The sequence below is a fragment of the Diospyros lotus genome, chromosome 14, assembly GCF_014633365.1.
Source record: "Diospyros lotus cultivar Yz01 chromosome 14, ASM1463336v1, whole genome shotgun sequence".
Classification (NCBI taxonomy): Eukaryota; Viridiplantae; Streptophyta; class Magnoliopsida; order Ericales; family Ebenaceae; genus Diospyros; species Diospyros lotus.
This window is the reverse complement of record NC_068351.1, coordinates 34697567-34769655: the sequence shown is the minus strand read 5'-3', so window position 1 is coordinate 34769655 and position 72089 is coordinate 34697567. Positions and strand designations below refer to the sequence as shown.

Genomic DNA, 72089 nt, shown 5'->3' with positions numbered 1-72089 from the left:
AAAAATATCAGAATATAAGAATTAAATTGATTCAAAAATATAAGTTCGTACATATAATCGAAATAATAAAAATTTTTAATAAACATAAAAATATTGAAGTAAAAATATAAGTTTGATCATTTAATATTAAATATAAAATTATAGAAGTAAAAATATAAATTTAGTCATATAACTTTAATTATATTTTAATCTCAGTTGGAGAGAGGAAGCCTATCTACAGGCATTACCTCAATAAAATTATTGGTTGTTTTAAGTCTATTCCTCAACAAAGAGTACAGAGTAAGATCATTGATCAGAACAAGATATATAGATAGATAGATCTCATTTGAAATTCCCTTCTTGCTTTAAAGGTACTCAGATTTTAATTTGGATAGCTGGAAAGGAAAAGATAGGAGTGAGGAAGCATCCAATGGAAAGAATCATAATTTTTTTTTATCAACGTGATGAAAATAACACATATTCTTATACTTGCCTCAAATTAAAAAAAATAAAAAAAATTAAAATTATTATTCTTACGCAATCTTTAGTCGCTTGTATTTTTAATTTTAACAAAAAAAATAAATAATAGATAAAAAATTTATCTCACTGCACAAGCCAAAAGTCGAACCCATAACTTACTGAAATAAATCTTAATTTATCATGACCCAATCATTTGACATATACCTTAAATATAAAAAAAAAATAAAAATATATAATTATTAAATTTAAAAATCTTTAAAATAATAATAAGTATGTCTCGTTAAATCTATATAAAAGACAAAAAATTTAACAAACAAGATATCAAAATTCAACTATCTTTATTCACTAATGTCACTTTATTGATTTAAATGTCAAAAATTAAGTTGAAAAAGCTCATTCTTATTTTGTTTGTAAGTGCTTTATATGGAGACAAATCTTCAACCATCATCAATTCCGATTCTTCCAAAACACTAAAAAGAAGAAGAAGATGAAGATATATATGAATGTCCTCTCCAACCCCGAGTCAAAATTTTACAGCTGCTACAGCAATTTCCTTTTATGATTACACAGTTGCTGCTCCTCTGCAAACTTTATCACTGTTTGGGCATGAAATTCACATCTTGTCATGCTTCCAGCTTTATTAATGAATGGACAACAGATTCTCTTCTATCTATCTATCCATCTATATATATATATATATACACACATACGCATGTGATGCCCTTCAAATCCAGTAGCAGCTGAGCAGAAGATCATCATTCTGCACAACATTTAATTCAAGGTTGTGTTTGGATTCACAATTTTAAAATGATGTTATTTATTAGTGATAATTATTTTATATTTATATAAAACAAATAGATAATAAATAAATAAAAAGATCATCCTTCCTACCTAAGATAATTGAAGGAGTCCTTAATTTATATCACCAATTACTTAGAAATAAATACCTCTCCCACACGTCTAGATATGTTTCGAGATAAATATACTTTAATTATGTTTTATTATAAATTTATTTTGTTATTAACGATTATGTTAAACAAATATTATGTTCTCTGACAATTATCTATTACAATATATACAATTTTATCTTTTCATATATCATTTGAAAACGAGACTATGTAAAATTTACACCATGGGCATGAGTGATTGTTTTAATAGTAACCACAAATGGTGAGTACTAAGAGATTTTTTTGTTTGAGATATCCAAAAGGGCTAGTAGTACAAGCTTAATTTTAAAATTTTTAAGATATGTAAATAATATATTTTTTTGATATATGTTATTTATAATATAGCATCACATGACAACCTTAATTTTAAAATTTGATTTAAAACAAAAGGATCACAAATAGTTACATGATCATCATCATAAATGTGTAGAAATTAATTAGGTAAGTTGAAAATTTTTCATTTTGTACATCATTCCTCTTAATAAGCAGGCAGCAAGGAAGGAAGCAATTATGAAGGTTGCAGTATCCCTTTCTTCCCAGCTTGGCTTGCCATTGGAGAGGACCCAGGTGCTGAAATTAGAGTCAAGTGTATTTGGGGAGATAATGGAGAGGAGAGAAGGGATCATCAGCTGCCAGCTGATTCAGAGATGCTCTGTAATGAAGGCTGCCATGCTTTTGATGATTTGGTTGCCTTCTTCTGATGTTCATCATTTCCTAACATCTGTTAGGATTTATGGCATATGATTAGAGAACAATTTTTCATGATTTACAAAGAAAGAGAGAAGAGATTTCTTAATTACACACACACACACATATATATAGATAGATAGATAGATATTCACCTTGTTGGTCGTCTTCTTCGTCTTCTCCATCACAGATCTTGTGGGAGGTGCCCTAAAATCAGAACCCAAGTTCTGTTCCATCCTCTGAGCCATGCACTCTGGCTCTTTCTTCTTCATCTTCGCGCACTTCTTCGCCCACAAGCCCTTCATCACATCTGCAATTAACCCACAAAATCTTAAGTCACCAAATTCAACACAAAATAATCAATTAGTGGCCTCCACTGCTATCACCGGGATTCAAATCTTTATAAGGGCCTACATATATGTATATATGTGTATGTGTATGTGTATATATGTGTATTGCCAACCTTGATTGGTGACGAGCCTGTAAGCATGGCCGAGGACTAGAGTGTCCGTCGGCCGGAGAAGCTTTATGCGGGTTATTCGGACTGGAGTGGCGCCGGTGGTGCGGTTGTTGTTGTTGTTGTTGGCGGCGGCGGTGGTTGTGGTTAGGAGAAGGGCGACGTGGTGGCCAGGGTTCATCTTCATGACCTGATGGGCGGTGAGGGGCCAGTAAAGCTTCTCCACTCTGCCACATGGGTGTTGGATCACTAGGCTTGCATTGTCTACGGCTTGGCAATTCCCCATCTCTCTCTCTCTCTCTCTCTCTCTCTCCCCACTGAGCTTGCAAACGATGCAAATGGAAGGAATTGAAGGAGGCAGCGGCGGCGGCGCCGTCTTTATATGGAAGGGGGGGAGCGGGTCGGGTCAGGGTTCCCCGACCCATGCGCTAACATATATTATTTTTATATAAAGATTTTTTAAATATTTAAATAATTTTTTAATTGATGATAAAGATATTATATTTTAAATTATTTAATTAATTAATAAAATTATTTAAATTTTAAAAATAATATATAATAAATAGATATTAACTATAAATAATATACCGTTATTGTTATTTAACCATTGTTGCATTACTCTATTAATGTATAATATTTTATAATGTAATACTAATAATTGTTTAAGAATAATGATTAAATAGTAATAAATGTATTTTATTTTTAAATAAGACGTATTTATTGTATTTTATTTTAAATATTCAAATAAATTTTTTGATTGATTAAATCTAGGTTTCATTGGAAATGAATATAATATATAATAAAAATAGAGAAACAGGTAAATAAAAAAATATATATATATAGACATTTTTGTAAATATAGTTCTCGATATGTTCATAATATTACAAAATAATTTTAAAATATTTTTAAAATTATAAAAATGGTACAAAAATATTTTTTTTTTCTTATGTTTTGGTATAAGAAATGTTTCAAAAACACTAAAACGGCACACTCGAAACATTTTCATGCATCACATGATTAAATAGTTTAAAACATAATACATCTATCATCAATTAATAGAAATATTTGGATATTAAAATTGATATAAAATAAGTACACATTATTTAAAAATAAAGTACATTTATTGTTACTCAATCATAATTCCAAGGATAACGAGTAGCATTATTTTATTTTAAATAATATTTCTACAAAATAATAAGAGTTATTATTAAATAATTTATTTAATAAAATGTTGTAAAAATATTATATATTAATTACTAATTAATAAAATATTTTATAATTAAAAATAAAATATAATAAATATATATTGTTTAAAAATAATTATATATTTATTAATCTTCAATATTATTATTGTCAAAATACAATAATAATTTTTTTTATGTGAGAGAGTGTCTCAAGTGTAGTCTCGGAAAGACTTACAAAGAAAAAAAAGGTTCTAGACTCGTGAGCTCTCCGATATTTAAGTTAATCTATTGTCCGAAATATAGAATGTAGAAAATAAGTAAAATTATCGTTTCAACAGAATAATGACTATACCTTTACTAGAGAAGAAGTCTCTTTTTTATGGAATGAGAAGACTGACAGGTAGAGAAAAATCATAATATTTGGCAAGCATTTTGATCCATCTTTCAATTTTATAGACGAAAATATTAGAAAACGAGAGTTTTCTGAATAGTAAGTAGTCGAGTGACTCATGAATTCTCATGAAAGTGTTTCAAAAATATCGAGAGATGTTCCTAAATAAGGTCATTCGAGTAGGGATCATTCAATCTTTCAATTACTATCTTAATTATTCGTTTTGGTCTCTTGTAAGTCCCTTGACCAAGTCTCACGATGGTTTTGTTTTGTGGGCCTTCTTCCTTGAACTTTATATATTTATAGTCTATACTTTTTTTAACACAACATGAAGTAACCTAATTTTGGGTGAGACCAAAATATATATATATATATATATTTATTGACGTGGCAAACCATGAATGGTTGGCTTAGATGGACGAGAATCTCTTACATAAACGTTTAGATGACTTTAGTTCACTTGCCAGCTGTGGTCTACGATAGCCACGTGTACCAAAAAAGACAGTTATCTGCATACGTAAGTTGTTCTCCTTTCTCACGCGCCAACGCTATCTTATTCCACAATACTTGGGATTATCATTTGTGAAATTCTATCCGAAGCCACAAAATTACTCTTCACACCTCAAGTCTCATCAAATTTTTTTTTAATTTTAAAATTTCTATTTTATCCCCCACAATCTACAGTCCACTCTCTCCTCTGGCCACTCTTGATCGCCATCTCACCTCACTTTCTCTCTCGCACCATATACACATACACACATACACGGGCGACTATCATGGTTGCCGACACACCGCCATTAAGCAACCCACACACACACACTCTCTCTGTGCAATAGTCGCGAGGTAGGTCAACACCGCCATTACCAAGGTGGGTCAGCATTGGCTGACCCATCGAAAAGGGGAACTATCGAATCGCGGGGTTTGGGGGTTTCTCCATCCCTCGAACCTCGCGATTCGGGGGGTCCTTGAACTGTAGTGTTCGGGGGTTCGAGGCGATTCCCCCCCCCCAGTAGGTCGGCCATTGCATTGAGAAAGAGAGAGTGTATGTGTAGGGGTTGACTAATGGCAGTGGATTGATCTAGTATTTCAGCAATGTGGCTAAATTCATATTTGATTACATTCATTTATTTTCTGTTTTATGTTTTCTAATATGAAATATTCAATTAAGACTTCATTTTTTGAGTATTACTAATGGTGTAGGATACATGGCGGCAATGGAAGCACAGATCTTCTCTCACACACACAGATATATATATATATAGACACACACACGATTACGACCGCTGCCATAGAATGCCCTGATTGCCATGGCAATCGGGGAACGCCCCGACTTCTAGCAATCGGGGAACTCTAGGTTCCCCGACTGCTGGGTTCCATGGTCGTGGCCATGCAGCAGTCGTGTGTGTGTGTGTGTGTATATATATATATATATAGGTGTGTGTGTGTGTGTGTATAAGTGTGCGTATATATATCTATGTGTGTGCGGATCAGTCATGGCCAACCCAATGGTGTGTATATATATATATATGTATGTGTTTGTGTGTATATGGTGTGGGAGAGAAAACGAGACGCGAGGCAGCGACCGGCGATCATGGATGATCGGAGGAGAGAGTGTACTGTAGGGGGAGTAAAATAAGTATTTTAAAATTATTGGAGAATTTGGTGGGGTGTGAACTGTGAAAAGCAATTTTAAGGGCTGCGGATAGAATTCCCTTTATCATTTTTGCATTGTTCTCCATCGTTCGTATTCTCAATTTTAATGGAAGAGGTAAATCACATGTGAAGATTTAACTTTATTACGTAAGACAATAAATCAAATCCACGACCTACTAATACGAATCTCAATTTATTATAATCCAATCACTTGACTTGTACCCTGAAAACAAAACATAATATTTAATGCTAGTCCTTATCATGATTGAAGATAAACAAAAAATTAAATTAAATTAAATCATCCAAACTGAACTAACCCGACTATTAAATCATAATTTTTTTATTTGAGGGGTTAGTGACGATTTGTGACTTAAAAAGAAAAATATTTTTTTTTATTTATCTTGAAAATAATAGATTTATCCAATATTAGATAATGTTACAATAAGTGCACCTTATTTTAACATCTAAAAAATGTAATTAATTAATTGATTAAATATTTTAAAGCATAATGCATTTACTAGCAACTAATTAGATTGTTTTAATATTAAATAAAACGAACAAAAATTATAGGAATCAAATTAGGGCATCTTCCAAGCTAACAAGAAAACACAAACCCACAAAGGCTATTGGCCATATATTTGGTTGCTTAATTATGATGCTTTTGTTGATATTCATACATTGATATATTATATTTTATATTATATTAATATAAATATATAATATATCAATAGATGAGAACAAAAGTTCGATTTACTCGAACCAATCAAATCGAGCTGATCGAATTTGTGGGTTCAGTTCGACTTTTTTCTTATATCGGTTTGGTTTGGTTAATTTTTCTGAAAAGTATAAATTTTGATTTTTTGTTTGATTTTTTGGTTGGAAGAACTAAAGTAACTGAACCGATCAAACTTTAAAATAATATTATTTTAATGTTTATAAAAAGAAGTCATTTTCTTCGATTTTGTGTGTTTTCTCTCTGTTACTTTGATTTTCTTTAATTTTTTTATATTTCTCCAGTTTAATTAATCAATTCAGTTTATTCGATTTTAGTTCGATTTTTTCGATTATCGATTAATTCTATTTTTTGGGTTAATTGATCGATTCGATTCAATTTTACTCCTTAATTTGATTTAATCTATTCATAAATTTTTATTAATTTAATAACTAAAGTGACCATTTGAACACCCCTATGTATCAATATACGAGTGAATATTATCAAATGTGTCACGTGCTAAGAACATTTTCAATTTATTTTATGTTGGTTTAGAAGGCAAAGTGAAAACGCGCACGCGCTTGGAGGTGAGAGTGGGGGATGAGGGTTGGAGAGTGGGGCCGAGAGAAACGTTTGGCATCGCTCAACCACGAGGCGGCGTGACTGCTCACGAGACATGCGGGGGGGGGGGGGGGGGGGCGAGTGGGACCCACACCTTTAACGGACACAAGTGACGCAGAACGGCGTGAGGCGTGCCCGAAATATTTGCCTCTCTATATATATCGGGAAAAAAAAATTATTAGATAATATTTGCTAGTTTATTTTTTTAATTCTTTTGAATAAAAAATGAGTTTTGATGTAACGGTAAAGCCGTATAAAAACAATTATTATTTAGAAATTATATATTTAAAATTTTATTAATATAGTTATTTTTTATTTATTAAATAAGATATATAAAAAAATATTTTATTTACAGGACTTTCGTAACAACAAAATCTTACATATAATGTATATAGCTTTGGTTGCGAGTTTGGCCGATTTAATGACTTTGTATCAATTAGTAATTTTTTATCTCTATGATTCTTTGATAAAAAGATTCATTCTCTTTATAAAAAATACGAGATAAAGACAATAAAGGTATTTTTTTTTTTTCAATTCATCCATTGAGTTAAATATATTTTTCAAGAATTGTTTTTGATCTAATTTGTAGGAATCAATAAAAAAAATAAATCTCTTATGATACACTAAATCCGTCTCGGTTATTAATAGAGTGAATAAGATCTAACATTTCTTAAAATCTCTTTTATGATTTAAAATCATGGTGTAACATGTATCCTCCTATGTTCCGATCATAAGATAGATGAAATGAATTGAAAAAAAGATTTTTGTTTAATAATAAAATCTTATTGGAACTATCCATATCCGGATCTTCCTTCAGAACCATATCACATTCTAGATCTAATAAAATAGGATAAATTTGAGAGTTTATGTTTAGTTTTTTTAAATAATATTTATGTGAAGATAAGTTTGGGTATAGTGATTTAATTGATTTAATGCTATTCAATGATTTTTATAAGAAAGATTTGATTATTAATTTAAAATTTTGTGGAGTTAAATCTTGTTGGGGATGGATAATATGACATGGGATGTGACTTGCAAGAAGTTGTTCCTATTTTACAAGAACTATTGTCGTGACGAAATCATGTATGATATGCCCAAACATCTTTAGCCAAAGGGCATTATTCTTGTATTATGAACATAATTAAGTTACTCTTCGAATACAATAATAGATTTATTAATAAAAAATATTATAGTCAAATCGTTTGAACTCTACAAAAAAAATGAATGATTAGAAGGCATAGAACAATTCATGCATGCACAAATACTCTAATACTTAAGTTAAATATTGAAAACTTAAATATCATATTGAGATCTATATTAGAGAAATATCTTATTTGGAATTATGGCTCATCTATTTATAGGCGAATAGAGTTTTCCAAGATCTACTAAAATTAAGATTTTTACGAATAACATTTATCCTGACATTTCGAGATCCACTAGAATAAAAAATTTTATGGCTAATATATATTCTGATATTTCAAAGTCCACTAGGATTAGGATTAGAATTATTGTGGATAATGTTTATTAAAGAGATTTTTATTTGAACTTTATTCGAAATCCCCCAATCAAGAAAAAATTTACACCCTTTTAACCTAAAAAATTATTTTGAATTTTTAAACATTTTTTATCTTTTAATGAGTTTTTACCTATAACACATCACCATCAGTTAAGTGTGTATGTTGAGAGACACAATTTTACACCACATTGGATTCAAAAGAGTTGTGACTTATAACAAATATGCCAACGAAAATAATTTTCATCACGAAATCACACCACTGGTTATAGTAAATAATGTCTTGTCCAAACACATATCCAAAGTGTTTCCTTTTTTATTGTTAGAAAGAACATAACCGAAACTTTGAATTTTAATTGATCGTACTCTCGAATTCTTGAACTTGTTAAAAACTATTAAATGATAGATAAATCGTACCTCGAAGTACGAGGTTACTCCACTTCTTGTGAACGTCATTTTCAAAATAAAATTACATGATCGTGCTAATTAAATACTTTTTTAAATTAAAATAGAGAATACTTCATACAAAATTCACTTATATTTTGATTGCAAATATTAAAGGAAAAAGAAAACATGAAAAGATAAGATGAAGAGAGAAATGATCTTTTTTTTCCCCAAGTGAATGATCTTTTCTTTTAATTTGTTTAATTTGGATGTCTCATACGAGACAAAGTGACACTCTCCATGGTTGGTGTCTCACTTTGTCCCCTCCCACCACCCCATCAATGTTTACTTTTGGAGCTTCCCATTTGGCCCAAAAGAAAGGAAACAAATAAAGATTTTTTTTAAGATTATTTTCGACAATCTTAAAAAATTTATTAGGTAACATTCGATGGATATAGTTTATTTTTTGGTAAAATTTAAACAAAATAAGCTTTGTCGTAATAGTAAAATTGTTTCAAAAGTCACTTATTGTTTCGAGGTCATGAGTTTAAATTTTTGTTAATATACATAATTTTTGTTTTTTAATCAATAGACGTAAAGGGCATTTTAGTAAAACACTTCAATGTTAGGATTTTATAACATCGAAACTTGATTTTTACTTATATAATAGTATAGATAGATGTAGATGACGCATTTACGACTATTTAAATTTAATAAAAAAATAAATGTAATAACAAAAAGAGAAGTCGACCAAATGAATTCAATAAAAAAACCTTAAAATAAACCCTATAAATTATGAGATTGAGTGAAGACTAAACTCGCAACACGAATTATTCGATCGACCAAAACCATAATAACAAGTTTTCGATGCAATCCCACAAAATAACATCATGCTTGGAGTTAGAATTTGTGTTAACACAAAAGGACAAACAGAATGAGAGAAACAAATGGTGGGTATCCATTTTTGTTTCCATTTTAAGGACAAAGGAATAAACTCGATGAAACAAGTGGGGAGCAAGGAGTCCCTGTTCTTTTGTTATGATATGGAAAAGTGGGTGAAAGGCATTACATTTTGTAGGCCCCTAAAGGCAATACGTTTTAGGCTTTTAGGACCCTTTTTAAGGGCAAAGGGCCTAACAAAGATTCATATCATAAAGATTGTCCCAAATGTACTTTTTAAAAAAAAAAAAATAGTTTATAGATGAATTTTAGGTTAAATCGAGTTTCCATCTAAGTGTGTGTCGTGGTTGTAGATATCGTATTATACTAGAAGGTATTTGGAATGTAGGAGAGTAGTGCCTCCTCAACCAATGATGACCCGATCTTCTACTTCAACCCAATCTTCTACTTCAACGAAGTCCTTCCAACCTCTTTTGCACGGTTAATGATTTTGTGGTGCCTTATTAATTCTTTGATATACCATTTGTTAGGATTACATCACGCAAATCAAGAACACAATCAAAAATCAAAGTAGAAAAATAACATGCAAATTTGACACAACTCAACTCAATAGTTTATATCCACGATCCCACCATAAAAGAATAATCCAATGTGTCACGTGGTACCTTTAATCTCGATATTTGTTTAGAAGGATTAACTATTCATGTATTGTTAGAAATAGCATAAATCTTTGTTGAAGTTAATTATTGTGTGATATACTTTTTTCATTGAGTAATAATAGTAAATTTTGTCAAAATTTCTAGAATACCCTATACCCTTCACCCTTTACCCTTTTTCAAAATTACAAAAAAAAAATTATACACACCACCAGAGCCACAACAATTGTGTCAGCTCAAACGATTCATTGGTTCGGGTTCCCAATTAGAATAACCTATGCCAATGGGTTCCATGAGAGAAAGAAACTTATTGTCTTTTGTCGCCAAAGATAAATAGGATGGTTGGCAACAGGAGGAAAGAGAAATAGTTTTAAAAAAGATAGACAAAATGATCGATTTAGATAGCTAGTTAATGGCACGGGAGATTAATGGCATTTCTTCAAGAATAGTCATTGTCTTTTAGCCAAATCTTGAGAGTATCGCGTGAAATTTTACCCAAAAAATTATTATATTCGAGCATGTTCTATATAAGTGATATATTTAATATGGTGCCAAATATTATCCAATATCATCTATTATCCAACATTATTATTCACAAACTATAGTTTGGGAAAATTTTACGGCACCTTATCATTATCAGCACTCAAAGATATTTTATACAATATACAAAATGTATCTAATACATAAAAAATATTTATATAATATATATTTCTTGTTGTACGTCAACCTTTCATGTTATATTTAAAATACCCTACGATAAGATGGACAAAAAAAAAAGAGAGATTGAAAAGCTCATTTTGTGAGAGGCTCAAATATAGAATAAAATTAAATGCAAAATATTTTGTCCTCATTCGAGTGAGCCATGAAAAGTAATGAAAAATACTTTTCCTCAATTTCATGAGCTGGGTCAAGGATAATTTTTTTTTTTTTAAATTGTTAAGATATATATGGTCAATATACAAAATTATAGAAATGTTCTTTCTGTATTTTAGTTTTAAATTTTGAGTTTTGAATTTATTTTTAATTTTGTGTTTTGAATGTCTGTTTTGAAATTGTTAATTTTTTTATTTATAGCATTTTTTGTATTTTAAAAATTTTGAATGTGTTTGAGATTAAAACAAGCAAAACGACTTTTTATTGTTTTAAGTTTCTTTTTATAATTTTTTTCTTATTTTTTAAAATACATTTTTGAAAATATGAACATAAACATGTTTTTACTATTTTGAAAAATTGAAAACTAAAAACAACAAATAGAACATGATCTAAATTTTTCATAATTTTTATTTTTCTAACTCAGGAGAGATAGAAGTAGAGCTAAGCAAAATTTTGATTTGATCGAAATAACTAAATTGAACCTACCAAAATTGCTGATTTGTTTCAAGTTAAGGGTCGATTTGATTCGTTTTTTATATTGAAAAAAATCAAAATAATTGAACTAACCAATTACTCAAGTAATCTTTTGTTGCATGTTAATTCGTAGTTTCATGAATTAATCAACTAATATTATTTGTTACTCAGAGTAATAATAGTCCGAAAATCAACTTACTCTCTACTTTCTATTCTGAAAATTAATCGACTAATATTGCTCATTAGTTGAGTAATAATTGAATTACTCACGTACAATCTAAATGACACTTAATAATAAATGGAGAGTTTTTCAACTCTTCTCTATTGCAAAAAATAATCACTAATCTTTTTTTAGTAAAGCAATATCTATAATTACTTGCGTAACTTTATTGTTTACCTGAATAATTAAAAAACTTACATAACTTTTCGATTTTGTCAATTTTTTAATTTGTTCACTTTTTCACTCTTTTTTTCTTTTTTGGTTAGTTCATTTTTTTTCGTATTTGTCGGGTTCTTTTGATTTTCAATTTGTTTGGTTTTTGTATTTGTTCAATCTTTCCGATTTGATTTTTTACATAATTTTGGTTTATTTGATTTCAGCATTTCACTGAGTTCGATAATCAAACCAATCAAATGCTCATCCCTAAATAGAAGATAGAACTTTGAAGGAAGAGGAAAAGTCTAATATTTGTGAACTAGATAAAATACGAGAGAGAGAGAGAGATTAGGGAAGGTGAATTTCAATGTCATGCAACATCTAGCAAACCAGATTTCCTCTGTAAATCTTCAGAGTTGTATCAGCAAACCAACTAAAAAGGGACTGATTTACACAGAAAATGCGGCAAAATGCAGAGCTGAGATCAGAAAACATGTTTGATTGCTACCTTTTCAAGCCCTCATCTTCCCATTCGATTTACAGCAACAAGATAAAAATCAACAATTCCTAAGATATCCTGCAGAAAAGATTGATTTCTACTGCTTCTTATGCAACAAGATGGAACACATGAAATAGAACAATTTCTATGTGATATTAGGCATCACAGATTAGATGCAAGTAAGCCAGTGCAAGGGCAAGTTGCAGCTCTCCGGCAACGTTGACGTTACATCGATGGGAAGTATTTGTTGAGGTTTAAGGGCAGAGAGTAGAACTCATCGCTTCTCGGGTCGGTCTTGAAGGACTTGAATTTGTCCCACCAGTGCTTGCCCCGGTCTTTTCTGATCTGATCACCCTTCTTGCGTATTGTGTTGTCCAAGAAGTAGGCCAGCACGCCGGCAACAAATGCCTCCGATGAGAAGGGAACATTGATCATATCGTTGAACTGCCAGTTGAAACAAGAACGATCACTAGTGTTGACCCTATTAGGAGGGTGTATTAACTCTAGGTCGGCTACGTGAATTATAGATCTCTAATTATCTCTATCGATGGCCATATTCAAACAATCCACGAAACAGTTACAAAAAGAACTAATAACGTATCGACATGCAGGGTTGATGGAGTTTTTTTGACATACCCATCTCCCGGTTGTGTGAGCCGGGCCACGCCCATTAATTGCGGTGTACTCGTTGAAATACTGGGGTATTGACAGGCCCAGAAAGATGGAGAATCCCAGTATAAATTTTGTTCGGAAGCTATTGAGATTGCAGAATTGAAGGAAACTTAAACCAACTGAACCTGCAAGTGCATCCAGAAACCGAATAGGTAAGGACTCTTCGAAAAAAAGAATAATTTTGAAGAATGCTTGCCGCAGTGTTGGTAGTTACATCATAAAGACTCACCCACATAAGCAAAGAAAAGGCAATATAAAGCAGCAACTATTGGTGCTGGAATCGAGGCAAAGACGGCTCCAAATTTCCCTGAACATGCAGATAATGTTGATAATTAACAAAATACTGCTCTCTCTCTCTCTCTCTCTCTCAAATAACTCTTGAAGAAAGAAGACTATAATGAACACTACTGTTTGTATGAAGAAGAGGAAACAAAACTTACCAAGAATAGAAAAGAAAATCATGAATCCAGCTGATATTTGCACAACCCGCCTACTGCCGACACGAGTCAAAGTTAGAAGACCAGCATTTTCACTGCAGACATATCAAGAAAAAACACGGGGAAGTTACTATTCCATCTGGCAACTGATATAAACCGAAAGTAGAGTTAGAAAGGCTTCCATTGCTGGTGACTTACACAGATACCGAAGATCCATTCACAGTTCCAAACATCCCTGACACTAAAATGGCAACTCCCTGATAAAAATAAAACGAATGATTAGTCGCAAAGCTGCGACATAGTTATGTTGACCTAAACAGAACTTTGATAATTAGCATTTTGCTGGTTTAGATGGAAACAACAGAGACATCTGACCAAATTTAGCTACCATCCTCAGCAAAGGGTTTGAGATCAAGAACTTCAAGGATGAGTCATTTACCTGCAGATCTTACCCACACTGAAAAAGGAAACCGTGATCATAGTTTCCGTGCTTCCAACTCTCATTATATTTTATTAAGAACAGTTTTATGTTTTCAGCCACAAATTCCTTGCTTTCACACAAACTATGATCACAGTTCCCCTACTTTCAACACATAATATTTTCTCAAGTAACTCCTCCCAAACAGTTCATACGTTCAAAACTCTCCTGTTGGAGTGAGCGCTCTACTTCAAGAAGTTTTCCAACATAAGCTGGCAACTCTCTTGTTAGATGGCTAGCTATGATTTGGATCATTCCTCTTCGTCCGTTTTTGTTCCCTTCCTACTTATTTGCTATTTACTTTATCTGTATTTGTGTGAGGCCGAGTAGAATTGACATACACTGCTTACCCAAGGAGAGGCGGGACAAAAACTAAGACATTCTTTGGTTGGACAAAGCATGCAGTGAAATTTTTCAATATGCGATTCTGAATCTTCTTTCAAATAGCTAATTTTTCATCCTTTTTCATGGCAATACAGATGTAGGTGATATTACACCTAATAAAAAATGTTTAGATTCAAGCAAGATACCAGGACCCCAGCAACAGGTCAACAACTGTGGGAGACAATATCATCATCGGAAAGGTAAAATTAATTTTCAAATGGTCTTTTCTTTTCCTTGCTGGTCCCATGCATACACAGGTTCACACAACATAAGGATCAAGGAAGCTGAAAACTAAAAAAGTGGGAAAGAAATGTGAAGAAAACAACAGCCTGTTCAAACAGAAATCTTGACCTTATATTCACAAGCACAATCAACAAGAAAGCAACAAGATTAAAGTTCACCTGCCAACCGACACCTCGGCTGAGAACAGAAGGCGGCATGGGAGTTGCACTTGCAGCTCTTGAAATAGCAATAAAGGCACCAGTGGACTGCTCAAGTCATTGAGACCATGTAAAAGATAAGCCATTTAAGAGATACACACAAGATAAGGCACAATATTTTAAAGAAGAGAACTCAGATACTGTTGAAAAACAAATATAAAATAACAGAGAATGAAAGCTTTGATGTGCATTCCTGAGGACAGTGTTCTAAAACACGCATCAAAGCTTTCATTCTCTGTTCTTTTACGTTTGTTTTCAACAGCTACAGTGAAGATAGAACAATCTAGTGCCCAGTAAGAAGTATATCTGTCTGCTACTAATGAGCATTAACCTTTAAGGAGGTGTTTTCAAGCTTTTGAAGAATAAAGTTCAGTTTTCCCACTAACAAACATCAAGAAAGTATCCGGATGTCATCACCAGGGGAAGCAAAGAACATTTAAATGAGGACATAAAAGGGAAAGTGATATTTATCCATAACGATGACATCATCAACAAGGACAACCAATAGGAAAACAATTAAAATGGGCTTCAGCCATTATTTTAGGTGCATCAAGAAGAGGAACAAACCTCTACAAGAGCAACAAAAGACGTAGCCATCATGGCAAAGGCTTCACCAGCATCAAATGAAGGTGCTCCCCATTGAAAGGGATAAGGAACCCTTATCCTGCAAATGCATGCACAAGTACGAACATAAGTAACATTTTTGCACGCACATAAGCCTGCGTTACCTACCCAGATTTGATAAAATAATTTAGTAAATGAAGCAGGCAGCCCAAAGGACACTCCCACTCATCATGCCTAACACCTCAAACACGTCATGTGTTTGAAGCCAAAAACAATATGGACATACCGTGTGGCCAAAGAAAGAAACTAGCATTTTAGGAAGAGAATAACGGTTCCACTTAACTTCATGCAACAGAACTAGAATGCAACATATACAGCCTTCTTCATGTGGACAATAAGCAGGATGAACACTAAACACATCCATGCACTTTGCTTCCACATAAATGCAGAGAACCAGAATAATGGCAACCCTATCCCCGAAATACCCAGGCCAAATGCAACAACACACGACTTATTGTGGAAACCTCAGTTACAAGGTGGAATAGTTCGATACGATAATAATAATGACTCAAACCATGGAAGTAAATCATCATTCTTAAATGCATTTGTGAGAATGTCACATGTATATCATGCACATGCTTACCAAGGAGCAGCATCAATAAGCCCGGCACGATCAGTACGGCAGCTTATTTGTGTTTTTGGTGGTTTATCATCATAGGCCCCACCTATAGTGAGTATGTGAGCATAAATCCAAACAATCGCCACCGAAAATATTACAGAAAATTGTTCAAAGATTTTCTCTCCTTTGCCTAGAATATGGGCCAGATACTGCAGACAATAAATGAGATAGATGAATCAAGGTGAAAATTACAAATCTAAGAGGAAACAAGAACTGGTTACCATGAATAATCAGAATAAAAATTGTAATCCATAAAGGATCTTACCTGTGAGAGAAAGACTAAGATGATAAGCTGTGGCAGCCCAATTTCAACACATTTAGCAACCTAGAAAACAGAGTCAACAGTTGACATTCAATATAGACCAGACAAAACATGCCTCGACAGCCTGTCCAAATGAAGCACTCTCCCTGAGGCCTTTTTGTTCTTCTACTTGTTCATCTCTTTTTTTATTATTATTTTTATTGGGGGGGGGGGGGGGGGGGGGGCGGCACGCAATGCGCCTAGAGACAAATAAAAACCAATCCATGCATGTATAATCCATTCGAGTGCATAAAAGATACCTACCCCAGGAAAACCAAACTCGTAAAGCCCAAAACCAGCAAGAGCGACCAAAGGAACAGCTGAGAGTGGACTCAGAAACCTATTCAAGAAATCATGGATTTTGATATTTCAGCAGTTGAAACAGTGTAAACAAACTTATTTTCTCCTGTCTAAGAAAAGACTGGATAGCACAACAAACAAGAGGAATTGCGTATAATCCAAATAATCTGAGCTCCATAAATCAGATTGACTTGGAGGAACCCAACCAGAATAAGACTTCACCTTCTAAATAACTAATTCATACAATGCTAAGATCAAAAAATCCAAGCCAGCTATGTATTAATTATGAGTTTGAAGAAAAAAAAAAATGCTCCAAGTTCGTTAAGCATTAAGTAGAATTTCATGCACATCTATATATTGTGAACCAACCTTGTGACATTACGCCAAAGGCCACTGAAACCCAGGACTATCTGAAGAGTCGAAGCAACAATTAATGCACCCTGGATTGCCCGCATTGTCTTTTTGAATCTCTGTGATGGAAATAAATTTTCAGAACTTGGTTAGAACCAAATAATCAAGAATTTTACCTCGCGTTTGAATGTCCGATTTCTTATTTCATTTCCTTCCCTTCTCTGAATTCGGTGTGCACCAAAAAGGACATATGACTTAAATGTTGTGCATGAAATTTCATAATGAAAATAGAAATTAAGTGGCACACATACTGCTGGCCCTGGCTAAACAGGACGAAATCATGCCTTTCTGTATGCATGTGACAACAAGAACATGACATACACCAACTGTAATTATGTGTTTTCCGAGTCTAATAAGCATTAAACATTAACACAAAACTCAATGTGCTGGGCAAACCCGCAAATACAATAACATGGAGTCTAGATCATAAACCTCTATAGGATCTGGATCACTGAATCGACCAGAGAGGATAATTGAAATTGTGGCTGCGACAAATGTGTATGACCCTCCAATCACAGCAGGCAATCTAGAACCAAAGAATGTCTGCAGTAAGGTGTTACATCCAGCAACAAAGAGCAGTGTCTGAATCACCTTTGCTTTCTCTTCCTGAATGTACAACAAATCACGTTGAAGTAGATTATTAAAGCATGATAAAAAGAAAGCAGCATCACCAAAGAAAGTGCCTTACATTCCCTCCCCCCATTTGAGGAACAAGAGCTGTGGGAATGATAACCGTGGTGCCCAGCATCACCAAATAATGTTGAAACCCAAGGAGGATAGCCTCGTCTGTATCAAAAACACACGACAGATTTCAAAAATTAAACCAACCTCAGAATATTAACCAATGCGGTTAACACATGAAATTCTGTAAACAAACAAATTCAACATCACTAGGGGAAATGAGAATTAGAATGGATGTAAAGTGCAAGAATGTCCAACGGGAAAGAAGTACAGGCATATGTCTGTAAACAACATACACAATGGGGAAGGACGATGCAGCCAATTCCAGAGAATGGTAATTAAGTCGAATATCAATAGGATTTACAGTCTTTCACCAGGTTTCAAAGGAATCAATCGATAATACAGGGACAACAAAAATGGTTACTGAAACAGAGGGAGTTCCTACGAGCAAAGAAAAACCTTAAAATTGGTTTCTATCAAACCAATGAAACTAAGTTCAAAACTTGTCAGTAGTGACAAATGAATGAAATGCATATCTATCACTGAACTTAATAATATCAATTTTTTTTCTTTGGAAAAAGAAGAATCTCTTGGTAAAAGCATAAAAATAAAAGGGGAAAGAAGGCACAACCCAAAAAAGAAAAATAGTTTAGTAAATACTAAATTCAGTAAGAGAACATTCAGAATAATACATCAGAAAGATAAAGAAAAAGAATTCCAGAGCTATAACCTTAAGAATCAAGTAGATTCAGAGAATTAAAACGCACAGGAAGCTGGGAAGAGTCCCTAGCACAAACATGGATACACGCATATATTCTCACAGGTATATTATATTCTCAAGAATCAAAGCAAGAATAAGAACTGAAACTAAGCAAAAGAAGAAGAACTCATAGAATCAAAACGGGAGATTTTCCAAGACTCACGCCATGGAGGAGGGCTAGTCATGCAGAAGGAGACGTTGGGAAGCTGATCCTTCGGCGGGTGCGGCGCCGGCTCAGCCGATTTGCCTGACATGGCTCTCTCTCTCTCTACTCTCCCTCTCTAGAAGAGTGTCCCAAATACACTGAATTCCAGAGCAAACTGAGCACCCAGATCCAGATCCCCGAGAAACCCACGGAAAGCCCAATCAGTGAGAGGTGAAGTAGATAACACTGACCAGACTGGGACCGACCGGCCACATTACATGCACCCACAGTTATCAGAACAGTAGTAATCAGAGAAAATTGAAGGAAAACGTCAACACAACTGTGAGTGTACGCAGTGCAAAGCTTGCTCCGTAGTGGCAATAGCTTCAAGAATATGGAAAAGGAAAAGCCCAGAAAAAGGGTAAACCACCTTTTGTTTACGGCATTTCAGATGCAAAATTGAACAGTATCAAAGTCAAATCTTCACAGGCCCCCACGTCCCTAAAAGTTCACAAAAAAGGGGGCAAAGAAAGAAAGAGAGAGAATCAACACGAAAACCCAAGTCCCCCGAAGAATGCAGGAAAGTGGGGGTTGGAGGAGGAAGAAGGGATGACCAATGAAATGATAAGATTGGAGGAGGAGTACACTTTGGAGTGCTCTCAAGGAGGAAAGTATGAAGAATCAGGGGCCGAGCAACCAACATTTGTCCATATTTCTTAAAAATAGTTCTTTTTTTGTCATGATTTCTTCAATTACGCTCCACCACAAACCACGCTTCCAGAAGGACCTTAATTATGGAGAGGGATGGCGACTCAAATCAAATCCCCACAAACACGACGTCGTTTAAAGCAGTTTTCCTCGACTTCTTTGGATAATTTCCCAGCTCTTATATGACAGTGACTATAAATTTCTCCATATCAAAGAAAAAGGTCCTTTAATTTGCTCTCTTTTGATTGAGACTTCTTTGTGGGGTAACATCGTTAGTTAAATAGTCGTTTGTTCGGTTCAATTTTTAGACTAACTTTTAAATTTAATTTTTTAAATTATTTCAATTCAATTCCATTCAGTCTCTTTATTAAAAAAAATTAAAATAATTTAATCAAGATGTCAAAAATTATCAATCCGATTAGATTATTTTTGTTTAATCAAAATTTTGCTCACTTCTAATTTCTTCTACCTGATTTGATTTTTAAAAAAAATTCAATTTATTCAGTTTAAACAATTAAGTTGATTCGATAATCGAACCGACTCAATGCTCATCCCAATTAAGCATTATTGGAGAGTTTAAATAAACAAAACAAATTATAAAAACCTCAAGAGATGATTTTAAATCAAATGCACCTAAATGCAATTAACTTTTTATTTCTTTTAAGTAGCGTTTGTTAAAATAAGTAAGATAAAATTATATCAAAAGATAAAATTAAAATATTTTTTAAACTAAAATATAAAATAATCAAGATAAGTCTGAAAATTATTTTAATATTTTTATTAATTTTCTTAAAATATACTAAAAAACACATACGTCATTTTTTTAAATATGTAAAGATTAAAATAAATTTATCTAAAAATTTTTAAATAAAAATTACGTAATTTTTTCGAGATAAATATAATAAAAAAAATATTTTTTATATTTAACTCTTTTTTTACTTAAGGTTTTGTTAATAAACAAAATAAATTATTAAAATATTTTTCTGAAAGCTCAAATTATTGAATGCAGACTGGTCAATCTGTGCGGCTATGCATTTAATATAATATATTCGCACTTGCGTGCGCTGTGATTTAAAAGCATATCCCTTCCTATGATGGATTTACCCCACTTGAGATGTTTATTAAAAAAATATATATTTTAAATACTTTTCACTTTGCAATGGTCAAAACCCGATTGGATGTCTGAAAAGTGAGACAAGATAAGTGAGAGTGGTTGACATGCGAGTTAGGATTTCGGATAATTTATTTTTTATATTTTAATATTTTTTATATAATAATTTAATTTTTTTATTATTTTAATTACACTCTAATATATTTATTTTTAAATTAATTTAATCTTGATATTTTGACGTATAAAAAAAATATGAATTAATTCAACACTTTAAACGAGAACTTTGACATTTGTCAAATTTAAAATATTGCTCGTAATTGTCTTTATTTATTATTTTATTTTTTTACTAGATATCATAGTTGTTAAACTCTCGATTTTATGGGTACGATTTTACAATTTTTTGCACTAAAAATTCTTACGATTTTACGATTTTGAAGTTGAATCGCACTCGATTTTATGATTTTAATAATCTTGCCAGATATATTATGATCATTTAGACATTATTAAGGGAGTTTTTAACTCATTGAAAGAAATTGCAAGTAGGTTTGTATTTTTTGCAAAATTACAAATTTATTAATAAAAAATTCTAAATTTATAAAAATAAATAGAGTAAGCTGAACGAAATAAGGAGAAGCAAAGAGAGATAGAGTTAAAGTGCTAATTTATCTCAATTAATTTTTTTATATATATTAAAATACAAGAGTAAAATTAAGTCAAAAATACAGATATATGGATATAATCGAAACAATAATAATCTTGAGTTACCATATGAAAAAAATTTAAAATATAAAATTTAAATTGACTCAAAAATAAAAATTTGAAGGTATAATTTAAATAATGAAAAATTTGAGTGACCACATGAAAAAAATCTGGAAATATAAGGGTAAAAATAAGAGTTTGGCCGTAAGAGATTAATTAACGACTTAAGTTTAAAAATTAAAACCAGTATTAACACAAAAATATTATTTAATTTGCAATTATCGGAAGATGTGACATCATGCATGATAGAATTGGGTATTGCATCCATAAATGTTGCCCAACAAACTCAATTATGGAACCAAAGGGGGCAAAATTTGGGGGCATTTGGAGGGCAGTTTCAAAGGGGGCGCCCAAAGAAGAATGGGGGAATATTGTGACACCCTACCCCAAACTACAATACAAAAGGGAAAAGGGAAGGGCACCGACAAGCAGCCCCCCTTTCTATCCCTTTGCAAATGCATTACAACTGGCATCTCACTTGCCCACCTCATCCCCCTTTCTTTCTTTTGTTTTTTCTTTTTTCTTGAATCAGGCGTTGTTAGCCACCGTACCCTTAAAATTATACTGAAAAGATAAATCACGAAATATATCCGAATAACTAAAGTAGTAGGCCTTGACACTATTGATATCACTCTCAATATCTTTCTTCAAAAAAAAATATTATGTTTCTCCCAAAAATCGAACTCACACTGAGAGCTTTCAAATAACTTTTCAACCTACCCTTTTGTCACTCAACTATGTCTCGAGAATACCTCATCCCCCTTTCTTATCCCCATTTGTGAAAGGCACTCCCAATACTATTGAAGGAGATTATAATAATTTCTTTTATTATTAAAATACATATCTTCTCAGGAGCGTGACACAAAATTTTATATATGTATCTATTTAGAATGTAATTTTTATTTCTTTTGTATAGTTTTTTGGATTTTTGCTCCCTTTTTTTATTTTTTTATCTCTGCTCGTGACTAAATTTAGAAGCGAACTTCAAGACAAATTTATGCGGGTTATCTAGTGCGTGTAATTTTCTAAGTTTTTTTTTTTTTTTATAATTATCAGAGTTTTTGGATGTTTCAATTTTTAGTAATGACTAGCACCTTATCTATACTTCTATATATAACCAAATGTAAATTTTAGTAGTACGAAATTTTATTAATAAAATATGTTAATAAATTTTAAACAATAATTCACTTTGAAACAACTTTACGAGTATAAACTCACTTTATTTGAAATTTTATCTAAAAAGTAAGATGTAAATAGCTATTAGTAGACGACACTAATAAACTTTTACCTAATTTTTTCGTTTTATTAAAGTAGCACAAACCACCCCTTTCATATATCTAAAAACAAATTATAAAAACTCAAATTACTAAAAATCAATCATAATACATCTCTATAAAAAAATAGTCGAAATCAATCCTTTACGGGTAATGTAAATAGTTTATTACACATATTTGAGAGTTTGAGTTATCGTAAAATTTTGAGATCGAGTTTGTCTTTCTATGACTGTTAATAATTTATATTTATTTAAAAGAAGAGATCTTAAGTTTCGACTTTTAATTTATCTATATGTCTTGAGTCATGGTGTCTCGAATAGTAAATTAAAAAATAGTAATAAAAAAATTCTATAAAGCTTGATAAGCTTATCGATCGGGTTACTGAAAGAGGGTAAAAAGACAATTTTACCCAATACCCTGCTCTCTCCTTTCCCCTCCCATAGATTGCCCTGCCCCTACTCTGTGCGTCTCCCCTACCATGATTGCTGCCTGGCCTCACCTCCGTTGCCTCTCTTCCATCGTCGCCTCGCCGATAATCGCTGTATCGACTGTCAGGGAGGCGACGATGGCAGAGAGACGACAGCATCGAGGAAAGGTAGGACAAGACGACGACCATGATAGGGGAGATTTACAAAACAAATGACTCACTTTACAAATTTACAAAATAAACGGGATAAAATTATCTTTTTATTCCATTTATATAAGTGACTGGTAGGGTCGTTGGTCCATAGAACGGCTTAAAAAAAATGATCACGACTAAAAAGTGTGCAATAACGAGGGACCCTCAAGTTTTCCAACTCCAACGTGTGATTGATATCCAATGGGTTTAAGTCATTCATAGCATAAAGGCTAAAAATCCATAATGAGAGGGGTTTAAGTCATTCATAGCATAAAGGCTAAAAATCCATAATTAGAGACAATAATGGATAATGAAGTGACAGCGCCGTCCGCCCTAACTTGTTCAATGATTACACGCAAATGTTATTTAGGTATTTAATTTTAATATTTATTATAATATTTTATATTAACATAAATGTAACTACCCATAAATAATAATTTAATTGAGTTACTAATTTATTATAATAATTTAATTTAAAGTAGTCATATATATATATTTGGTTGATATTAACAATAATACTATTAAGTATAAGAATCATAATATTAATAAACATAAGAATAATAAATTATTTATTAATAACCCTAAGACTAAGGGAGTTGCGTGAGTGCTGAGGTGTTAAATTAGCTAGCTCAAGTGAATATATAGGTTTAAAGTGATGCCTTGCTGTTTGCTGACTTATGGCAAAAAAATCATTTTATTTTCAGTAATTGAGAAGCGCCAACGACGCCGTATTAGAAGAAATTGGGGCAGCAACGTGGCTGCCCCTCTTCCAAGCATTTCCCTCTTAATTTAACGTCTCTAATCAGCCAATTAAACAGGCTATTGGAGCAATTAGTCGGCAGCAGCGGAGGAAATCGGGAAGAACAGCGACGTGAATTGGGAGATTTTGGGTGCTGAAAAATTGGATTAAATTAGGTTTAATCTGCGATTTAATTATCCAGGTATGTAGAGCAGCTAGTGATTAATATTTTGTACGGTCAGAATTTCGTTTTGCGTCTAATTTTATTAATTTTGACAAATAATTGGGATATTGCAGTTTGTATAGTTTTTACTACTTTTGGACCAAACGAGCCTAAGGATATCTCTGATAAGGTAAGTTCTTCTTACCTATCTCGTCGTTTCTTTCGTTGGCGATTTATTGGACCTCCCTTCGTTTGTTTCGGCTATTAATTAATTATGAAGTTTTAAACGGTTAGTTTAAGATTTAATTTATTAAATGGATCTCGTGGGTTTTATTCGTTGGTTGCCTACGGGGGTTTGTGCCACCCCCTGCCTGTTGGGAATGATGCCGTACTCACCCGGGGCTAGGTTCTTAGTTGTTGGGTATTATTATTGGATTTTTGGTTATTTATTGATTAGAGCAGTTGTGCAGTGGGAGCAGGGATTGGCTGTCCGGTGTAGGTGTGACTGTCGTACGGTCTGTCTTAGGCCGTCAGATGGTCTCTCCTAGTCACTGACTGCTAACCGGTGCCAGACACTGCTGACTAGCTTTGCCGTTATGTGATCATAGCATGATTGTTATATTTTATTCTTGTTGCATGGTTTGATGTGCACATGGGTACCGGCTACATATTGGGATTGTCATGATTTGATTATGCTTGGTCACGGACATTCTAGTTGGCTAGGTTGCATCCAGCATGGGCATATGCATCGCGTGTGATTTACTATGTGGGCGGAGCATGGCCTGATGCCTGGATGTATGGGCGCCTTGTATCATGTTGATGCTCAATACGCCATTGCATTTTATGTGCATTACATGGATACTGGTATTATTTAGTTCTCGGACGGGAGTACCATTCCGAGGGAGCCTTTGGCTCGGCTGTCGGGAGTACCGGCAGGGATACGGGTGATGGGAGTACCGACCCGGGACAGTGCGCATAGGCTTATGGAGATATATGTTGTCTTTCAGGGCAGCGGCAGGTTGGTATGGTACTTGGGTGCCAGGTGTCTTATGTGGGCCCCAAGAACCGGTATGTGCTTTTATTACGCAGCGCTATTGTTTGGTTGCGTCACATGGCTTGTGTGTACATGTGGGTTTGTATTTAGGGTGATCTCTTCTTCGATTCATGTTATAGCCTTCATTTTCATATAAACTTGCTGAGTCTTGCGACTCACCTTGCTTTCCATCATTCCAGGTAAGGGTAAAGCGAAGGCCGAGGGCGAGGATCGCACCACCTAGCAGCCAGCCGTGTTGGTAAGATGTACAGCTAGCTGCCCCCGTCATCTCTGATGTTTTGCTAGAGTCGTTGTCTTTTATTTTTTACTGTGCCAGGTTGTCATTTGTACCTTCTATTGTTGGTGTTAATGTATTGTAACCTGTACAATCGGCCAAACCAACCAAGAGCAAGCGCGGTAAAAATAGAAACAGAAAACGAACGCAAGAACACAACGATATACGTGTTCGGATCAATAGATCCTACTCACGGTAGAGGCTCCGCCTCTAGTCAATCCACTAATAGCTTTCGGTTACAACCAGATTACAAGATCACAAGAAGAACAAAAACGTATTGCAAATACATCAACTAGAATCAGAATCTAAATACAAGAACAAGTATATAATCTGTTCTACCGATCTCAAGATCGTGTCAAGAATCTGAACTATCAGCTATACCAAATCTCTCACGCTTCAGGCGATTCAACAATAGAGATTTAAAGCAATACAACCTTACCGTGATCTTACCAATAAATCGAAGCCAAACGAACAAGATAATGATTCACAAGCGAGAGAGAGTCTCACTTCGAAAGCGCCGAACAGAGGGTTTCAAGAGAGAGAGAGAGAATTGCAGATCTGTAGATATTAGGGCAAGAAGCTGCCCTTAAATAGCTGCTGCAATCGGCTGGGCTTAGGCAAAGCAAATGGGCCACATGAAAGATGGGCTTGCTGCACAAAACTAATCTCGGCCCAAATGGCTAATGGCCCAGAATATAAACAGCAAAAATAGCTCACAATATAATCATCAATTTAATCATGTATCCAATTAAACATTAGTTAAATGAAACCCAAATATATATATAACAGCACATATCAGTTATATATAAAAAATACATTTTGAATCATAATCCTAATAGTTGGCACAGGGTCTGTATGTATTTTTATATACTTCATGATCGTTGTATTAGCGGGGTACTTGTGGGCATGCATGTTTACCATTTTGCTTCCGCTATTAAATTTCTTATTTATGCATGCTAAGGTATTTTTGTCTTTTGTCTATTCCTCTTCCCTTCTGTGAGCGCACTCGTTCGGATAGACCGGGTGGTTGGGATATCTGAGCGGGGGTGCTTACAATAAATATATAAAATATTAATTTTAAGTATGAAAAAGTAAAAGTTGAGTTCAGCCAAACTAATCAAACTTATGGGATCAATTCATTTTTTTTCTAACATGGCTTTGTTTCGATTAATTTTTCTTAAAATTTAGATTTTTGATTTTTGATTCAATTTTTTTACTAGAAAAATTGAATTATTTAAACAAACCAAACTTTAAAATGATATGATTTGTATGTTTATAAAACGATATCATTTTCTTGAATTTTGTATATTTTTTTATCGATTACTTCTTGATTTATTAAGTTTTTTTTACATTTCTTTGGTTTCATCAGTTCGATTTGATTCATTTATTTGGGTTCAATTTTTTTTTATTATTAGTTAAATCGATTTTTCAGATTAATCAATTAGTTCGATTCAATTTTATTTATCGACTTAGTTTAATCGATTAAGGCGTGTTTGATAGCTAATTTTTTTTAAGAAAAAGATAAAATTTTTATCCAATTTCCAACTTTTACATTGTTTGCCAACCATTTTTTTTTCCAATGAACTCATTTTCCTTACAACGGTCACGTGATGATGACATTTTTTTTCAAATTATGGAAATCAAATTCCTTAGGAGTAGGAGATGAAATTTTCTTGGCAGTTGAAAGTAAGGGGGGGCGGCAGCTAGACATGGCCAAAATTGAATCGGACCGGCGGTTCGAACCGGAACCAGACCGGCCGAAACCAGACCCGGAACCGGCCGAACCGGAACCGGATTGAACCGGCGAAATTCGGTCCGGTTCCGGTTCAAGGTTCCGGGGAACCGGAACCGCCGGTTCCGGTTCCGCGGTTTCGGTTCCACGGAACCGGAACAACCCCCCCTTCCCCCCACCACCCCCCCCTCCCCCCGTGCAGCACCCCTCCCCCCCCCAACGGTCCAAAATTGGACCGTTGGCAGCCAACGGTCCAATTCCAATTTTATTAATTTTTTTTTTTAATTTTATAATTCCTATCTATATATATCCCTCCCTCCCCCACTCATTTTTCACACTTTCTCTCTCTCTCTCTCTCTCAAGTCTCAAGCTATTATTCTCTCAATTTTGTCTCTCATTTAATATTTCAATTTCAATTTCTTCAATCTCCTCATTTTGTTATTTATCAATTTATTCAATTATATTGTTAATTATTTATTACTTGTTACTATATTATTTTATCATTATTATATTTTTTTATTATCATACTTTTTTCAAAAAAATGGCAAGTGAAGGTAGAAATTTTTAAAATGTTGAAAATGTTGAGTTTGAAACTCAAAATTTTCAAACACAAGAGAGTGAAACTCAACAAAAGGGAGGTGGAAAAATTTCTACTTCTGATATTTTTAATATTCATTTCAAGAAAACACCAAAAGGAGATGGTAAATTTGATGTATCTTGTAATTATTGTAATCAGGTATACAAATTCAAGCAAGGAGGTGGATATGGTACTTTCGCCCGACATTTGCAAACAAAGCACCCGCTCAAGGTTGGATTGAGCCGCGATCAAACACAAATATCCGGGTTTGCTACCTCTTCAAACTCTCCTCAATTATTTCATTATAATGAAGCTAATTGTAGGTCTGGTTTAGCTGAAATGGTAGCAATTGATCATTTATCTTTTAGTTTTGGTGAAAAATTAGGTTTTACTCGATTTTGTCAAAACTTTGTTAATCCTAGTTTTAAATCAATTCCTATAAATACTTTGAAAAGGAATTTGTTAAAATTGTTTAAAAACTCAAAAATTGAATTGATAACATATTTTCAAAACAATAATATTAATGTTTCTATTTGTAGTGATATTTGGAGTGATCATTGGCAAACTCATTCATATATGGGTATTACTTGTCATTGGGTTGATGAAAATTATGTTTTACAAAAAAGAATTCTTGCGTATCGATGTTTTGATGAAAGTCATAATGCTGAAAATATTTGTAGATTAATTCAACAAATTTTACAAGAATATAGATTAGTTAATAGAATTTTTTCAATTTCTTTTGATAATGCATCGGCTAATACTGCTTCTATTAATGAATTGAAAAGAATTTGCCAACCAAATTTTGGTGGAAGATTTTTTCATGTTAGATGTGCATGCCATGTTTTAAATTTATGTGTTCAAGATGGTATTAAGTCACTTAATTCTTATTTAGATCCAATTAGAAATGTTATTTCTTATATTTGGGTACACCCTCGAACTGCAAAAGCATGGGCACATTTTTGCACCTCCAATGGTCAAACCCCAAAACGTTTTTCAAAAGATGTCCCTACTCGTTGGAACTCAACTTTTAAATTACTTAATCAATCTTTTGAATATAAAGATTTATTGTGTTCTTTTGCAGCAAATTATATTCCACAATATCCTATTTTTCCAACTATGTGGAATGTTTGTAGTTCAATTTTGAATATTTTACGAATTTTTAATGATGCTACTCATACACTTAGTAGTGTTTATAAACCAACTTCACATCAATTTTTAATAGAAGCAATGAATGTGGCCGGTGTATTAATGGAAGGAATTAATGTTGAAGAAATTTGTCATGCTGTTTTAGAAATGAGAGAAAAATGGTTACGTTATTATCAATTTATTCCTGAAATTTCTCTTGTTACTATGGTATTTGATCCTAGGTGTAAATTTGATGGTTTAATTGAGTGTTTGTCTAACTATTATTCGTTGTTAGGATTAGAAAATAATGAAGAAATTGATGTGAATATTATAATTTCTAAGGTTAGAACTTTATGCAATCAATTATATGAAGCATATGTTATTGCTCCTAGTAGTGAAGAATCATTTCCATCCATGGCTTCGCATTCCTCTTCCTCCCAACCAATGAAATGGGGTCATAAATTTTTAGATCAAAAGAGGAAAAAACCTAAACCGAGCTCACATTCGGAGCTCGAAACTTATCTAACCACAGTTTTTGAGTTTGGTGATGATACAGGTTTAAATTTTGAAATTTTGGAGTGGTGGAAAAGGCACAAGGAGATATTTCCAACTCTTGCAATTATTGCAAGTCAACTTCTTGCAGTTCCAGCTTCAACTGTAGCCGTTGAACAAACATTCAGTAGTGGAGGCAACATTTTGGACGAAAGAAGATCAAGATTGGCTCTAGAATCATTGGAAGCTCAAGTTTGCCTCGATGATTGGGAAAGAGCTAACATGCGACGTCAAGAAGAACTTATCCATTCATCATCATCTGACGAATGGGTTAATGATAGTTCAACAACGGCGACTTCCGACTCCAATGAAGATGCGTAGGATCCAAGTCCATATTTTATTTTTTTTCACATTTGTAAAAATTAATTACTTGTATTACATTTTTGTTGTAATTATTTTTTAATGAAATTAAGTCTAATTCTATTTTTTATTTTTTATTTTTCACATTTGTAAAAATTAATTACTTGTATTACATACTTGTTTAGTTGTTTTAATTATTTTTAATGAAATTATTACTTATATTTCTTCAATTTTTAGTAGTGTTTTTTTATTAAAAATATGGTTGAGAATATTTATATTTACAATTACATTTAACAATTAAAAATCGAAACCAAACCGAACCGAACAACGGAACAAGGACCAAAATTGAATACAACAATATTTAAAAAAAATTAAAAAAATTCGGTTTGAACCGGAACCGTTGACCGAACCGGCTCAAACCGTTGACCGAACCGGTCCAAACCGTTGACCGAACCGGCACGAACCGGAACCGGAACCGAACCGTCCCAAACCGCCCTTGGGCGGTTCGGTTCAGGTTCAAAGATTTCTTGAACCGGAACAGGCGGTTCATGAACCGTGGCCATGTTTAGCGGCAGCTAGGGGATGAGGGAGAAAGGTGGGTGGAGTAGGGTTTGCAAATTATTTATATTTTATATTTTTAATAATTAATAAATATAAATATATAAAAAGGAAAAATAAAAAATTATGTATAAATTATTTTTTTGGAAATCAAAAAAAAAATAATTTGTAGTTTTATTTCTTTGAGAAAATAATTTAAAATACATTATTATTTTAATTTTTCTGTACAAGATTTAATATTTTTCCATACATTTTTACCATTGAATTTCATGAAAAATGACCAAATTTGATGAAAAATATTACCAATCAAATACCAAAAGATGAAAAATAACATCATTTTGAGTGTCAATAAAATGTCATTATAATGTCAAAATAACATTTTTTATAATTGTAATTTACTTTTAATTTTTTATGTAAAATTTAAATAAAATCAGATTTGTGAGACTATATTATCAAATTTCATTTTTTAGGGCCATTTTTAATCTCCTCTAGACATCATTCTTAATAGTATCATTATCTTTTTATTTAAATTTATAAATCATATGACATTACTATATTAGCAATAATATGTCCCGACACAACTTAAACTCATAATCAAAAACTCATAAAAAAATATAAAAACTCACTTTTGACGGTTAAAAAGAATGGCGCGAATAGTTAAGGTGTTATACGTGCACTTAGTTTTCAAATAAAATTTATTTATTACATCTTATTTTCAACGTCAAAATAAGTTTTTTATTAGAGAAAACTCGAGAAGTCCCTAATCAATAAGATCATTTTACCATCTCTAAAACCTACAGTCCTCTCCTCTTAGCCTAACCGATCAGATAGGTGAGTCGTAGTCCGAAACTCGAGACCTAACCTTCAATCCAACCTAATATAATTTTTAATCTAAACCAAAAGAAGAGTACTAGAAGGCTGTGCTAGCTTAGGTTACACGAAAATAAAAATAAAAAATAAATATTATACGAAATAAAAATAGAAAGTTAGCATTTTTAAAAAATGTAGGAAACGAAAATATGTAAACAAAAAAAATATAAAGGTATTTTTATAAATATAATTTTTATACTTATAAAAATTATAAGAAGAAGACTTTCAATTTTGACTTGAAAATTTTGAGTCCCTAATCTCTTTGTAGAGGAAACATATTTTTGATATTTTTGTAATATTATAAAATGATTTTAAAATATTTTAATATAAAAAATATTTTTAAAATGTTAAAACGACATCCGAAACCGTTTCCGTGGATCATAGCTTGTGCCAGCTGTGGAGGGTGTAGAGACGGGAGGGGTTCAAACATGAAAAGAAGATAGAAATAATAAAGAAATGAAATTAAATGAAGGCATGTGCATGTGCTCTCTCTCGGTTTTTGGGTGGTAGGTTGTACAGCTAAGATGGAATTTCTTTCATTCCAATATAGTTTTAAAATAGGGTTAAATGAATATTTCTATTATTATAATTATTAAATTTTAATTCTTGTTATTATTTAATTCCTTTTTAAATTTTCTTTAAATTCTCTTAGCAAAAATTAGCACGGTATTTATTATTATTAACTTCAAAATCACTCGATTGTAGGATTTACGTTAATTCTAATATTAAATAAATTTTATTTTTTATTAACGCATATTAGGACAATTATTATGAACTAAATCTGATAACAAATCAAAAGAGAAAATGAATTATAACAAAAATTAAAATTTAGTAATTGTGACAACTAAAATTAAAATACAATGACTTATTTATTACTTAATGTAAAGTTCAATGCCTAATTTTGTAATTTACCTTATAAAATAGGGATTAGTAATAAGGGTTTTAGTGAAGTTGGTCGGGTGATCCAAAATCCAAGTTGAATCTGTCTATTTCTAGCTTTTCTTTTTAATAATTAAATATGTTGCGAGGATAATTTGTCTTTTCATGTGTTGGATTCGATCTTAATTTAGTTCAACTTGAGTTCTCTTATTGTAGATACATTTGGCATAAGTTAGGCTCCAATTAGACCATCAAGCAGGACCGGCTTAAGAACTTAGGGGTTCTAAGCCATCATTAATTTAGAAACCCCAACCCTTAATGAAAAATTGAAAATTTATTAATTTTATTTTAATAATAAAATTAAAATAATTATTTATTAAGCTAACGGAATTAAAGCTCTAGACAATTGTCTCACCATCATACTCCAACTGGCCCTGCCATCAAGTCTACGAAAGTGATTTCATTCAATTTATATAAGCTATATAATTATTAAAATTGGGTTGATTTAGACAATTAGATAATGACGTAATCACCATATCAATCCAAAAAACAAAAGTAGATTAAGGGTGTATATAAATTGGTCAAAATCGACTAACTTTATGTAAATCTATAAACAAACAAATTTATTGATTTTGTTTTAATTTTATCCGAAAGCGGTAAGTATCCCTAATTTTTAAAGATTCTATTATTTAATAGAGGGATAAATTAATTATTATGAAAAAGAAAAAACAAAAGAATCAATAATAGACGATGGCTCGATTAATTTTGTGATTTATTAAGATAAATATATAATTATGATTTATTTTATTTTATTTTTGTTCGAAAAGAATAAGAAATGCTTAATTAATATATTTTATAAATTTATTTTAATAATTATAATTATTTTATATTTAAAAATATATATATGATGAATCTTTATCAAGGAAAGTGAGAAAGGGAAAGAACAAAAGGTGAGAAGGTGGGGGGTTGCTTTCATGTCTAATCAAATGTAATGAATATATCAATCAACCCACCAACCTCATTGCATCTCCGAAAGGACCACCCCACCTTCCCCCCCCCCCCCCCCCCCCAATCTCACAAAGGGATATTCTTTTTTTTCTTTTTCTTTTTGTTAATTTTTTCTACACACGTTTGAGAAGCCGAGTTCTACTGTCTCTTTTCTCTGTCTCTTATCAAATTAATATAAAGTGATGTATATTAATAAGGTCATAAAACTCAATGTTATTTTTTTAAAATTTATTTTGTAATTAACAAAAAATAAATTATCTCTTCCAAATGAAAAGATAAGTTTTGTTTAGACAAAATACTTTTAGTTAGACAGAAATAAAAATATTTTGTCTAAAAAAAATTCATTTCTTCATATGAAAGAGATGAGTTTTTTCTTATTAATTGGAGAATAAATTTTGGAAGAATAATGTTTAATCTTATGACATTATTAATACATATTATTATATATTAATTGAATGAGGTGGCTTAATTTGATTGGAAAGACCGCCAAGATGACAAGGGATGGGACAATAGATCACAGCTCTAATAAGAGGTATGACTCGAGGGTTATGTACATGTAAAGTAAAGATTTGTTGTATATTTGAATTAATTAAACACATAATAAAATATATTAGTATCAAAGTGTCACATTGTCATCTTCCTTCCGAGATGGGCTAAATTTGGCTAGGCTTGGCTTCAATGGAATTGAGGGGTGCGTTGTGCCTCTGATAAATGGAGTGGGAAACATCAGTGGTAGATAGAAAATTACCTTGTTAAAACAAAGGATGGCCAACAATATTTTGCATGAGCATAATCATCGTTGTTTTCGTGGTTAGGAGCATTTGATGAACCAATTGGCTTATCTGATTCAGAATGTTGTTTGGATGTGTCTTTCTACTCTTAAGGGTTGGCCTTTGTCCATTTATGATGCATTCTCTTGAGTTATCTTATATAGTCTGTAACCTTTTTAGAGTTTCTGCCCTAAGAGTCCTTGTATATTTTCGATCATGTTATTAGTTTTTTCTTGGACTTTTCTTTCTTGTTGGGGATATGCCAAAACAATGCTTATATACAATTTCTTTTTTTCAGTGTTATAAATTTCTCAATAAAAAAAAAAATGTTTATGTATAGATAGTGGTGGAGGCAAGGGGTGGGAGGGGGGCTAAAGCCCCCCATATTTTTTAAAAATAGATTTTGAACACTAAAAAATAATATATTTTTATTACAAGCCCCCACCCCAGCTCCCCCCCCCCCTCTTCCTCATTTTCTTTTCCAAATTCTGTTAAAATTCTAGTTTCACTCTTGACTTTTGTGGTTGAAAAAAAAAAAATTCTATTGATGAAGTTGACGATTGAAAAAAAAAAAATTCGAAGCCCCCCGATTAAAAAACCCTAACTCCGCCCCTGTGTATAGATAAAGGAGGTAGCCTTTTTTTTTTTTTTCATCTAAAGATGATCAAGAAATGTTAATCCTCTTAATAGTTATAATGTATCTTGAAGCCAAGTTCGTTTCATATTCATAATCGATAATCATCTTGCAAACTGAAATTCGTTAAATTTTCATCTTGAATTCTAGACAAATAAGAGAATAAGATTATTTTCAAATTCAACATAAATATCATTAAAATAATTTTTGTATGCAAAGGGGATTCTCACAATCACATAAAACTTTACAATAATACCTAATATGCCTTGATTGGTTAGGTTTGCGTCGATAGCCAATAGTTACTGATCGCTAAATTGATATTTTTAAGTGAGTATTAATTTTTATTTTATATGAAAATAGGATAGGTCACACGCTACCATACCACAACCCCGTATGGACGATTCGAGGGCTAGATTAGAAAAAATATTTTTGAAATATTAATTATAAATAAAAATTATTTTATAATATTATTTGCAATGTTATGCATTATACTTTGTAAATTATACAAAATTTTATTTTTAATATAACATTTTTGTTGTATTTATTAAAAAATGTTTTAATTTTTCTAAAAGATATAGATACTACAATAAGCCGAAACGAGCTTAGCTCGTGTGGGCCAGGGCCCTCGAGGATTGGGCCCCCTTCAACATGGTTCTGCGGGCTGGCCCAAAGGCATGGCCCATTTTACACCTTCAACCCACACTGGAAAAGCACAATTATAGTTCAAAAAATTTCTTACTATTTGGATAATTTTTTCAAATAAAAATATTAAAAATTTATTTTCATAGATATAGGTGAATACATTGTGGCACAAAGTGGAATTTAGGAAAAAATAAAAATAAAAAATAATAATAATTTGTTACAATAATTTAGTTTGTCAAATTACATTTTTCATTTAAATTTCTAAATTTTGTATTCAATTTTTGTTTTTAGTTAAAAATTAAACTGAACCAATTCTATGAATTTGTTTTTGTTTTAGCTTCAAAAATTTTGAAACGAGAAATAAAATGTTATTTGATAAATTTATGACGCTAGTTGGAGTCAACCACCATTTGACCTAGTCTAAAGTAGAGTGTGCCTGATAGTAGTATTCGATCTTGATTTTGTCCAAAACTTGCTCGACTTATAAATGTGAGACTCGGTTCCCTTATATATATTATCTGATGATCAAGTCAATCTCAATATTAGATGCGAAGTACTAAAATAATGGTAAATAATAAATGATGTATTTATCTTTTATGATTCATATTTTATGTAGTCATATTGTGGTGTGGGAGGAAGGCCATCGTCGCCACATGAATGGTCAACTTCCAGCCCATTAGCCAATATAGATAAGTAAAAATTTGTGTTCGACTGGAGAATGATCTAGTTATTTGGATCGAGTTCTTTACATAAATCGTATTATAAAAACCTGTAATAAAATTGAACAATTTCACTAGTAATAAAAACCCATAATCGCTTTTATTTGTTTTTTTTAATTTTTTTTACTCCCTCGATAAGGTGATAGAGATATTTTTCTTTTAAATTTTGGATGGGCCTTGAGCCTGCGGGCATCTGAGCCCACTTCTAAATACAAAGACCAATATCCAATAGCCCAACTCATAGGCCCTAACTGCCTCTTTGTTAAATAGATGGGTTAATCACTAAAAAAAATATTGAAATCTTAATATCGACATCCAATTTATTTTTTGACTTTTATAATAGATTTAAACTCCTAATCTATATGTTTATAGTGAATTTAAAAATTACTTTTACGACTATATCAAGAACCCTTTATACTTAAATTTTGCTTAAGAAATTAAAAAATAAAACGTATTTTGTTAAAATATATCAAATGAGCATTTATTTGAAATATATTAATTTTGTGTTTACATGTGTATACGATAGGATACTCATTTAGTCATAAACTAAAATAAACTATCTAATAAATAAGTTTACCTCATTTGACGTTAACGAATTATGTATTTGACAACATTTGAGCAAATTTTCCAAATATTAATTATTACGGATATTTTACGGGACACTTTTTATGGGTTGAAGGCAGTCTAGAGGACCGGCCCAATCTCCCGAAGTCCAAATGGGCCAAAGGCCGAGATCGTCAGAGCAAGATCATATATCGTTAAAATCCAAGCTCATACCACATAACCAAATGAGCTCCCAAGTCCCAACGATACTTTCAACTTGCTGGTCGAATCGCTCAGCTCGCATAACAGAAAGACCACATAATAATTGGAAGTGATATCCACATGCCTTGTCTGAAGCAAATCAAATCCCTAAAATTACAATGTTCGTTCTTGATAATTCAAAAATGATAAGGAAATGCCATCCATGAAGCAAAATTCTTCTATATTTAGAATTCATTCAAATTGTAAACACCCCACATTATAAATAGGGGTCAAAAACCATTATATAAGTATGGACAATAATATACTGTTATTCTGCCGAAATAATCAGAGAATAGTCGTAAACGCCATCATTCCGGTCGAATCACATAAAATCTTCCTGTGTGCAACTTGTTATTTGTTCCATTTGTTTCTTTCTTTTGCACTTGTATTTATTCTCTTAATGCAAGCTAACGAATCACGGTCAACCAATTTCGAACGTTAACAAACTTTTCAAATGTTAACAAATTTGTCCAAAATCAAATAAAAAATATCACGAGTACTTACACCATCATTTGCTCGTTTGTCATGTCATTATTTGAATAACTCATTTGACTTTTGGTCACGATGATGTTGGGTAGCTAGTCTTGAAATGATTAAATCCAAATGAGTTCTTTAATTTCTTTTGATAAGGTGCTCCGGAAGTTATGAATAAGGGAATATGTTTTTCTTCCCTCGTTATCATCATTGACATGTTGCGAGATTCACAATAATTATAATTTTGTAATCTTTACAAGGCAACAAATAGTTGTCGGTAATGACGATGGCAATGATTAGAATTTTGTAATCTTCGCAAGTCAACAAATACTTGTCAATAACGACGATGACAAACAATGTTGTTGATGGCACCATCATCGTTGCCTTTGAACAACTTCCCTCGTCTCATTCTTTTTTTTCTCCCCCATTTTATTTTTCACTCACTCACTCACACATACACGTTAAACTCAATCAACTTCTCGATGACTAGGTTTTAATAGGAATCCATTGATGAGTTTGGTCAATGCAATCCAACCCATTTTTAATAATAATAACGACTATTGCTCTCTTATCTATTTTTATCTTTTATTTCTCTTTCTTTATTTGTTTTTTTTTTCACTCATTCCTCTCGATAATAACTTTGCTTGTTTGCTCATGGCAAAAGAAGAAAGAGAATTGAAAAGGAAATAGATAAGATAAAACTTGTTTAAAAAATTAGAGATAAAATAACACATAAGTCTTAATTTTATTTATTTATTTTTACTAAATCTCGAGTGTCACAAAAAAATTTACTCAAAATTATTTAATAATATTATATGCATGGCTTTAAAATGAGATAATTAGATTACTTAAGAATAGAATAATCAAAATTTCAAGGGTAGCAATGTCTTTTTAATATATCCATTCAAACATCAATTTTGAGTGTGTTTTGGAAATACTTGCTATAAACCCGGTTGAACCGCTCACCATACATTCTTGACCGGTTCAACCGAACCGGATGGTTTAAGCAAACCTGTTGCATCACGTCCCCCCACCGTCGGACCCTTGCGCCGAGCAGTGCTGTTCTTCATTGCTGCTCGCCGCCAGCATCCGTCATCGCCGGCAGTCCTCGGTTAAGTTAGTCTCTCTCTCTCTCTCTCTCTCTCTCTCTCTCTCCGTGTGTGTGTTTGAACTGAATTTCGTGCTTTATATTCTACGATCAGTGTTCCCACACCTTCCCTTCCGATTGTATTTATTTTCGCAACTCCCCTATTGATCGTGCGAAGTTATTTTGGTCAACATTGCATGTTATACTATAGATAAATGTATCTAAACAATCTACTATCAGATTAATCGATTGATTCTCAGTGAGAAGGGAAAGAAAAAGAGCTTAATGTGTTTATGAAGACGGACGGAAAATTACTCGGATTTGAAATCATCTTAGGCTTGGCGAATTGGAAGCAAGGACCTTGTCCTACCGATGGTTGAATGGCCTACACTGCGTTTGGGACTAGATTCCTGGAGGGCAAAGAGAAAAAAAAAGTGGGGGGGGGGGGGGGGGGGGAGGGGAAGGGTAGATGAAATTGAAAGGATTTAAAGTTTCAAATTGAATTTGTTTATTTTTCTCCTGGGAAAAGAGAAGTAAATGACTAGATATGCGACCCAGAGGAGAGTAAAAGCTCTCTGGAGAAGCAATGTCAGATCTGAGCCATGGTGTACAAAATCATCGAGCATATGAATGAATTGGCAGCAACAGAAAAGGAAAAATAACAATAAAAACAAAAGGAAGAATAATTAGTGGTGAGCAAGTATTATAGTTTGAGATGAAAAATTACAATATGCAAAAAAATCAAGCAGCAAATGAGAGTTGTCACATTCCGCCCCAATTTTGCTCGATGGAGGTTTGGATTAGGCAAAACCCTTATTGGTGTTGTATATTGTGTAAAGTGCATAGAATGCCCTAAAGGATTCAAAATTCTAGAATGTTCTCGGATACCGCGAAACGTTCCAGAAGGCTCTAGAAATGTGTAAACTAGCCTATAATGGTTTAGATTAGTCTAGAGTATTCTGAAAAGTTCTAGAACACCATGAAACCTTATAGATTTGTGTAAAATATTTTAGATTCGGGAGAAGCTTCTAGAGGAGCAATAACCACTATAGGATCAAATTGATCTCCGCCGTTTATTGAGGAGGTGAAAGGCTATAAATAAGAGTAGGCATTTATTTGTAGGTATGAAGCAAAATCAGAAGCCTTGTAAAGCATTCTTTAATGCAATAGAAGTTCTTTGCTTTCCAAGCTTCCTTTCAAGTGTTCTTCATTTGTTTCCACATTCCCTCTTACCTTCTAAAGTTCTTTAGCTATATTTATAGCTTGTTTGGAGGATAGGCTGACTTAATTGCGACCAAGTGCCGCACGGTCGTTGGTAAAAAGTCCAAGCCTGTGACAGAGTACATCAAAATATATAATGATTATATTCACCTTACATAAGAGTTTTATTAGTTGAAGTAATCTTTCTTCATTCATGACTCAGCCAGCCTTACTTTTTCTAGATTGAAAAAATAAAAAATACCAAGTCATTTAATGAATACAAAATTCAACAGATACATGAGTGCAACCTCGCAGGAAACAAATAGTACCCATTTGTTAGAAAATTATTTATCGTACTCTGTAAACAAATCAAAAAACAGGAGGAGAAAATGGAATAAAAATAAACTAGAAGGAGAAAAAAATGAGGTGAAAGAATAATCTGTAAATTGATCAAAAAAAAAAAAAGGGGGGAGATAAAGGATTTTTTTTTTTTTGAAAAAGGAGAATAACAGTCCAATTTCAATTAAAATTCATTTGCCATGTTGCTATGTTCCCTGATGCAGATACCCACAAAAAATAAAAACAAAAATTAGAAAAGCAACAGTTTTGATATTTCATGACACTTGTATACATCTATCTCAACAATCATTTTTTTTTTTATATATCTTGATTCTAACTTCGTTACTAGAAAAGAATTGCAACAAAATGGTTCTTTTGACAAGGAAAAGCGTAGTAGTTTCTTTTATTGGTCTTCCCCATATAAAACACTCCATGTTTCTAGCCAAACAAAATGAATTATGAAGAAGTATAAATAGCAAAACAAGAAAAATAAGAAATGAATATTGAAGAAAAGTCTATTATTTCCATTCTACAGCAGGTGAAGTGATCTGCACCTACACCTAAGACCTAACATTCCTGCAAATGCAAGCCATCACCATGCCCGCCTATGAACTAGGGTTGCAATTGAGCTGAGCCCGCCTATGAACTAGGGTTGCAATTGAGCCGAGCTTTGCTAAGCTCAGCTGTGCTCGACTCGGCAAACCAGAGCTCAGGCTTGAACTGGAGCTAGAGCTTGGCTTGCCACCATTAAAAGAGGAGGTTGTGCGGCGGCAACAACAAAAGGAGGGGTGTGCAGCAACGACGAGAGGCGGCGAAGAGGAAGGATGCCACGGCGGTCGGCGGTGAGAGTTGGGGCAACGGCGAGAGGAAAAGGAACAAGCAAATGTAGATTGCTGGAGAAGAAGAGGAACATGTGACCAAGGGAAGGGGAGAAAGAGAAACAGGCATTAGGGTTTCTTGGAGAGAGAGACCTATTTATTAAGTGATATAATATTCTAATATATATATGTATGTATAGACTGTTGGAGAAGAAGAGGAATAGGCAGCCAAGGGAAGGAGAGAGAAAGGAACATGCAAAGATTTTCTTGGAGAGAGAGACCCACAATAATATCATGATGATATGTTTGTCTATATGTTAAATAATATATTTATAAAATTATGAATAAATTTCTTAATGTATTTATAAACGAGCCTGTTATCACGAGCTAATCACAAACTTCTAATCAGGCTGCTTGTGAGCCTCTAATCAAGCCAACTCGCGAGCCAACAAGCTGAGAGCTTTACTGAGCTCAAACTCGGCTCATTTACAAATGGAGTTTCAAAATTAGGCTCAAGTTTGACTCATTTACCTTAACAAATAAACTCGAACGAGCCCCAACCTCTTTCCTTCCATTACTACAATAGAGAACAACTATGTTAGTCAGTTCCACTTGCTCTTGAATACCTTCTGTAGCCTTCTTCCTGTAATCATTTTGCAAGCCCTAGCCTATTTCCTTCCTGTAAGAGTCATCTTCCTCCATTCTTTCTCAAAAGAAATCTCTATCTGATTGAAGTCAAAACTTATGGGACTCATCCCCTTCATCCAGTCCTCGCCTAGTACTATGTTACAACCTCCCAATTGTAGGAGTCTCAAATCAGCTTCAAATTCCACCCCCTATATTTCCAAACAAAAACACGTACATGCTGATTTACTTACCACCCTGTTTCCATTAGCCACTACCATACTCAAGGGTTAGGTACCTGTGAGTTGACATTTCAACCTACTAGCTATGCCTTCATCTAGAAAACTATGGGTGCTCCCATTGTTTATTAAGATCATGAGGCTGCAATCCCTCACCTTATCTTCTACCTTGATAATTTTGTTATTTGCTAACCCCTTCAAAGCATGTATGGAAATCTCCCTATTGTCTTCCTCCCCCAAGTCTCCACACTCACTAGCCTCTTCTTCCTCTAGCATCTCTCCATCCTTTCTTTCCAAGAGTAGTAATTGTCGTTTGCATTGGTGTCCAAGGTAATATTTATCCCCACATTTATATAAAAAAAAAATATTTATCCCTACACTTGAAGCACAACCCAGCTTGTCTTCTGTGCTCAATTAGTTTTCCTCCTTGTGGTGTTTTGTTGTGGCCTGAACCTGGTCCACCCAAACTCTTCACCTTGGTACTTCCCTTCACCAACTCCTGATTATAGCTCATTCCTCCTTGTTTGGTTGTTCCTAGAGTCACCCCCCTTTGTTGTTGCCTTTGCTTCCTCATTAGAGCCTCTACCACCACCATCTCCTGTAAGCGGGCACTCTCAGCTACCTGCTTTATTGTTCAGGGTTGTAGCATTTTAACCATTGGTCTAAGTTCTTCACTAAGAGCACTCATGAAACTGTACACAAAATAGGCCTCTAAAAAATGAGGATTGTGGTTGATTATTAAAGACCTCAATTCCTCAAGCCTTCGTACTTCTCCAATTTGTCTCAGCTTGTTGAACTCCTCTATTACATCCATCATACTCCTTTCATCGAAACGTTCACACAATTTTTTCAGCAAATTCCTCCCAAGTATAGTCCCGTCTTACTCTAGACCACCCTTGAAACCATGCATCTACCACATCATTGAAGTATGTTATGGCCAAGGCTACCCTTTGTCCCTCGAGTATGTTATACCAAACAAACAACCTCTCACACTTTCTCAACTGCCATCTGGGATTGATCCCCTCAAACACTAGGATCTCCATCTGGGGCATGGGGAACCCCAGTTGATGAGGTTTTGCATGGCCATCCTGTCTCCTATCCATCATTGCTTCTCCTTCTTCCCCCGAATCCACCTCAATTTCAAAGGTTCTGGTCATACAATTCATTCTATTCCCAAGTAATATAGGTTATGTGTAACATCCTGCATCGAGCGATAGGAAGGACCAGATCAACTTACCCTGATGGGCCTACGCAAACTTCCCAGGGGTCACCCATTCTTGAGCTACCATAGCTCGAGCACGCTTAACCCGCGAGTTCTTTATCCACATTCAGCCCAAAAGGTATCCAGTTAGTGTTGTTTCCTTCCTTACTATCCTCGATATATACTAGCTTCTCTAGAGTCCCTTTTTGGACTTGACATTGGGCTCTCGGGGTATTACACTATGTTCTCTCCCTAAGAGAAAAATCGGGAGAAATCCTTACCGAATTCCGACGAGTGAACATCATAATGAATTGTTGCAACTACACTCCCATCTCCTCCCGCATCTGCGACAAAGCCCCATCTAACCTCTGTTTCAATCCTTCCATTGAACTATCTAGCTTGCGATCCATCGCCATGATTGCCTCATGATTCTGTGTAGAATCGATCTCCAATTGATCGGCTATGTTTTGGAATTCAGTCACAGTCGAGCTAAATTGCTGCAGCTATGACTCGAGATTTTTCATGTGAGTTCCCTCTGCCATCTGACCAATTTCTTAAGAGCTACGACCGAGAATCAATCTCTGATACCAAAATTGTCACGGCCTAAGCCTAACAATGGTCTTCTTCCTAACCCGATACGAATTAGGAAGGTACAAAGTAGAGAGAAGAAGAACATAGAGCAGAATTTAGAGAGAGAGAGAGAGATTCAATTTCTGGATGCCCCAATTCGAAAGGATCAATGGGGATTTATACAAAATGTCGGGAGGGAGGATCCTTGCCAAGGCATATTCTACACTTTTCCATGGTTATAACAACCATCTAGTATACTATAACCACTTTCACATGGCTACTTCCTATTCGTAACAAACTTATAACAACAAAGGTTACAACAGAAAAAATTAAAAATCCATAAACCAAATGGCCCCTTACATGACAATATAGTTCTCAAGTCCCTCAAGAACTGCTTGGTACAAGCTCAAGCTACCATGAAGAAGCAAGCTGACCAGCGACATCAGGACATCTAATTTGTTATAGGAGATTGGGTGTTATTGCAGCTGCAACTCTTAAGGCAAACTTCGATAACTTCTCATACCAACTGGAAGTTATCCCCACTTTTCTATTTACCCTTTCGTGTGCTCCGCCGCATTGGCAACGTAGCATATGAACTATCCCTGCTAGCAGACATCAAGGTGCATCTTGTTTTCCATGTTTCGTGCCTGAAATGCTTCCATGGCGGCTTACCTACAGTGCCACCTACGCTTCCGCCATGTTAGGCACAACCCAGCTTTCGCCCAAAAGTTGTATTGGGTTCGCAAATCTAGAATGGTACCAGGGAATTCCTAATTCATTGGGTTGATCTCTCTCCGGTTGAAGCTTCTTGGGAGCAAGAGGCAGTTCTTAATGCTAACTTTCCTTCTTTTCAGCTTGAGGACCAGCCTATTTCCGAAACAGGGGGTGATGTTATGGTCGAGATTCCTGGACCTCCAATTCATAACACCTATAAGTGTCGGAACATTAAGTAGAAAACTGAATAGGTTATGCCTATTCTTGGTCAAGGAAGATTAGAGTTATTCTTGTTCCTATTCCTATTTTGTCAATTTTCAGTTTATCATTAATAGTAGGAGTCTTTGTGTGATAGGAGACTTTTTAAAAGGTGGTTGCTAGCAGGTGCAGTATCCTAGTAGGAGTCTTCTAGGGCTTTCTTATAAATAATCTCCTGTAAATGCTGCAAGGAATCAGAAAATAAACTTCTTCTTTTTTTCTGCATATTTTTTGTGCAAGAGATCGAAGGGTTCTCTTTAACGAGCCCTAGTCCTAGCCTAAACATAGGTCGGCAAGGATGGAAGTCTTTGAAGGCATTAGCTGCAGGTTTAGCTAATCACCCATGGACTCGATCCGCTAACACTTGGTGTCACTTTTGGATTTCTTTTTGTAGATTTTTTCTTTGTTCTTCAATCTTCTCTCAAATTTGATTCAACTTCACATTAAGTGATCCAATTCTATTTTTCTCGTTATGCTTTTCTTTTTCATTCTTCTCCCTTTGTGCACGCACACTCGTGTTTGTTTTCTTTAAATTCCACTTTGCTTCAATTTTATTATATCATTCTTCAATTTGTGTATGTGATTTGATTTCTTGCACCAACTTTAGAAAAACAAAAACACCAACCGCGCAGAACTACTACATTTTTAGTTTTTGATTAAACTTTTTTGAGCTCAAAGCTTTATTTGGTGGATTGAACTGACTTGCTCCTGCATTGTTACATTGCAACAACCACATGTCCTGGAGCACTTCTTGAAGCAACCTCTGGGAAAACTAGTGAGTGAAATGGGATTTTTTTCCCTTGTTTTTCCTTATGTTTTCTTTTTCCTTCTTGAGTTATAAGGGAATTTCTATTTGTCTTAACAAGAGGCTTCAATTTGACAATTTGTCCCATAAAGATTTCATGAAATGGGTAATTAGGGTGAAACTTTGGTGTTTATATTATATAACTTATTGGGCTCAAGTGGTTGTATGAAAGCTTAATGGAAAATAAATCAGTGTTGTTAGTTTAGTTATTTAAAAACTGATACAAAAGGAAATAATTTGGATTGATTTAGGATTTGGCATATTCATCTATATATACATGATTTTGCTTTATATATTAGAAGGGCAAAATGATTAAAGTGTGTTCTGCAACAACACAACTACATACCCAACTGAAGAAGGAAAAGGAGAAATCCCTACTATGATATGTTGCAGTGAGACAACCGCGGCCATGCAACAATGCGAGCTACCAAAAGATGTGATCATCAAAATCCCGTCGAGATTACCTATCAAGTCTTTGATGCAATTTAGGTGTGTGTGTAAAAGGTGGTATGAACTACCTCTATTCACCTCAATAACAACAGGGACAAGAAGAAAGGTTCTATCTTCCATACCTTTATTCACCTCAATAACAACAGGGACAAGAAGAAAGGTTCTATCTTCCATTCAATCGATAGCGATTTCACCACTGAGGATGGCACAATCATTTTTGTGCGCATTAATAAAGCTACCACCAATCTACACATTCTAGATTTTGAAGGGGGCTCATATATTGTGTCTTCTAATGGCTTAGTCTACCTTTTAAGTTATTAGGGGAACTACATGTTGTGGTGTTATATATAAGTGTATATATTAGTATTATTTAATAATAATGTTCTTGTTATTTTTATGTTTTTTGAAGTGTTTATAGTAAAAGTTGACTCTAGGGGAGTGAAAGTCGACTATTGGAAGTGCTGCAGAAATAGCTCTCGGCTGAGTCACCTAAAGGCTTGCGAAAGTCGATTGTTGGCCTCTGGAAGTCGACTTTTGATCTTGGAAGTCGACTTTTAGTTTCAAGAAGTTGACTTTTGATCCAAACATTGGAATTTCAAAAGCCAGAATTTGAACCAATGTGTTTTTTATTTCAAGGGGAATGTCTTTAAATTGGAGGGATGTGACTTCTCCAATGCATAAGACTATTCCTAATAGTTATGATCTTTCAAATAAACTATGCTTTTTAATTTAAGTTGTGTCTATTGGTAGCACCCATTCTGTGTTTATAAATAGTGTGGATATTTGGGGTGCAAGATAGACACTTCAAGCCATCTATTCTTATTCATTCATTTGCTATTATCTATCTCTCTATTTGCTCTCTATTCCCTCATTGTTGGGTTGAGTTCTTGATGGTAGAAGAAATCAAAAAGTGCAATTTTGATTTCTTAAAATTAGGCATTGTATCCTGAAGGTAGAATTTCTATCAACTATTTGCTCCTAAGTGGAGAAATTACTATCCTAAAGATAGTTTCCTGGAAACACCTTGTCTAACGAATATTCTATTCTTATTTTGTCTTCCTCTATTGTTTTTTTATAATTTTCCTTAATTCCTACAACAAGTTTAGGATAGTAACATTCCTATGGAGTCTTCTTGCAAGCCACAAGTTCAAGAAGTGGAAAGACTAGAGAAATTCAATGGAATGAACTACAAGTGTTGGAACATGAAGATCATGTATCAATTGACTGTGGCCAAAATCCTATATGTCCTAACATGTCCATATCCACAAGATGGGAGCAATGAAGGGTCACTCACTCCTACACAACACAAATGGGTGGAAGATGACTTTGTGTGTCGTTCTATGATACTCAATGCCATGAGCAATGCACTCTTCAACCAATGCACTCTTCAACATCTTCCACAAATGCTTCCCTACTTATGAATTATGGGCTGCTATTGAGAGGAGGTATATCAATGAGGATGCTGGTAACAAGTCCTTTCTAATTAACAAGTACATTGACTTTAAAATGAATGATTCTAAATCTGCTATAGATCAAGTCAATGAACTTAATGAAATTGCCTCTCAATGTGCTGATGTTGGTGAACCAATTTCTGAGTCTTTTCAAGTGTCTACTGTTATTGGTAAACTTCCACCTTCATGGGGAGATTACCAAAAGAAGTTAAAGCATAAGACAAAGTCTCTAAATTTGGATCAACTACTTCAACATATTCAAATTGAGAATGAGGCTAGAATGAGCGATATGTTTGTTTATAAGGATAATGTGTATAATGTTGAGAATTCCGCATCCAAATTTTTAAAATCCAAGAACAATAAATTTCATAATAGAAAGGAAGGTGTTAACAAGAAGAAGAGAGGACCTTGCTTTGTATGTGGCAAGATGGTGCATTTGGCTCAAGTATGCAAATTTCGTAAAGTTTAAGAAAGAGATTAAATCTATTTGTTTAAAATGTAGCAAGGTAGAAAACTATGTTTTCTTTAAATGCACCAATGATTATAAAGTTCTAATCACTTTGTATGTTGATGATCTTTGGATCTAATATAGATTGTGTTAATGAGACAAAAACAGATTCAAAGTAAGAATGATTCAGTTAAAAAGGCAAAGTATCTATTGAGTATCTTCCAAACTTCGCCTGGGGATGTTATCCACTGCCGGTCCCAAGCCCGGATAAAGGAGGAGGGTTGTGTTAGGTAGTCGACAGCCAACGTAAAACTTAGTCGGATCCAAAACATGAACTCTAGACAAATTATGAAAAATCGTTTGGGCATGTGCGTAACTCTTCATAGCGACGCGCTACACTGCCCGTGTGTAGTGTCAAGTGAGATAGGGCCGCTGCATCGGCGCCCGGATGTAGTGACAAATGAGTAAGGGTTCCCGCATTTGCTTGGACGGATGTGGGTAAAGAAGTTAGTCCAAAATCAAAATCAAAACCAAAACCAAAACCAAAAACAAAATCAAAATAAAAATCAAATTCAAAGTTAAAGCCAAAAACAAAATCATAGATTAAGGATTGGGTCATGGAACATAGGAACATTAACAGGCAAAGCTATAGAAGTGGTAGATGTGATGATTAAGAGAAATATTAATATTATGTGCCTTTAAGAGACGAGATGGGTAGGGAAAAAAGCAAAAATTTTGCCAGAAAATGGATATAAAATATGGTACACAGGAAATGATCGAGCAAAAAATGGAGTGGGGATTATTATGGATAAAAGCTTAGTAGATAAGGTAGTGGATGTAAAGAGAATAGGGGATAGGATTATTATGGTGAAGGTTATTCTAGGAAGAATGACTATGAATATCTTTAGTACATATGCACCACAAGCGGGGTTAGGTGAGGAGATAAAAGCAAAATTCTGGGAGGACCTAGAAGGACTCATACAAATGATACCAAGAGGAGAGAAAGTGATTATAGGAGGTGACTTAAATGGTCACGTGGGTAGGGACGGAAACGGCCATAGAGAGGTACATGGAGGGTATGAATTCGGGCAAATTAATAATGAGGATAAGTCTATTCTAGATTTTGCAATGGCATATGGGCTCATCATAACCAATACTAGGTTCAAAAAAGGGGACGAACACTTAATCACATATAAAAATGTCACATCAAGCACCCAAATAGATTACTTCCTCATGAGACAAGAGGACCGAGTATGTTGTAGGGATTGTAAGGTGATACTGGGAAATTGTTTGACTACTCAACATAGACTTCTAGTACTTGACGTCCAAGTAAGAAATTGGAAGAGAAAAAATCACATAAAATAAAATCAAAGAATCAGGTGGTGGGATTTAAAATGGGAGAAATAACTAATCTTTAAAGAAAAATTAAGGGGTAGAAGAGAATGGAATGGAATGGAGAAGGACAAACGAACCAAATGTAGAGAGAAATGGCTAATGCCCTTAGAAGCACAACAAATGTAGTGCTTGGAGAGACAAATGGTAGAGCCCTAACCTTAAGGAGTCTTGGTGGTGGAATGAAGAAGTACAATTGAAAATTAAAAATAAGAAAAATTGCTATAAGGCTGTATATCAGTGCAATAATGAAAAAAATAAAAAAAATTACAAAGAATCTAAAAAGGCAGCAAAAAAAGCTATTAGTGAAGCAAGGTCAAAAGCATGCGAGAATCTATATAAACGACTTAATACAAAAGATGGAGAAAGGGATATATATAAATTAGCTAAAGCAAGAGAAAGAAAAACAAAGGATTTAAATCAAGTGAAATGCATAAAAGATGAAAATCAAAATGTGTTAGTGAATGAGGGAGCGATTAAGGAGAGATGGAATGAGTATTTCACAAAATTATTCAATGATGATGGCGACACAAGAGTTAGGTTGGGACATCTTAGTAACTCCGAAGGGAATGTGAGCTATACATTTTATCGACACATAAGTCCAAATGAAATAAGACAAACATTAAAAAAGATGAAAAATCATAAGGCGGTGGGACCGGATAATATACCAATAGAAGCATGGAAATGCATGGGAGAAGAGGGTATCTCCTGGCTAACGAAATTATTTAACGCGATTTTTAAATCAAAAAAGATGCCAGATGAGTAGAGGAAGAGTACTTTGGTCCCTATATATAAGAACAAAGGAGATGTTCAAAACTATGAAAATTACAGAGGAATTAAGTTAATGAGCCATACCATGAAACTCTGGGAGAGAGTAATAGAGCAGAGGCTCAGAAAAGAAACAGAGGTCTCGGACAATTAGTTTGGTTTCATGCCTGGTAGGTCAACAATGGAAGCTATATACCTACTGAGACGCCTAATGGAAAGGTATCGGAGCATCAGAAGGACCTACATATGGTGTTTATAGATCTAGAAAAAGGCTTATGATAGGGTCCCTAGAGAAGTATTATGGAGGGTTTTAGAGAAGAAAGGAGTCCGAATAGCCTATATACAAGCCCTTAAGGACATTTATCATGGTGCAGAGACAAGGATTAGAACATGCGGAGAGGATACTTAACCATTTAAAATTATAATAGGATTGCATCAAGGTTCTGCACTAAGTCCATACTTATTTGCTTTAGTAATGGATGAACTCACTAAAGATATTTAGACAAAGGTGCCATGATGTATGCTTTTTGCAGATGACATAGTGTTGGTGGATGAAACAAAAGAAGGAGTGAACACTAAGCTTGAGTTATGGAGAAACAATTTAGAATCTAAGGGATTTAAATTAAGCAGAAAGAAAACAGAATATATGGAATGTAAATTTAGTAAGAATACAAGAGTGGAGGATGTTATAATAAAATTGGAAGACCAAATCTTACAAAGAAAATATCATTTTAGATATTTGGGATCAGTGATTCAAAAAGATGGAGAAATTCACGAGGATGTCACACATAGAATTAAGGCAGGTTGGCTAAAATGGAGAAATGCATCGGGGGTGTTATGTGATGGTAAAATCCCATTAAAACTGAAAGAAAAATTCTATAGAATAGTTATAAGACCAGTTTTGTTGTACGGCTCAGAATGTTGGGCAGTCAAATACCAGCATGAGCAAAAGATGAGCGTAGCGGAGATGAGGATGTTAAGATGGATGTGCGGCCATACAAGAAAAGATAAAATTAGAAATGAAGCTATTCGTAATAAGGTAGGAGTAGTGCCAATAGAGGAGAAGATGAGAGAGACTAAACTAAGATGGTTTGGTCATGTGAAAAGGAGACCAAGAGACGCTCTTGTGAGGAGAGTGGATGAAATGGAACAATTAGTCAAAAAAAGAGGTAGAGGCAGACCTAAGAAGACTTTGGGAGAAATATTAAAGTTTGATATGAAGTGTATGGACATCAATGAAGATATGACAAAAGACAGAAATACATGGAAGTCTAGAATTCATGTAGCTGACCCCACATAGTGGGATAAAGGCTGGATATGTTGTTGTTGTTGTTTATCTATTGAGTATCTTCCAATGGATCAAATGCTAGTAGATTCTCTTACAAAGCCTTTGTCAGGTGAGAAAATTTTAAAAGCCATGAGGAACATGGGACTATCAACAATTTAAAGAGGTGGTTTTGTTTGAATCCTACTCTTTCATATGAATGTTGATTATTATTGAGAATTCATGTGTATAAGAGTTCAAGGGCAATCCAATCAAGAATTATCCTTCAAATGTAATGTTGAGGTTACATTTGAAGTGCATAATATGTTTAAGGAATAGTGGGGGTGAAATGAATATGTGTAAACCCTATTCCTTTAATGTCTCATGTTTGGCTATATGCACTTTTGATTCTCCACAATGAGAAGATTGAACTTAGTTCTTAATAGTTCTCATAGCTTATAGTGGGGTGATAAAGCAGTTGTGGACACTCCTTATGAGACTGCCTATGCAAGTAGGAAAGTGAGAGGCCGCTTTCTGAGGATTTTGGTGAAATCCAAAAGTACTTGCCAAATTGGGATGAAGCGCAAGGCCCATTAAAAAATGTGCTGCCATTGCAGAATCAAAGAACTCGTGTGTAGCACGAATGTGAATGTTATGTTCATATTCATTCTAAAGGTTCAAGCCTTGGCCACTTTTAGTTATGTGTTACACAAATGCCCAACAACTTTCGTTTTGAGTTTTCTCATTTTTATTCTTCTTTTCTAATATTATTATTAGATAATAAGTGAGGGATTGTTATATATAAGTGTATATATTAGTATTATTTTATAATAATATTCTTGTTATTTTTATGTTTTTTAAAGTGTTTATAGTGAAAGTCGACTCTCAGGGAGTGAAAGTCGACTGTTGGAAATGCTGTTGAAATAGCTCTTGGCTAGGTTGGCTAAAGGCTTGCGAAAGTTGGCTGTTGGCCTTTGGAAGTCGACTTTTGGTTTCAAGAAGTCGACTTTTGATCCGAACGTTGGAATTCCAACGGCTAGAATTTGAACCAATGTGTCTTTTATTTCAAGGGGCATTTCTTTAAATTGGAGGGATGTGGCTTCTCCAATGCATAAGACTATTCCTAATAGTCATGATCTTTCAAATAAATTATGCTTTTTAATTTAAGTTGTGTCTATTGGTAGCACCCATTCTATGTCTATAAATAGTGTGGACATTTGGGGTGCAAGATAGACACTTCAAGCCATCTATTCTTATTCATTCATTTGCTATTATCTATCTCTCTATTTGCTCTCAATTCCCTCATTGTTGGGTTGAGTTCTTGATGATAGAAGAAATCAAAAAGTGCAATTTTGATTTCTTAAAATTAGGCATTGTATCCTGGGGGTAGAATTTCTATCAACCATTTGCACCTAAGTAGGGAAATTACTATCCTAAAGATAGTTTTCTGGAAACGCCTTGCCTAACAAATATTCCATTCTTATTTTGTCTTCCTCTATTGTTTTTTATAATTTTCCTTAATTCCTACAACATGTGGAACCCAACAACTAGACAGTTTGAGTGTCTTCCAAAGTTAACGTATCAAGGGAACTAAGCACTGTGGAACCTGAGAATTATACCCTTGTGCCAGGATTTGTTTTTGACTCAAAAAGAAAAGATTAAAAGGTGTTGAAAATCACATTAAGGCAAGATGATAGAGATATTGCTTGAGTTAACATATTCACGGTGAGTAGTAATTCCTAAAGAATGATCAACTTGAATCTCCAATTTGAACACGGACTACCTTATTATGAATCAATTCTTGTCAAATGATGCATTTGCTGGATGGAATTACTTTTTCTTGAGGAGGAAAGACTACGACGCTTGCTTTGCTTTGATATAGGTGAAGAGTTAAAAAAGAAATTCAGGTGCCATGCAATCTTTATGGCTTTGTGATCCTTCTTGATGTATTCAAAGGCTCAAGTGCAATGTTTGTTTTCAAAAAGCCTTATGATCAGTTTGACATGTGGATGATGAATGAACATGGCGGTGGTGGTGCAAATTACTCTTGGAGTAAACAACTATCTGTTGGCCCTTTGCCACTAATTACAACTGAGCCAATTGAGGTTTGGATGGATGATGAGGATGAATTAGTGGTCCTTTATGCTGTGATGCTTGGACCTGAAAACCTATTGTCATTCCGACCTGTTACCAAAGAAGTCAAGAAATTTCTAGGCAATTACCATCAGATCAGATCTTCTCCTACTGTGAAAGTCTTGTTCAGATTCGGAGGTTGAATTAATTGTTTGAAGAAATATTCTTTTTCTATATATGCATAGGAAAATATTTATTAGGTAGTGTTGTCCCCATTTTCTTGTTTGATGTAAAATCTATTGACATTGAAAAGTTTTTACTTTTTCTAATTCAACGGAGAGATATGGATTCATGCTGAGATCAATCTAGATTAAACAAAGATAGCATCTAAATTTTAGATTGTGTTGATTGCACATCTTTGGTTTATTTTCTTGATATCTTGATCTATGAGGAGTAACAAAGTTGACCACATGCTCTATACTTAATTTGTTTCCTTTAATTAAACTTGTCTATGTAAATTTGAAGTTAATTAGCTTGACATGTGCCATGGAATTTCAACCACTAGCTAATGAGCCCGCATAATGCTTGGGTTGATTTTGACATTTTTACATCACTTGCATGGCATTCTCAAATGCATTAAATCAAACTTGATTCAGTTTCAGTTTTCATTTTTTTTAAAAACCGAGGATCTCAGTTAGGTTTCAGTTAGTAGTGCTGATAACCTGAATCGAATTGTAACCCGAACTGAGATTGTTCTTGATGCAATGTATGGTATTACAGACTAATAATGGTACAGTTCTTGCGAGGTAACTGATTTAGCAGGTTGTTTGTTCTACCCTTATTTTTAATCATTAAAACTTAAAATATACTATATTTATTCTAGATAATCATAAAAATGTAAGTCAAATTTATCATTTGCTTGTTACAGTTGGGTTCCCAACTGTTGAAGTTTTAATCCCTGATGTATTAGGTTCTGCTTATTGGAACTTTTTATTCATGGCTCCATTCAAAATAAAGTTTCGAGTTAAATTAGGCGAGTCTGTGCTGTTTGACAACCTAAACCAACCTCCGAGTTGCCTCCTATGCTTTCAAATGCAACCTTCTCATCATGGAATGAAGATAAAGCTCTTTGGAGGATTATGAAAAATATATATGCTTCAGCATCATGTTGACACCTACCCCAAAAGGGCTTCGCCAAAACTTGAAGACATGCTCATGGAATTTCAACCCTCTTATTATAGTAAGTAGTCTGGAAAAGGAAACATTACAGCTGGCACTTGGCTGACTCCTGTAAGATTCAACCTCCTGATTTTAGAATGTTGCATTTAAGGGTGGGATTAAATGTGTAAGGGACTTGACTTACCTGGGCATTCATTTATTGGGCACGCTTCCTATATGTTTTGCTGCTGTGAAGAATTTCAGGAATTTTGGCTTTGCCCTTTCTTTTCTAAGTCTCTCTCATGTTGTCTCCTGCTGCTACCTGTAATTGTATGTGTTACTTTCTATGAAAAGTTTGACACTCCCATATTGTTGCCCAAATACCAATGACCTCCACAAGGTTGTTATTCCATGGAACTCCATTGGTCCTGGATTCTAGGTGGTAGTGCTTCCCCATTTCTAAAATCAAACTTTTAGTCAAAAAAAGGCCTTGAGATTGAGAGCATTTTCCTCTTATTTCCTTTTCTTGCTTAAAAAGAACTAGAAGCAACCATATACAATCTCACCTATGGAACTTTCTATATCAGCTCATTAGAGAGCAATGCTGCTGTTATCTCTTATCCTGAAACTGCTGCTGAAAATTCTTTGACTATATTTTGGATACATCTCCCTACTTCTTTGGTGTTATGGTTGATGTGAGCCATACAAGAAAAGAAAATTAGAAACACGATTATCTAGGAGTGGCTTCTATTGACATGTAAGAAGTTAAAAATAAGAGTAAGAGATGGGTATGTGAGGAGAGTGGATGGAATGGAAGAAGTATGTAGTAAAACAGGTAGAGGAAGATTAGAAAAACTTGGCAGAAAAAACTCTTCTGTATGACATGGGATGTAGTGGCTTTACAAAAGACATGGTTATGAGTAGATGTAATTGGCAAGTTAGAATCCATGTATTCTAGTGGGATTAAGGCTTGTTTTTGTTGTTTTCTAAATCTTCTTTGGATGTGGATAACTTGTGCCTCGGTGGATATCCTATGATAAACTTCTGGTTGATTATCTATGTTTCATTTTGTAGGTTATCTACTCTTGTTCAAAAAAGTTTTGAAGAGCATGTACTAATGTTCTTAAAAGATCACAAGGTGCTGAAGTTGGAAGATTGGGGAGATCTGCAGATTTTTGTGGAGGTATGCTCTTATCACGATATTGCTGAAAAGAAAATTCTTTTCCTCTATTTGATGTTGATTCATCCACTCTTTATACATTCCTTATGAGCAATAACCTCCTTGTATGGCTCTTGGAGAAAGGTGGCGGACAGGAACACAGAGCTTGTTGACCGAGGCACCCAATTCGTGCAGTTCTACACCTCAGTTTCAATTAGGAACGGGTTTCATCCTAGAGGCTGTTTGGGCCTCCCATTGTTCAATCTTCAGGTGCTTGTATGACCAGTGAATCAACAATTAAGGCCGAATTACTTTTACTCCCTACCTTCTGGATGTGGTCAAGACTACTGGGCCCCCTACCATTTCAAACCCCCCTTCCCTCTCTCTCTCTCGCATACGCATGGATGGTACCCCAGTTATGGTCTCCATGATGACTTGCAAATTTGGTTTGATAGACATTTTTATTTGGTTTCTGACATTTTGGAAACCGTATATACTGTGCTATTGAACCTGATGATTATTTTGATCTTGGAATTTGAAGGTGGATTAGTATTCCTGCATTTGCACTATTTTCTTTTATAATTGATGATGCATACTTTAGGAGAGACCCGAGGAGATGTTACGCACTGAGTTATCAGACCTTGCAGGTAAGCTATAGCACCTCATTTTATTTCAAACACTTCTTTCGCATGACACTTCAAAATTCATCTCAAGCTGCCACTGGATTTTGTGTTTCTATTCCCTTTGAGGAACAGAGAACTAGGAGTCTATGGAATACAAAAAAAAAAAAAATCCATTTGGAATACAAGTTTCTCTCAGTGGATTTCTGTATATATTTGGTGGGGGAGGGGGTTGGATTCAGATGAGTATTCAGGGGAATCTGAACTTTTGATTTCTCAACCCATATCACCCATACAATTGATGGTTGCCCTTTGAGCAAGTTTGTATAGTTTCCTTATGTAAGTCAGTCCAAGGTTGAAATCCAGAAATGTGAATGGAAAGTGTTCCGACATAGACTTCCAACATAGAATTGTTAGTCTAGACTTTAGTCGCCTGTGTACTTTGACCAGCCAAACATTGTTTTGTGGGGTGTGAATGCATAAACTACTTTGGTATCTATGCACCCCATACACATACATATATATTATAAGATAGCAGAAACTGATTCACCACAGCTACCTTGTGTTTTTCATTCTCATATATGCATAACTAGTAACATTTTCATGCCACATCTGATGCTTGCATAACTGGTGCATAGAGTATGGAAGAACATTTGGTTGGTTACATGGTTTTGGCTATCCGGTTTTGGGCTTTTCCTCCCCTTTTTCCTTGTTTCTTTCGATTGCCCCTTCCCCCTTACTTCCAATGTGATTTGCTAACTGGGCTTGTAGTTGATGAAGTGAAATTCAGGCCAAGAAATCTATGTCCCTAAACATTGGAGTTCTTACAGAAGAGCCATTGGGGAACCATATCCAAGGGGGGATGCTGAGATGAAGGGAAGCATAAACACTATATGATGGCACTGAATTTGCTCATCATCGAGGTTTGTAATTGTTGCTATTTGAGCTTGCAGATACCCATCTTTCTTCAAGTGCTTGCATGAATGGACAACTGGTAGCTTACACCTATTCTTAGAGCAGATCAGTAATATCAACATTGTGATTCATGAGAGCCATCAAAACTTAATTGGCATAGATTCATGCAGCCCACCAATTGGTTTTGGTTTGATTATATCCCTAGTGGTTGTTTTCTATTTTATGCCCTTCTAAGTTCTCTTGTTTGTTACGAAACCCTTAAACATGACGTATGAAATGACTATGATTAGAGAGATAGAAAGTAGAATTCGTTTAAAATGTGCCCGTTTCTAAATTGATTGACGGCGGATAGAAATGGTCGAGTACTTTATTGACCATTTGCTCTTTATTTTATTTTTTAGCAAAAGAAACTCTGTCATTATAATTAAAAATAAAAATAAAATTATAACTCCAAATTAAAATTATAATGATTGCTTACACTAATACTTGGTTTTGAATCAATTACATCATTATTTATTATGTTATTTTTGTTATCATAGTATTGCCAATCAATTGGATCGCGATATATGTGTATTTATCAAGTTATTTTTTTGGTATTTTAATATTTTATAATTAAAAATTTGAACATAATAATTTTAGTAGCTAAGTGCTATAATCATAGTTGGGTTAATATTCTGGGGTTTTTCACAAATTTAATACTATTTCCTAAAAAATGTTAATGAAAACCCTATTTTCAAAAAAATTCCTATATCTAGCACCCATTTTGACACTTTTTAATATGACATGAACAAACATAGAATTCAATAAAGAAAATCAATATTCTATTAAATGATTGAATTAATAAAGAAAACTCAATTTTTTGAAAAAAAAAAAACTTTATATTATGAAGTGAAAAATATTCTTGGAGATGTTTTCTAAATATGAATGTTTTAGATTTTTTGACATAAAATGTTAAGACATTTGTAGTCATAAAATTGAAATTGAGGTTTTTATTTGATATTGTTTAAATACAAATATTGATATTGCGAAATTAGCTTTCACGGTAAAAACAAAAAAAAAATCATGTTGTTACTTGATATACAACAACTAAATTTTTTAGTGCCAAGGAGATCCAATCATGGTAAGGATACGAGTAGAATAAGGTTATTTGAGAGAAGTTTTAGATAATAGTTGAATTCTTTTGAGAGAAGATTAATTTGTTGTTTGAAAGAGTTAATATGCCTTTGGAAGAAAGTTCTGCCTTATTCTTCAACGAGATGATGACTCTATCAAGTGTGCTTCATTGTGTGGGATGTTTCTTAAGAAAACTTGTCATTTATTGTTTTATGAGGATTTCCTTATTGATTCCCTCCCGAAACTTCCTTATTGATTTTTTTCGAGTGAACTTTTTCTCTTGAGTAAGCATCTATTTTCTGGGAGAAAAAGCTCGATAACTTATTTATTTATTTTCTCTGAGATAACTTATTCTCTCTCAAGAGCATACATTTTCTAGAAAAACTCATTCTCTCAAAAGATTGCATCATTCTCTCTTGAGAGTAAACATTTTTTGAAAAAACTTTATCTCCCAAAAGATTGCATTATTCTCTCTCTCGAACATATATTTTTTGAAAAACTTATTCTCCCAAAAGATTGCATTCACAGGAAGAATTACCCGTAAAGAATAGACTACAACAAATCTAATATTCAATTTTGATCTCCGTAAAATATATTTATAACTAAATTTAACATTCAACTCTAACATCCATAAAAAAAAACTAACAAATTTAAAATATTTTTTAATTAAAATTTTGTACTAAGTAAAAAAATAAAAGAATATATACTCAATTTAAAATATTAGACTAAAGTCGAACCAAAATAATTATCTCTTAAATTTTGATGATTGAATCTTGAACTATTTATTTAAATTAATTTCGATCTAATTTAAATTTATAAATCGTACTGAGGGGTCCATCTTTAGCTTCTAAAATAAGGAATTGCGTCTCCATGGGCGGGACCGGTGGGTGAAGCTATCAGTCCCCGAACACAACACACGAGCGCAAAATCCAGACCCACATGACAAAAAGTCAAAACTGGCCCCCCGAACGAATCAGCAGTCAACCCACTGTTTCAATGTTAATTGCTGACAGTAGGGTGCCCCCACCGGTATTTCTATCACCCCCCTGCCCGTCTGCCCGAACCTGCCCGCACTCTTCTCTACCCAAAAAAGCAAAGCTCTCCCTCTGTCGAGCCCTCGCGACGTATCATTTCATTTCTTTCGTCTTCCGCTCTCTCTCTCTCTCTCTCTCTGTAGCTCCATTTTGTTTCATCTCTTTCTCGCACTAGATCGTGGGATTGTGTATTCGGATCTGATTCGGGGCTCGAATTGGAACGATTCGGATCGCGGAGTGGAAGCCCCAATGTTGGAGCTAGGGTTTTGGGGGGCGATCTAGGGTTAGCAGCGGCGCGAATTGACGAGTTTCGGCTGGGGAGTTCTAGGGTTGGGGATTGATGGTTCTCGCTGGGGACGGAGCTCGAATTGGGGAAGATGCAAGGCGATTATGCATGGAAGGGAAGGTGAGAATAGGAAGCGGAGTGGGCACATGTGGTCGGTCCCCACGCGTGGCACCACTGCGACGAGGACTGTAGCCGCCGATTCTGCTCTTGTTTCCTTATCCAAGGTATTGCCTTGGTGGGTCTTTCAATTGTTTGGAATTTCGCTTCTTGTTCACTCGCATTTATTTGTTGGCCGTAAGTCATTCTTGAATTTAGCTCTCTTATCTTTTTTGTCTTCAACTATCCTTTTAAAGAGAATTATGCGTAATTTCCTAAAATTGACGTGTATATGTCGGTTTACATATTCGGGTTTTGGTTTGTTTGAATGGCATGAAACAGGGAAGTAGTACTAAGTGTTTTAATCACGACCACTTTGTGGACTGAAGACTGTTAGGTTCTGTTTGACACTGGAATTGAATATATAGGTATTCATATATATGCTATAAAGCACAGACACGCCCATAGGGCTGCTGTCTTGGTGTAGCCGGCGTGTTCGAAACTCTGGTGATAAGCATTGGACATGCCCACGTGGGCTGCTGTGTTGGTGTCCGACACACCGACACGCTGACACACCGACAATACACATCAAATACGCATGCATGACATGTCTGGAATTTTTGTATATATTTTTCAATGCACACGGGAGGGGACACGAATGTCCCATCTGGGGACACAACAGACATTCTTGGCCGAATCTTATAAGAGAATCCTAACAGTCCAAGGACCTTAAAACAATAAGAAAAAGGAAGTATGGCCGTTTCAACTTTCTTGCAGAAGAGACAAGAGTTGATGTCTGTTGGTGGTGTGTGCGTCCCACTTCAAGTATGTATGTTTAAGTCAATTATGTTCTGCTAGATTGATTGATATGGTCGCCCCTATTGCCTTGGACTACCCTTCTTTCTGATAGAATTTGAGAATAAGAAGTATAAATGTCGCAACAAGGTAATGGGCCACTCTAGCTAGTGGAATGGTTTTTGGAAGGGTGAGCTGGAATCTACATAGCTATTTTATTGTTCTTTTGGTGTATTTAAGATTGTTGTTTGGTGACATGAGTTGGAGTTCCTTACATACAAGTAGTTGCATTATTTTTTGTCCCTTGTGCTTGTTAAACTTCAACCTGCCCATAAACTATAGACTCCGCCCCCCCCCCCCCCCCCTCTCTCTCTCTCTCTCGCATTATGGGATCATAAAATCCTTTAAAACTAAAGGAGAAGTTTTAACTTACGACAATAATGCCATTTTTGTTGCATGGCTAAAACATATTGGGTGATTTAAGTACCATGTACAAAATATGAGTGTGAATGAAATGGGGATGTTAAAGTAGGTTTGTAGCCATACAAGAAAAGATAGAATCAAAAGTGAAATTATATGTGTTAAGGTTGGAGTACAATGTATTGAAGATGAAATGGGGATGTTAAAGTAGGTTTGTAGCCATACAAGAAAAGATAGAATCAGAAGTGAAATTATATGTGTTAAGGTTGGAGTACAACGTATTGAAGATAAAATACACAAGACGTGATGAAAATAGTTTGGGCAGGTGGGAAGAAGATTAATAGATGCATGTGTGAGGCAAGTTAGTGGAAGAGAAGAAATTGGTATCAGAAGAGGTAGCAAATGACCAAAGAAAATTTCATGGAAAATGCTTAAATACAGCATGGAGTACAATGGCCTAAGAAAAGTTGTGGCCATGGATAGAGATGGTTGGAAAGCTAGATTTCTTGTAGCTAATCCCATCTAGTGGAAATTAAGGCTTGGGATTGTTAATTAATAATAACAATATTCATGTAGCTAATAACAATATTCTTCTCAACTTCAGTATTAATGAAACCAATTCTACCTTTCTATACCCCATGAATCTCACAACGCAGAATAAAAAAAGTTTTTACATTTAACAAGTTCTAGATCTAAATTACATGCACGCACAAATCTATAATAATATATAAATGTAATGAACAAAGTTAAGCAATCTCAGAATACAGATTAAAGGAAATTTATCTGAGAAAAGAAGATGGAAACAGTCCAAGAAAAGATGATTACAAATAGAGAGAGAGAGGAAGAAAAGAGAGTTGCTTTGAATAAGTAAAAATGTAGGAGGACAGAAATGTGAAAGTTTTATTGCAATGAAACTCAATCAAGGGACCTAAACAGGGAAAAGAAATAAAGAGGGGGGGGGGGGGAAGAGAGTCACTGCTGTTATGATTTAAATAAGGAAGAAAAATATGGTTCTAGATAGGGAAGAGAAATAAGGGGGAGAGAGAAATCTCAAGCATATAAATTCAATCAAGGGATTTCTGTAAGGAAGAGAAATAAATGGAGAGACAAAAGAAGGGAGAGAGAAAGTTAATGTATAAAAATCTGTTATTGGAATTCAACGTAGTTGTCAAATTGAGATACATATTGGGAATCACAAGGCCTATTTTCTGAATCTTGAATCACATAGGATATAATAACAATTTGATAAGTAGCTTAACAAATATAATCTAAAAGATGTTTATACCAAAACATGAAGAAAATACCCAAAATAGTAATTTAAACCCAAGTTTAACAATAGTGATATCATGTATGGCACTAAAATAAGCTACCAAGCATTCCAAACTTAACTAGAAGTCCTGCATAATTCATCAACTCATTAAATCATGAAGTCTTAAAATGATGAGAAAAGATTACTAAATTTATATCTCAGCAATAAGCTTTCTTGGAGAGAAAGCACATGGCTGGTTAGAGAGCAAAACTGTTCACATGTTGCTTATTTTTTTAATTTTTGACCCGAAAGACCCTATTTGACCTGAATTTTAATCCTAAAACCCCACTAGGATTGTTCACATCAGGTTAAGGAAAAAAATGAAGAAAACTGAGTTGCTTTGCATTTGAGTTGCGCAGATCTGACTGGGTCTTCTACAACTTGACTGCAAAACTCCACTGCCCTGTTCATTTTTTGAATTGTCTGAATCATGTGATTCACCACAGAATATCTTGTATCATACAATGCATGCAATTATGGTTGCAATTCAAAGCAAAATCCGGTCCACTCTTTCGTTTGTATTGGCATGCATGAGTATCAAGTTGCTGTGTACAATATGTATAGGATATCATGCGATACTAACAACATTGGAATTCATTAAAAGTGATCCACTTTTTTTTAGGTTTCTTAATTTGAACTCAATAAATTTATTATTCACTTATGTACCATGTTGTATAGGTTCGTTTCACAATATCAACTATGTGATGGAACATGACCATCTCAATTATCTTTATTCATCGCCATTTTTTGAAACTTTTTTATATGAAGATGGTATTGAAACTTTATCTCATCATTCCTTTGCTAGAGGGTTGTGTCAGGAAGGGCATCTAGCATACAATTTTGCCAGGTTGTTCTTTTGCATGTGTTGTTAATGTAACTTTTAAAAGTCAATTGACATTTTGAATGTTGTGGCACCAACACTAACTTGGTTATGATCAGGTGCAATTGATGATGATGAGGATGACAACTATGATCATTTAATAAGGGTATGTTGTCAACATTATCAACTGCACCTTATCCTAACCAAGTTAGGGTTGGTGGCATGACATTTATAATGTCAATTGATTTTTAAAAATCACATTGACAATATGAATCTATGCAAAGGAATAATGTGACAAAATTTTATGCTAGATGGCCTTCCAAATGCAACCCTCTAGCAAGGGATAAATTTTAGGTTTTTTATTAGAATTCAATAGATTAGTCATTTACCCATGATCCTTGTTAAATACTCAATAGTCAATTTTGTGTAAGTATATATAGATTTCCTTCTTTTTTCAGAAAATCATTGTTGGGTTCAATAGAGATGTGCCACTGTTATGGTTTATTAGTAAGATTTAGAATTTGCTTGACATTCAAGGATTTGACTTTTGAATTCATTGATTGGCCAGAATTGTGAATTTGCAATTTGGGTTTCAATTCATCGGCACACTTAACAGATTATGTTGGTTAGGTTCCAATGCCAACCCATTGTACAAAGAGGAGCCTATTTTTTATTCCCTCTCTCTCTCTCTTTGTGCTATGATTCTTTTTAGCTAAGTTGCTACAATGATCTTTTCTTCATCTGAGTTGAAAAATGATGTTAATATGGTTCTCTATCATTGTTTCTAACGTGTTCTGGTTGTCATGTGAAGGATTATCTGTATTTTGAAATATTTTCCATGGAGCAACATATTCTAAAACCTTCTGGGTCTGTAACATTTAGTAAAAAAGGCCATCTGTGCATATATAGATTCATAGAAACTCATCTATATCTTGCAGAAAGGATTTCTGGAAAGTGAAAACCTTGTGTAGAGAATGTGGATCTCCATTCTAAAGGTTGCTATCTGATGTAATGAAAGTGCTTGTAAATGTTTAATTACTGCAACCTTCCATTGCTTTATGTTTCCTGTCTGTTAGTAGCGTATGGTGAGTTTGTCAACACAGTGGGTTTGTCAAAGCATGGGTTAGTTTCAAACTTTACTGTTGTGTGACTTAGACTTTAAGGAATTACATGTAAGATTCAAAAGAAGTGGTGTTAATTTGAAGAGGAAATGTTACTTGTATTGTCTTATGTATCAAGGGTGACTGTTGTATCGATATACTTGTCACTGAATTCTATTTGTGCTGTATCCATTTCACTTATTCCATGTTTAACCTTGTTTTCTAGGACGGCCGAAATATCAGTGTTGGTGACTGTGCTCTTTTCAAACCACCACAGGATTCCCCACCTTTTGTTGGAATAATCCGTAGCTTGAAATTGAACAAAGAAAACGCTCTAGAGTTGTGTGTGAATTGGCTATACCGGCCTACAGAAGTGAAGCTTGGCAAGGGCATCCCGTTGGATGCCGCGCCAAACGAAGTCTTCTATTCCTTTCATAAGGATGAAATTCCTGCTGCTTCATTACTCCATCCGTGTAAAGTTGCATTCCTTCCTAAAGGCGTTGAACTTCCTTCAGGGATATCAGCATTTATATGCCGTCGAGTTTATGACATTGCAAATAAGTGTTTATGGTGGTTAACGGATCAAGATTATATTGATGTGAGTTTTCATTGCTTTCAAACTATAGCTCTCTCTCTCTCTCTCTCTCTCTCTCTCTCATTTTTCTCCATTTTCTTTAGGAGCGACAAGAAGAAGTAGACCAGCTGTTAAATAAAACTCGAATTCAGATGCATGCGACAGTGCAATCGGGTGGCCGTTCTCCGAAACCAATTAACGGTCCAACATCACAGTTGAAACCTGGTTCAGATAATGTACAGAGTTCCACTTTCCCTTCTCATGCTAAGGGGAAGAAAAGGGAGAGGGCTGATCATGGCTCTGAGCCTGTCAAAAAAGAACGTTCTGCTAAAATGGATGATGGTGATTCTATTCAGTTAAAATCAGAAAGCCTGAAAGCTGAGATTTCTAAGATAACAGAAAAGGGTGGTCTTGTAGATTCAGCCGGAGTTGAGAAATTGGTTCAACTTATGCAGCCAGATAGATCTGAGAGGAAGATGGAAGTGGTTAGCAGGTCAATGCTTGCAGGAGTAATAGCTACTACTGAAAATTTTGAATGCCTTAATCGGTTTGTCCATCTCAAGGGCTTACTTGTGTTAGATGAATGGCTTCAAGATGTCCATAAAGGGAAAATTGGTGATAGTAGTCCCAAGGATGGTGATAAATCTGTAGAGGATTTTCTCTTCGTTTTGCTTCGTGCTCTTGATAAGCTTCCTGTGAATCTTCAAGCCCTACAGATGTGTAACATTGGCAAATCAGTGAACCATTTACGTTCACATAAAAATTTTGAAATTCAGAAGAGGGCAAGAAGTTTAGTTGACACATGGAAGAGACGTGTTGAGGCTGAAATTGATGGTATAGACGCAAAGTCTGGTGCAACCCAAGCTGTTTCATGGCAATCCAGGCCACGCCTTCCTGAAGTTTCTCATGGTGGGAGCAGACATCCTGGTGGAGCCTCTGATATTGCCATAAAGAGCTCAGTTACACAGCTTTCTGCATCAAAAGTTGCTTTAGTTAAACCTGTTCAGGGTGAGTTAACTTCCAAATGCACTTCCTCTTCTCCAGGTTCAGTGAAATCAGTGCTTTCACCTACTTCAGGCAAAGATGGTCAACCAAGAATGGTAGTTGGTGGGACCTCAGATCTTCCTTCATCTACTGGAAGGGAGGAGAGGAGCAGCAGCTCCAGTCAGTCTCACAACAACAGTCAATCCTGTTCAAGTGATCATGCCAAGACCACTGTTTTCTCAGGAAAAGAAGATGCAAGGAGTTCTACAGCAGGGTCAATGAGTGTGAATAAGACATCTGGTAATTCTTCTCGCAATCGGAGGTCAGTCAATGGGTTTCCTGGACCTGCTGCATCTGGTGGTCAAAGGGAAACTGGGTCAAACAGAAGCTCTCCACTACACAGGAATACACCTTCAGAGAAAATTTCACAGTCTGGGCCAACCTCTGAAAAGGCTTTGGATGTACCATTTGTTGAGGGGAATAGTCATAAACTGATTGTTAAGTTACCAAACAGAGGCAGGAGTCCTGCACAAAGTGCCAGTGGAGGATCTTTTGACGACCATTCTATCAGGAACAGCAGAGGTTCTTCTCCTGTGCTTTCAGAGAAGGTTGATAAATTGGATCGTAATCCCAAGGAAAAAAGTTATGCTAATCGAGTTAATACCTCCTCTGATGTGAATACAGAGTCATGGCAAAGTAATGATTTCAAAGATGTTTTGACTGGGTCTGATGAAGGTGATGGGTCACCTGATGCTGTTCGTGAAGAAGCTCAATGTAGGACTGGCGAAGATGCTGGAAAGTTAGCTGAAGTCTCTAGAGCTGGTTCCTCATCATCAGGGAATGAATTGAAACCAGGAAAACTGCACAAGGCTTCTTTCAGCTCTATAAATGCCTTAATTGAAAGCTGCGTGAAATATGCTGATGCCAGCCCATCTCTATCAGCTGGAGATGATGTTGGAATGAATCTTCTTGCTAGTGTAGCAGCTGGAGAAATGTCCAAGTCCGACTTGATCTTGCCAACTGATTCTCCAAAGAGAAAAGCCCCTGTCGTTGAGGATATGTGTATTATTGATGATGCCAAATCAAAATCGTCACATGGGAATAACCTTGCTCAAGATCAAAGTGAGCCTACTGACACTGCTGCAGCTAATACTGAGCAGGGTGGTACCGCAGTTACACCATGGACTAGGGATGGATTAAATCATCTAGCTAAACAAGACTCTGGCGACTTAACTGGAAATGGAAAAGCAACTTCTTCAACACCTGAACTGATATCAAATGGAAGGGGTGATGAACATAACTCCTCGAATTTGGATTTGCAATCATCTAAAGAGCCATGCCTGGAGATTAATGAAATATCAGATCAACTTAAAGGTGCTGCTTATTTGGGTGTCTCGCCAGTCAGTGCAGCAGAAAAAGTATTGGATGCTGAAGAAAGCACACAACCCGATGAGAAAACTGCAATCGCCACCATTGCTAGTGTCGACAGCATACAAGACAATAAAACAAAGGGAAGCAGTTCTGTGTTAACAGGCAGTAAGGTAAATGAAGAGCTTTCAAGTGTACAAGTTGAGAAGGCAGCTGATGAAGGTTCATTGTATGACAAGGAGAACAAAGATAATTTGAATGAAGGATTTAGTGGTGGTGACCACATGGAACAGAAGCCACCACCTCTAGGGAAAGTGGAGTCCGAGCATTTGGAAAGATGCAATAATGAACAGTTACGTCACTCTTCTACGAAAGATTTGGGAAATGTTGATGAGCACAATGGTGGAAAAGATGATGTAACAGACGTCACAAACTATGGCAGGCAGTCTGGGAAACAAAAAGTAGATCAGGGTAACAATGTTGCTCTGGCTAATGAAAATCAGTTTTTAGACAATGGTGATTCAACCATTGGTGATCAGAAGAGGGAGGGTTTGGAAGTAAATGTTGAAAGGAAAGAGGTTACTGAATGCAAGTCTAGTAGTGTTGGTCCTCAATATAATTTACCTTCATCTCCTGGCCATGAAGAGGAGCAGCAAATGAGGTCAAGGGCATCCAAGGCGAGTGCTCTTGAGGCAGATGAAGCGGAGGAGAGTGCATCAATTACAGCAGATGATACTTCTTTTCCTGCTGCAGGGGTGTCAAATGTGGATGCAAAGCTTAAGTTTGATTTGAATGAAGGATTTGTTGCAGATGATGGAAAATATGGGGAGTCTATCAACTCAGGAGGCCCTGGATGCTCAGCCTCTCTTCGTGTGGTTAACCCCTTTCCTTTTCCTGTTTCTTCACTTTCCAGTGGTCTTCCTGCTTCCATTACTGTTGCTGCTGCTGCAAAAGGGCCTTTTGTTCCTCGGGAGGATCTATTGAGAAGTAAAGGAGAACTTGGTTGGAAGGGATCTGCTGCTACTAGTGCATTTCGTCCAGCTGAACCCAGGAAGCTTTTGGACATACCACCAGGTACAACTAATATCCCAAGTGCTGATGCTACTGCAGGCAAACATGGTCGCCCTCTGTTGGATTTTGACCTGAATGTACCAGATGAAAGAATTGTTGAGGACATGGCTTCTCAAAACTCTGTTCAGGACATAGTTTCTATGTCGGACCGTGTCACTAACTTGGCACAAAATAAGATTGGTTCTACACCTATTCGGAGTTCTGGATTTCTTGATCTTGATTTGAACCGAGTTGATGAAGCTAGTGATACTGGGCCATACTTAACAAGTAGCAGTGGTAGAGTGGAGGCTTCGCTTCTGCCAGTTAAGGCAACACCAACAAGTGGGTTTCCTGATCCTGAGGTAAGGAGGGATTTTGACCTGAACAATGGCCCTGTTCTTGATGAAGTAACTGCTGAACCACTGCTGTTTGGCCAGCACGTCCCCACCATCCCCACCAGCATGCTGTTCCAGCCTCCTGCTGCTGGCCATAGAATGAACAATGCAGAAATGGGGACTTTCTCATCATGGTTTACAAATCCAAATGCTTATCCAGCGGTTACGATTCCATCAATCTTGTCTGATAGAGGGGAGCAGCCTTTTGCTGTTGCTACAGCAGGTGGGCCTCCCAGGACACTGAGGCCTGCTAATGGGGGGCCACTATTTGCTTCAGATGTTTACCGTGGTTCAGTGTTGTCATCTTCTCCTGCTATATCTTTCCAATCAACTCCCTTCCAGTATCCTGTGTTTCCTTATGGGGCTACTTTGCCTGTGCCATCAGCTGCTTTCTCGGGTGGGTCTACAACCTATATGGATCCTGCATCTGGTGGGAGACTTTGCTTCCCTCCTGCCAATTCACAGCTTATAGGCCCTGCTACTATAATGTCCCCTACTCAGTACCCCAGGCCATCATATGTTGTTAGCCTTCCAGATGGTAGCAGCAGTATTAGTATCGACAACAATAGAAAATGGGGTAAGAAGGGTGGTCTTGACCTCAATGCCGGTCCTGGAAGCCTGGAAATAGAAGGCAGAGATGAAACATCACCTCTTGCGTCAAGGCAACTTCCTGTTGCTAGTTCACAGGCATTAGTGGAGGAGCAAGCAAGGATGTATCAGCAGGTTGCTGGTATTGTTCCAAAGAGGAAGGAGCCTGAGGGGGGCTGGGATACTGAGAGCTTTAGGTACAGGCAACCTTCATGGCAGTAAGGACACCTTCTGGACAGTCTGGCAACTTGTTCAAGGCTTCAAGACCTGGTGAGTTCACATGTGGATAATCTGATCATGCCAGAGGATCAAGCTGCCTTGTACTGCATTCCTTTCTTTTTTGCAGTCTTTTTCTGTGATCAGCTAGCTTGAATAATAAGCCATCTATTAATATTATTTAATATTTGCAATTATTTCGTGAGTAGATCCTGGCTTCAGTAGAAATTCAAAAGCTATTTTGATATGGTTTTCATCCCTGAACTCTTGATATGGTTTTCCTCCTAGATATTCATCTTTAATTTGCTTGGAAATAATAACATGGAGGGTAACCCTATTTTAATTTTTGAGTACAAGCTGTCCGGTACTTCTGTAAAGTTTTCCTGATTGTAATCATCAAATGCATTTTCTGCCCAGTGTTTAACTGACTAATAGCAGCATTTTCAGATGATATCTCACATCCTAAGAAGAATACCGTATTTCAGTTCCCAGTTGTCTCTGCATTTGGACTCTATTTGAATGAGAAGATTCTTTAATCCTTTTCCTAATAGGCCTTTGACCTTTCTTTCCTGTCTAGCCTAAGTTTTGGCCTTTCCATTTCATGTCAAGGGAGAAGGTCTCTTTCTTGTTGGCAGAGGGTTTTTTCTTTGGATGTGTTTTATAAGTGACCAAACATTGTTTGTTTTGCTGTTTGTTGTATGTCATGATTTGACATGTTCGTGCAAATTGAGAAACTTAAATTTCCCAACTAGTTTTCTCGTTTTATGGTACGCCACCACCATTGGCACCAAAGGCAAATATTAATCCTATTGTGTGGGGCCACCTTCATGGATTATAGTTTGTCAACCAACTCTGTTTATGATCATAATATATTCCAACTCATGCTTAAGAGATTTTTCCTAATCTTTTTGGTCTTTGCCTGTCTTTTTCTGTTACAAACTTCTTTCATTCCATTGACTTAACTAGCAGGTGCACCTACTGGATTTCAATCTTACATGTTCAAACCATGTTAAACCTATTTCGGGGATTTTACCTTTAATAGGCATCACTCTACCTTTACCGTGATTAGCCTTATTCCTACTTTGCCTTTTCTTATATAGTTGCAAACCGATCATAATATTCTCAACCCAATTTCACTTATATTTTGCACATGTTGATACTTGTCCAATTATTTCATGCCAAGCAATAGAGCTGGTATAGTCATTTGATAAAAAAATTCTTTTAGTTTTGAGGAGATTTTATGGTTGAATAAAATGTTGAATTTACTTTTTACTTTAAACATTATGTTTTGATTCTGTGGGTAACATCCGTAATAATTTTTCTTTTTAAACAATTGATTCAAGATAGTTGAACTAATATTTTCTTGGAGTATCGTGATTTTCAAGTTTCACTGTAACATTATCTATGCTTCAAGTTTACATTCCTGATATTCAGTTTTCTTTCTGCTCAACTTGAAGACTTTAGATACTTATTGATAATTTGAGTTTAGTTGTGTATGTTTTTTCATACATGCAAATAACGAACACTAAGACATCTCTTACTTAGATGTGCTAGCAAGTTCTTCCATCACAAGGGTAAAGAGGTAAGGTTTAAAGCAAGTTTTTAATGGAAAGTCGCAATATTTTGTCCACAATTCCTAACACAACGCATTTTCTTTGCTTTGTGATTTGGATCTTTGCGGTAAATATTGAGACATTCGCTGACTAGTCATTCATTTGCACTGGAGCTTTTACTGTTTGATTATAAGCTTTAGTTCTTCACCCTCATCTCTGCTCAGCCGACCTCATTTTGTTATGTACATCTCTTATTGCATTTGCATATATATATATGTGTGTGTGTGTGTTTTGGGTGCTCATATACGCTGCATTTAAATCACTCCAGTGGACAACATTTTACACCATCTCACTGTGTTCCTGACTTCCAAATTTTGACTTGTTTTTTTCATCCAGTTAGTTGGGGGCGGCCAATGGTAAATCCTGGAATTCGTGTCGTCTACCTATCGCAATCAAAGAGAGTATATTTACCATCCCGGGGGTCTGCAAGCTCTAAATTTTCGGGTCCGGGAGGCTGTAGACATTTCTCCTTTGTAGATAATGTTAACTTCTGGACAACATGCTACACCCGGCGTTTGCCCTAAACGAGTTGGAGGTACTTGAGAATGTCCCGGTGTCCTTATATGTCGGTTTCGACCCCAATTCTTCTGGCTGGGAAGATTGGGTTGGTTTTCTGAAAACTGCAAACGAAATGAACGACCGGAATGGTTGTGTAGTGCTGTAATTATCATCTTCTTTTTTTTTTAACTTCTTCTTGGCCTTTTGATCATTATCTCATCCATCATATACACCCATAAGATAAGCAGGAGGTTGGTTAGCAGCTGAATTTTGGCAACTTTGAGCTTTTTGCTTTTTCTAGATCTACCCATCATATGAATGAATTATATTAGTATCTCCTCCTCCTCCCTCTCTCTCGATTTACTGCTGTTGCTGCCCTTTGAATGTGAGTGATGTTTACTTTGTCTTTTCATAAGCTTTAGTTGTAGTGTAGTAGCTAACACCTACCTACCTACTTTGCGGTTGTTCATATTTGGGATATAAATTTGTACTTGTTTACCTATTACCCCCCATTTCGTTTGATTTTGATGTCTCTTTCTCTCCTCCCTGAATGCGAGCTAGCTTCCACTAAATAAGTATAAAGTTTTAGTTTCAAAGGAGTGGGATAAATGACACCTCCTCGGGTCATGTGCATTCACGTGTCGTTTGATGATGTTGTCACTTTCCTATTTGCCCGCCTCCTACCAACCCAACAAGTTTACGTGTCCATTATCAATTATCTCGACTTGCGTCCTGCTCTGATCATCTTTTTAAAGTCAGAAACAGAATTTTTGAGTAATGTTATTTATTTAAATTAATGGTGAATTTTAAATTTAATTGATATATTTTTATTAAAAAATAAAGAAGTATAGATGTTTTAAGTTTTTAATGAAAATGTGTTAATTAGATTGGAGA

General features: G+C 34.9%; 3 protein-coding genes and 2 long non-coding RNA genes across 8 annotated transcripts; 3 read left to right on the top strand and 2 right to left on the bottom strand.

The window, feature by feature from the left end:
• Positions 1-1746: 1746 nt before the first annotated feature.
• On the bottom strand, positions 1747-2884 carry LOC127790596 (uncharacterized). Its single transcript, XM_052320166.1, has 3 exons — positions 2557-2884; positions 2249-2403; positions 1747-2127 (listed from the first exon to the last, which is right to left on the bottom strand). Exons 1-3 carry the CDS (start codon positions 2834-2836, stop codon positions 2032-2034), a joined length of 531 nt encoding a protein of 176 aa, XP_052176126.1. The 5' UTR covers positions 2837-2884; the 3' UTR covers positions 1747-2031.
• Positions 2885-12635: 9751 nt separating this feature from the next.
• Positions 12636-19747, bottom strand: LOC127790330 (nucleobase-ascorbate transporter 6-like). Of its 2 annotated transcripts, XM_052319782.1 has the most exons (15): positions 19469-19747; positions 19057-19293; positions 18141-18238; positions 17885-18058; positions 17411-17511; positions 17006-17081; positions 16706-16765; positions 16405-16589; positions 15765-15861; positions 15159-15245; positions 14094-14152; positions 13899-13990; positions 13688-13765; positions 13423-13583; positions 12636-13230 (listed from the first exon to the last, which is right to left on the bottom strand). In XM_052319782.1, the coding sequence occupies exons 2-15, from the start codon at positions 19145-19147 to the stop codon at positions 13012-13014; spliced, it is 1578 nt and encodes a 525-aa protein (XP_052175742.1). In that variant the 5' UTR covers positions 19148-19293; positions 19469-19747; the 3' UTR covers positions 12636-13011. The 2 variants fall into 2 exon arrangements, with proteins under 2 accessions (XP_052175742.1, XP_052175741.1); XM_052319781.1 differs by having other exon boundaries at positions 19057-19747.
• Positions 19748-24344: 4597 nt separating this feature from the next.
• LOC127790815 (uncharacterized) lies at positions 24345-26001 on the top strand. Its single transcript, XR_008020828.1, has 3 exons — positions 24345-24450; positions 24546-24601; positions 25645-26001. It is a non-coding gene; the product is annotated as an uncharacterized LOC127790815 (long non-coding RNA).
• A 12340-nt stretch (positions 26002-38341) lies between these two features.
• Positions 38342-57159, top strand: LOC127790504 (uncharacterized). Of its 2 annotated transcripts, XR_008020788.1 has the most exons (4): positions 38342-38499; positions 55317-55425; positions 55546-56048; positions 56793-57159. It is a non-coding gene; the product is annotated as an uncharacterized LOC127790504 (long non-coding RNA). The 2 variants fall into 2 exon arrangements; XR_008020787.1 differs by having other exon boundaries at positions 55546-57159.
• A 1973-nt stretch (positions 57160-59132) lies between these two features.
• LOC127789915 (uncharacterized) lies at positions 59133-71532 on the top strand. 2 transcript variants are annotated; one of them, XM_052319009.1, is made up of 4 exons: positions 59133-59593; positions 64136-64507; positions 64588-69138; positions 71038-71532. In XM_052319009.1, the coding sequence occupies exons 1-3, from the start codon at positions 59474-59476 to the stop codon at positions 69088-69090; spliced, it is 4995 nt and encodes a 1664-aa protein (XP_052174969.1). In that variant the 5' UTR covers positions 59133-59473; the 3' UTR covers positions 69091-69138; positions 71038-71532. The 2 variants fall into 2 exon arrangements, with proteins under 2 accessions (XP_052174969.1, XP_052174968.1); XM_052319008.1 differs by having other exon boundaries at positions 59134-59593; positions 71034-71532.
• Positions 71533-72089: the final 557 nt, after the last annotated feature.

Coding starts and splice junctions, on each gene's coding strand:
- LOC127790596 (XM_052320166.1), bottom strand. CDS start 2,836: ATGGGGAATTGCCAAGCCGTAGACAATGCAAGCCTAGTGATCCAACAC. Junction 2,404..2,556: donor CAGGCTCGTCACCAATCAAG/GTTGGCAATACA, acceptor GGTTAATTGCAG/ATGTGATGAAGGGCTTGTGG. Junction 2,128..2,248: donor CGAAGAAGACGACCAACAAG/GTGAATATCTAT, acceptor AAATCCTAACAG/ATGTTAGGAAATGATGAACA.
- LOC127790330 (XM_052319781.1), bottom strand. CDS start 19,147: ATGTCAGGCAAATCGGCTGAGCCGGCGCCGCACCCGCCGAAGGATCAG. Junction 16,766..17,005: donor ACGAGTTTGGTTTTCCTGGG/GTAGGTATCTTT, acceptor TCTGTTTTCTAG/GTTGCTAAATGTGTTGAAAT. Junction 13,584..13,687: donor CCTTTTCTTTGCTTATGTGG/GTGAGTCTTTAT, acceptor ATGCACTTGCAG/GTTCAGTTGGTTTAAGTTTC.
- LOC127789915 (XM_052319009.1), top strand. CDS start 59,474: ATGCATGGAAGGGAAGGTGAGAATAGGAAGCGGAGTGGGCACATGTGG. Junction 59,594..64,135: donor CTCTTGTTTCCTTATCCAAG/GTATTGCCTTGG, acceptor CTTGTTTTCTAG/GACGGCCGAAATATCAGTGT. Junction 64,508..64,587: donor CGGATCAAGATTATATTGAT/GTGAGTTTTCAT, acceptor CATTTTCTTTAG/GAGCGACAAGAAGAAGTAGA.